The sequence below is a fragment of the Neltuma alba genome, unplaced genomic scaffold, assembly GCF_004799145.2.
Source record: "Neltuma alba isolate B1F8T4 unplaced genomic scaffold, ASM479914v2 tig00011357_pilon, whole genome shotgun sequence".
Taxonomy (NCBI): Eukaryota; Viridiplantae; Streptophyta; class Magnoliopsida; order Fabales; family Fabaceae; genus Neltuma; species Neltuma alba.
The window spans coordinates 1957-74045 of NW_021636054.1; the positions used below are offsets into that span (position 1 = coordinate 1957).

General features: G+C 33.9%; 6 protein-coding genes, 1 long non-coding RNA gene and 1 pseudogene across 10 annotated transcripts; 5 read left to right on the forward strand and 3 right to left on the reverse strand.

The window, feature by feature from the left end:
• The first annotated feature begins 3122 nt into the window (after nucleotides 1-3122).
• LOC114712393 (uncharacterized) lies at nucleotides 3123-3588 on the forward strand. Its single transcript, XR_003737237.1, has 2 exons — nucleotides 3123-3232; nucleotides 3372-3588. It is a non-coding gene; the product is annotated as an uncharacterized LOC114712393 (long non-coding RNA).
• A 188-nt stretch (nucleotides 3589-3776) lies between these two features.
• On the forward strand, nucleotides 3777-4878 carry LOC114712381 (cold-responsive protein kinase 1-like). Its single transcript, XM_028896908.1, has 4 exons — nucleotides 3777-3805; nucleotides 3935-4057; nucleotides 4176-4332; nucleotides 4474-4878. Exons 1-4 carry the CDS (start codon nucleotides 3777-3779, stop codon nucleotides 4699-4701), a joined length of 537 nt encoding a protein of 178 aa, XP_028752741.1. The 3' UTR covers nucleotides 4702-4878.
• Nucleotides 4879-12305: 7427 nt separating this feature from the next.
• LOC114712390 (putative pentatricopeptide repeat-containing protein At1g77010, mitochondrial) lies at nucleotides 12306-19098 on the forward strand. Of its 4 annotated transcripts, XR_003737235.1 has the most exons (4): nucleotides 13230-13477; nucleotides 15138-17654; nucleotides 18639-18835; nucleotides 19039-19098. XR_003737235.1 is itself a non-coding variant. In XM_028896920.1 (3 exons), the coding sequence occupies exon 3, from the start codon at nucleotides 15328-15330 to the stop codon at nucleotides 17365-17367; it is 2040 nt and encodes a 679-aa protein (XP_028752753.1). In that variant the 5' UTR covers nucleotides 12306-12416; nucleotides 13346-13477; nucleotides 15138-15327; the 3' UTR covers nucleotides 17368-18088. The 4 variants fall into 4 exon arrangements, 2 of the variants coding, with proteins under 2 accessions (XP_028752753.1, XP_028752754.1); XM_028896920.1 differs by lacking the exons at nucleotides 18639-18835; nucleotides 19039-19098 and adding an exon at nucleotides 12306-12416 and having other exon boundaries at nucleotides 13346-13477; nucleotides 15138-18088; XM_028896921.1 differs by lacking the exons at nucleotides 18639-18835; nucleotides 19039-19098 and adding an exon at nucleotides 12306-12416 and having other exon boundaries at nucleotides 13351-13477; nucleotides 15138-18088.
• Nucleotides 19099-30259: 11161 nt separating this feature from the next.
• LOC114712395 (probable acyl-activating enzyme 5, peroxisomal) lies at nucleotides 30260-32353 on the forward strand. The gene has a single exon (XM_028896924.1). It carries the CDS (start codon nucleotides 30356-30358, stop codon nucleotides 32000-32002), a length of 1647 nt encoding a protein of 548 aa, XP_028752757.1. The 5' UTR covers nucleotides 30260-30355; the 3' UTR covers nucleotides 32003-32353.
• A 10589-nt stretch (nucleotides 32354-42942) lies between these two features.
• LOC114712386 (40S ribosomal protein S5) lies at nucleotides 42943-44869 on the forward strand. The gene is made up of 4 exons (XM_028896914.1): nucleotides 42943-43102; nucleotides 43802-44073; nucleotides 44195-44398; nucleotides 44596-44869. Exons 1-4 carry the CDS (start codon nucleotides 43007-43009, stop codon nucleotides 44648-44650), a joined length of 627 nt encoding a protein of 208 aa, XP_028752747.1. The 5' UTR covers nucleotides 42943-43006; the 3' UTR covers nucleotides 44651-44869.
• A 2401-nt stretch (nucleotides 44870-47270) lies between these two features.
• Nucleotides 47271-49271, reverse strand: LOC114712387 (pentatricopeptide repeat-containing protein At3g14330). Its single transcript, XM_028896915.1, has one exon. It carries the CDS (start codon nucleotides 49243-49245, stop codon nucleotides 47296-47298), a length of 1950 nt encoding a protein of 649 aa, XP_028752748.1. The 5' UTR covers nucleotides 49246-49271; the 3' UTR covers nucleotides 47271-47295.
• Nucleotides 49272-52018: 2747 nt separating this feature from the next.
• LOC114712392 (probable acyl-activating enzyme 6) lies at nucleotides 52019-53929 on the reverse strand. The gene has a single exon (XM_028896923.1). The coding sequence runs from the start codon at nucleotides 53888-53890 to the stop codon at nucleotides 52244-52246; it is 1647 nt and encodes a 548-aa protein (XP_028752756.1). The 5' UTR covers nucleotides 53891-53929; the 3' UTR covers nucleotides 52019-52243.
• Nucleotides 53930-66885: 12956 nt separating this feature from the next.
• On the reverse strand, nucleotides 66886-68506 carry LOC114712385 (probable acyl-activating enzyme 6; annotated as a pseudogene).
• Nucleotides 68507-72089: the final 3583 nt, after the last annotated feature.

Below are 72089 nucleotides of genomic sequence, written 5' to 3' on the forward strand. Positions count from 1 at the left end.
ACTTATTACTTTTAACTAATTTTAACTAATTATTCATTATTCATAAATTAGTTATTAGAAGTTTATAATAAAGACTGGAGGGAGTATAAGTACAAATGTTTCAACACGCACAAAGCTTGAACCAGTGAGTCTTCCAAGTCCTTCTTCAATCAAGTCGCCCCAAGAAGCAAGCAAGCCAACAGGCTCCATGCATTTTGAAAGCGTGTGGGTCACAAAACTTCCATAAATAATATAATTTCACTATCGTCCCTCTTTAGTTATCAAATTGCTCTTTTATGCTTGGGGTATGAGTAAACAGCTCTTTCTATATATCTCACTGATCTTAAGCTTCTTCCTTCTTCATCTTCACTCTCCTTCCATGCTAAGAAAACGATGCTTCAACCCAATAATAATCTCCTTTCTTTAATCATCACTTTCATCATGTTCTGCTGGTCATGGTCGACACTTAACGGGCGTCGTTTCCGACCCACAGGCCAATCTCTTAAACAAAGGATGCACCCCATCCAACGCGTTCGCTGTGTCCAGCTTCTCCATCTTCAGTGGCAATGTGAACGAAACGTTTCGAGACATCAGAGAGCAGATTGTCGGCATGAACAAGCACTTCGCGACGCGACGCGCAGAAAGCAAACCCAGAAAACCCCGTTTTCACCTTTTTCAGTGCAGAGACTACCTCTCCATTCATGACTGTGTCACCTGCTTCGACGTCGCTGCCGTACATATTCGCCAATGCCCTGCCGGAGCACAAGGTGGCCGTGCCGTCTACGATGGCTGCTTCCTCAGGTAGTACAAACTAGTCCATTTCTTCTTCTTCTAGTCTGATCTTTTCTTTCTCTGAATAATATATCATATAAAGATAATGAAATTTATTGCTAGCATTATTATACAGTTTTCACGTTGATTAATTAAACTGTAGCAATATAATAGAGACCAAAAAATTAAAAAAAACACCTAATCGATCAAGTGGCAGGATTATTCGGTTGGAATATCGTAAAGGTCCAGTCACAAACCTTGAGGTAACAAAGGAAAAAACAAAGTATAGAGACAAAGGAGAGAAAATAGACTTTGGTTTATTTTTATAGAAGGCAGGCATAAATAACGACCGAGATTTGTAAATTTTGATTATATATTGAAGCTGTATGTCTATTTCAGTCAAAACTTTTGAAATTTATGTTCATAAGAAATATCTTATTCTAAGGGTTATAGTACAAATTTGTCTTGGTAGTTTTCACTTAAGAGTGTTGGTCACCTGAAAAATTTTGGATACAAATTTGTTCTAAAAGTTTAAAATCATAGCAATTTTACCTCTTATCATTAAAAAACCAATATTGATAGTTAAAATAGTGTCTTGAACTACCACAGGCCAACCCATAACCTGCGGGGTGGCCCATATTACCCCTCTAAGTATAGAGTAAAATTACTATGATTTTAAATTTATGGGACAAATTTGTACTAAAAAAACTTCCAAGTGCCTAGTGTAAAAACTTCCCATAAAAATTTGCTCCTTAACCTCTATTAACTTAGAAAACTGATATATGATATCTAATTTTGTGTATTGAGGTACGAGATCAGTGCTTTCTTTGACCAGACACTGGACAGTTTCAATGCCGTATTGTGTGGTAATCAAACTGTAAGGGAATCCACCACATTATTTACCTCAGTTGGGCAACAAGTGCTCATGAATCTGCAAACAACAACACCCAAAAAGCAAGGGTTTTTCGTGACAACAAAAGCACAATTATTCCCTGATAATAATAATAATGGTACAACTATTTATGCTTTTGCTCAGTGTATTGAAACTATCACACAGCGTGGGTGTGAAGATTGCTTGAAGGCTGGTTATAGCAATTTGCAGACTTGTCTTCCAAATTCTAATGGTAGGACTGAAGCTAATGGGTGCTTCATGAGATACTCCACCACTTCCTTCTTTCCGGATATAACCAGACGTTTCATATTGTACCCTTGATCAAGCAAGGTACGTACATATCTTTGATTCTTAATATAAGAGCTACTCAATTAATTTGAATAGATTAATTAAGAAAATTAGTTAAGTTAGTTATTTGTAACAAATATGAATTGAATTTTCTAAAGTATATCCTTTTTAATCATGATTATATTTTATATTTAAGACCAAATCAAATCCCTAACTAGTTATTATATTTAGGACAGGAGATAGTATTTCCTTCTTCAAATCATAGTGATGATATCACACTCTACTTTGGATGCATTTAGTTAATTGCCTTAGTGATTGCACATGTACTCAAAATGACAATTGGGTTTGCTTATCTGTGTAGTTCTGAATGAATCCCTCAAGCTAACTAAGTTACATATGTATTATGTATGTCAGAAGGTTAGATGATTTTACTTCTTCGTTATTAGTCATAATCACCAATTTAGTTAGTGATCCTGAAAGACTTACCTATAGGGTCATATATATATCACTGTATTAAGCATCCTCACCAAAAAAAAAGAGAGAGGTTAACATAGGTCCTCACCTCATTAAATCACTTATAGAAGGGTTGATTAGCTCAGTTGTAGGCGTTGATTCTTGATTAATAAAACCCTTCTTTGTTTAGTTAATGCTCCTTCCAGTTCAATATATAAGCATCAACTCTTTGAGGGGGCTTAGTTCTTTTTACAAGTTACAATTTGGATTTATCTAATTGTTTAATGCATTTTTTTGATGCTTATATTTTGAATAAGAGAAAGTAATATCTTATTTCAGTGCCTGATTAGACACGGATATACATAGCCATACATAAATATTGACACATTAACAGTGTGTTCTTTACTTCTGTGTCTTGCAGGTTCAAATAAGAAGGGTACCATTAGAGGAGTAATTGTTGGAAGTGTAGCTTTTGTTTTGATCCTTCTTACACTATTAGCTTGGATTAAACGACCAAAAAGACCTAAGAGATCAGTTCCTAGGGGTAAACACCTTGAAAAGTACTCCTGTGTATACTTTTTTAGTAATTGAAAGTGATGGTTTGGTCACACTTTCCCTTGAAAGAAAATGATATGTTATGGATGTTTAATTAATCTCTATGAAAAAAGGAATCCGTAACTGCTTTTTCTTAGAGACATGACTTGGGTTACGTTTTCCTTGTTTTCCTTGACAGGAGCAAGTAAGTTGGAAGGCCCAATTCGTTTTAGTTATTGGGAGTTGAAGTCTGCTACTAAAAGTTTCAGTGCAGAAAATAAACTTGGAGAAGGAGGATTTGGTGCTGTATATAAGGTAACCATATATTTTGATTCTCAATTTTTTTATATAGATCATGTTCCAACGCAAAGATGTATTAAGGGAATACTTTCATTTAGTGTTATAAATAGGTCAAACTTCCAGCTTTCTTGACATTCTTCATTTTCATACATAGGGTACTTTGAAGAATGGGAAAGTAGTTGCTGTAAAGAAATTAACTTTACGCCAGTCTAAAAAGGTGGAAGAAGAAATTGAAAGTGAAGTGAAGCTTATAAGCAATGTTCATCACCGAAATCTCATTCGACTGCTCGGATGTTGCAGTGAAGGCAATGAGAGAATTCTTATATATGAATATATGAAAAACACCAGTCTGGATAAATTCTTATTTGGTATGTTTACCACCTAACAAAGCTTCTATATAGTCCTTCAATTTTTAGAAATTGAATTTTCGTGTAAAATTATGACATGTGGACATATTTTCATCTAACAAATATATAACTAGCTCTTCACATGTCATAATTTCATTCAAGAATTCACTAACAAAACATGTTAATGTCTCGTCAAATTCTCCTTTTAATAAATGTTATTCTTTTTCCTCAACCCTTTAATGTGTGTAAATTTGTGAAATAGGTAAAACAAAGGTTCTCTTAGTTGGAAGCAGCGTTATGATATAATTTTAGGAGTAGCAAGGGGTTTGGCTTATCTACATGAAGAATTTCATGTTCGTGTCATACATAGAGACGTAAAGACTAACAACATTCTCTTAGATGATGATCTCCAACCAAAAATTGCTGATTTTGGCTTAGCAAGGCTTTTACCAGAAGAAAAATCTCATCTTAGCACAAAATTTGCTGGAACATTGTAAGCCAAAATAATAAATAATTCATATTGATGACACACATACATTACTATTTCATACTCAAAATATTGTTTCTGCATCGATTTGAGCCATTAACTACAATAAACATGTATATTTCAGAGGATACACAGCACCAGAATATGCAATTCATGGTCAATTATCAGAAAAGGCTGATATTTATAGCTACGGTGTCGTAGTTCTAGAAATTATCAGTGGTGAACGAAGCAATGAATTGAAGGTACAAGGCGAATTTGAAGGCGAATTCCTCCTTCGAAAAGTAAGAAAATTTCTATGATTAATTTAAAATATTATTTTCATTATAGAAAATTAGAATGCGGGATATTATTTCAACCACACAGAAGTTTTGCTTTGTCTTGTTTGCTCTTCTTATTCCATTTCCCTCTAATTCACTTGATAGGCTTGGAAACTATATGAGAGAGACACACACATCGAGTTGGTGGATGATACCTTGAACCCTAATGATTATAATGCAGAAGAAGTGAAGAAAATCATAGAGATTGGTCTGCTATGCACCCAAGCATCTGCAGAATTAAGGCCATCAATGTCTGAAGTCATTGTTCTGCTTCAAGGCAAGGGCTTATTAGAGAATATGAGACCCACCATGCCAATCTTGATTGAAACTTAATACTAGAGGTCCTGTACCACATCTCTACACTAATTCCTCTATGTCAACCGTCATGGCCTTCGCTATTTTATTATCGGCAAACTAATGTATATTTTTCATTTAAAGAGTAAGAGTATTGTTGGAGACATTCTTCTAGTTCTTAATATAAGACCTAATTAATTAATTTAAGTAGATTAATTATGTTATTTAAATTAGTTAATATGATTTTTTTAAATACTCTAAACATCTTCCTTAATTTCCTCCCTCACTCTCCTACTCGATTATTGTTTTGAATACCAATATGGTTAATTTGAGAAAAAGTTGATAAACACGTAAAGTAGGTCATATATATGACCGACATCAACTCCCATCCAACATTAAAGACTGGAGAAGTGTTAATTAAAATATAATTAGTTGGTTAGCTAAGGTCTTCGCTTAGTTCAAGACTTGTCCAGCTTCAAGCATGAAAGTAGAGCTGCTTCAAAATATATATATATATATATATATTGTTCCTCTAAGAAATTTTTATGTTTTGTGAAATTCTGGAATTAGCTTTTAATTGTGTGGATATTGACCTCCTTTATTTTTTGTTGCTACCAAAGATATAATTATGTTAAAATTTCGTATGTCTTATATCTAAGGTAAGACTTTATCAAAATTTTTCAAATTAGAGTAAGCTTTTTTTTATCCTTAAAGAAAACATCTTTAATTTTAAAGTAAAAATTTCGAGTTCAAAACAGTTAATCAAACCAAATCTGCTCACCATGAAACTTTAGATATATGTTCCTTATCGGCCATAGTTTCTCACTAAACTGGGGGGGGGGAGGCTCTTTACAATTTCATGCATTTATATGGAATTATCTTCGCTTCTTAAACATGATATTTGCAATTATTTTTGTAGTAATGCAGTTAAGCTAGACATGGAACTTTTTGCGCTGAAACTATTGATTTATTGTTATTGAAATTTTGGGACATATTAGGGAATTTTGTCAACATTTTTTAAAATAAACAAAACAATCCATTAAATTTCTAAATAAGCAATAAGTAAATTCAATAATACTACCTCTAGTCCTAATTATAAGACCTCCTTTGCAGACTACAAACGAGATCTTATAATTAGGACCGGAGGTAGTAATAGCTCCAATCCTTAATATAAGAACTAGATAATTAATTTATGAATTTAAAAAAATTAGTTAAGTTAATTATTTATAATAAATAATGAACCAAAATAGTGACAAGACAGAGAAAATGTATATTGTATTCATTAATCTGTTGTGTACACTGTATATGCAATATATAGACTAAGTTAACCAATACAATGAAGACATGTATAAAGGAAAAGAAGAATATGGAATAGTAACACTAGGATGGGTTGATTGGGCTTGTCATTGTAATTGGGCTTCAACATTCCCCCACAAGGTGAGCTGGGTTGGTAGCACAGTGAGACTCAAACGCAGACAAGCAAACCTTGACGAAAGAAGAGCTTTTGTTAAGATACCAGCAATTTGGTCTTTGGAGGAGACATGTAGAATATGAATTAAGCTAGTAGCAAGTCTCTCACAGACAAAATGATAATCCAGAGAGATATGTTTGGCCCGGGAGTGAAAAGTTGGGTTAGCTACAAGATATGTGGCACCAAGATTATCACAATGGAGAAAAGGGGCCTCTGGAAGATAAATATGAAGTTCATGGAGAAGATTTTGAAGCCAAATGAGTTCACTAGTGGTGGTGGCAATTGATTTATATTCTGCTTCAGTGTTGGGTTGGGCAACAGTGGGCTGCTTTTTGGAGCTCCAAGTAATCACGTTAGGACCAAAGTAAATAGCAAATGCACCAGTGGATCTAGAATTATCGGGGTTTTCTCCAAAGTCAGCATCAGAGAAGGCAGAAAGAGTGTGGGAAGTGGATGGTTTAATGTGGAGAGCATAATGAGAAGTACTGTTAAGATACCTAAGTATTCATTTAACCGCAATCCAATGATGCTCTTTGGGATTGTGCATAAATTGGTAGACACGATTAATGGCAAAGGTGATATTTGGTTGTGTGAAGTTTAGATATTGTAAGCTTCCAACAATGCTACGATAAAATTGAGGATCAAGAAAATCAATGCCAAACAGGGAAGTCATATGAGTACCAAAAGACATGGGTGTCGAGACAGGTTGGGCATTAGACATTTTGGCCTTGAGAAGCAAATCAAGGATGTATTTCTTTAGAGATAGAAGTAGGCCTGAATGAGAAGGTAAAACTTCAATCCCTAAGAAGTAGTGTAGCCGACCAAGATCTTTAACAAGGAAGGAGTGACTGAGTACTTGAATCAGTGCTTGAATAGCAAGGGGAGAAGAGCCAGTCACAATGATATCATCCACATAAATTAAAACATACACTGTGCATTTGGAATTGTGGCAAATGAAAAGAGAAGAATCAGATTGAGAGGCACGAAAACCCAATTCAAGCAATCGCGAACTTAATCGAGCAAACCAAACACAAGGGGCTTGTTTTAGACCATAAATTGCCCTATTTAATTTGCAAACATGAAGAGGTTTGTGAGGACGAACAAAACTAGGTGGTTGTTGCATATAGACAGTTTCATTGAGAAAGCCATGAAGAAAGGCATTACTGATGTCAATCTGATTGATAACCCAACCATGAGATACAACAATAGAGAGAACCAAGCGAAATGTGGTCGGCTTAACAACCGAAGAGAAAGTGTCAGAGAAATCAATACTTGGTTCTTAGTGGAACCCCTTCGCCACAAGATGAGCCTTCAACTTTTCAAGAGAGCCATCAGGATTGAACTTCTGCTGGAATACCCATTTGCAACCCACGATATTCATGGTGGGAGAGTGAGGAACAAGCTCCCAAGTATTTGTAGAGAGTAGAGCTTGAAATTCATCTTGAAGTGCTTGACGCCATGTTGGTGATTTGAGGGCATGAGAGACGAAGGTAGGGACTAATAGTGAAGAAATTGAGGAGGAGTAAGCTTGTGGTGGTAGAGAAGAGACAAAATCAGGGGCTAGGGACTTTTGTTTGAAAATGTGAGCCTTGGATCTAGTGATCATAGGGTGAGAGGGCAGTGGGAGTGGCAGCTATTGTGACAGAGGAGTGGTGGTAGGAAAGGGAGATTGGGTTGACGGTGCAGGGGAGAGAGAATGAGGGCTCGTGTGAGGTTGAGGGCTAGGATTATGTGTAGTGAGTGGGTTTGGATTGTTTTCCGTAAATAGGCTTAAAGGGATGGGCTATAAGTGAAGTGAGGGGAGGGTTATATTTTAGACATTAGAAGTGGGTGAGAGAGCACTTGGGGTCAAAAAAAGAAAGAGTGATTCATCAAAAATCACATCTCTGGATGTATAAACTCGACCTATGGGCAAGTGTAGACACAAGTATCCCAAATGATTTGGTGCATAACCGATGAAAACACAAGCTGAGACCGTGGGGCAAGTTTGTCAGATGCATAAGGTCTAAAATTAGGCCAGCAGCATGCGTAAAAAATTTTCAAAAAAGAGTAATTAGGCCTGTACTTGAACAGCAATTCGAAGGGGCTTTTTTTCATGCAAAACTGATGAGTTAGGTAGTCTGTTTAAAAGATAAGTGGCAATAGCAAAACCAAAGGACCAGTAGCTTAGTGGCACAAATGCGTGGTGCACAAGTGCTAGTCCTGTTTCCACTATTGTACGATGCCGTCTTTTTACAGTTCCATTCTGTGTATGTGTAGGAGGACATGTGATTTGATGATATATACCAAGGGAAATTAAGTCTTTATTTAGAGAGTGAAATTCTCCATCCCAGTTTGATTGGAAGGATCAAATTTTTGAATTAAATTAAGTCTCAACAGAAGCTTTGAATTGATGGAATACTGAATGAAGCTCACTTTTAGCTTTGAGTGAATAGAACCAAATAAAACGAGAATAATCATCAACAAAGGAGGCATAATAATGATAAATGTTTACAAACACAGTGGGAGATGGTCCCTATACATCACAAAATATTAGTTCAAAAGGAAAAGAAGAACGATGTGAAGAAGCTGGTGAGGGCAAGTAATGACTCTTGGAGGTTCTACAGGTTGAACATTGGTGAGAGGAAGACTTGGTTGTGACTGAAAGAGAGTTTGATCAAATGACTTTGTGAACAGTACAATAGGAGGGATGACCAAGATGTTGATGCCAGTGAAGAAAGGAAGTACGAGCACCATAATGTGCCTGAGGGGAGTTGGAAAAATGACTAGGATACATTCTGTTGAGACTAGGACCTTGATGCAAAATTTCCCTTGTTTGTTTGTCCTTCACAGAAAAATAACCAGAATGAAATTCAAAAAAGACATTATTATCATCACAAAATTGATAAACTGATAGCAAATTTTTTGTAATAGGAGGAACATCAAGAAGATTAGTGAGAAGATAATTGCCAAAAGCTGTGTTGATTGTTCCAGATCCTTGGTGTTGAATGGACATCGGAGAACCATTACTGACTAGAACTGAATCATTTCCATAGTATGGCTCACTATTGAGATTTAGTTTAGAGAAGTCATTAGTCATGTGATGAGTAGCAATAGTGTCAGGATACCAAAGAGAGTCATCTGCAGAAGATAGTTCAGAGTAATGGGCAACAAGAGAAGGAGGTGAAGGTGCTTGTAGTGCATGATTTTGACAATCAAAACAAGTTAAGGCAGTATGACCAAATCTATCATGCATCTGGCAAGCCACTTCATCAAAGTTAGGTCGAAAATAGGAAGGTGAGTACCTCCCTCTTCCTCTAAAGAATCCATGAAAAGGTTGATTTCGGTCGAGACCCAGGATACCGTGACCTACGTTTGGAAAACCACATCCATAGCTGGTGAAGCGTCCACCTTGACCACCTCTAGAAGAGGACGCTGAACCTCTATGAACAGCATTTGCAGTGACCACAGTACGAAGAGAAGTGGAGTTTTGTTGAGAAAGATGCTCTTCAAAGACAAGTAAATGGCTTAAAATAGCTTCAACAGAAAGGAAACTTCTCTGTGTGGAGAGAACAGTGACCATAGTGTCGAACTCTGAACCCAATCCAGCTAAGAGATAAGTGACAAAATCATCATCTACAACGGGTTTTCCTGCTACTGCCAAGGAGCCTACTAACATGGTTGCTCTGCGATAATAGTCAGTGATACTCTCACCATCTTTCTTGAGTGTGGTGATTTGTTGATGGAGATAGACTAGTCGGGCTTGAGTTTGTTGAGAAAAGGAGGTCTCCAGTGCTATCCACAAAGTACGTGAGGCTCTGTGATGAATAAATTGAGGGATAATTTTTTCAGTGAGAGATGCAAGAAGTATTGAGAGAACCAACTGATCTTGCTAGAACCACGTAAGGTAATCTCTGTTAGGGAGACCAAAAGAGAGCTTTTGAGGTGGAGGAGGTATAGAGCCATCAATATATCCCAAAAGTTGTTGACCATAAAGATAAGGAAGAAGTTGAGCTCTCTAGATAAGATAGTTATTTTGGGTTAGTTTGACTGTAATGTAGTGGGGTAGGTTGGAAGGTGGTGAAGAAAGAGATACAGAAGAAGATGAAGCAGTATTGGGAGGAGTGACCATGGAGGTGGAGGATGGAGATGATAAACCTAACATTTTGGGAAGGATGTTACGACTTTGATGCCATAATGAACCAAAATAGTGACAAGATGGTGAAAATGTATATTCTATTCATTGATATGTCGTGTACATTGTATACGCAATATATAGACTAAGTTAAACAGTACAATAAAGACACATATAAAGGAAAAAAAGAATATGGAATCGTAACACTAGGATGGGTTGATTGGGCTTGTCATTGTAATTGGGCTTCAATGTGAGTGTTGTATTCTCTAAAATATTTTTATTAATCATATATGTTAAAATAAAAATCTTTTAATATGTGCAATCAGTATGAGGGCTACTGTGGGGGGAAATGAATAAACATAAGAGACAATATATCAAAATTTTATATTTAGAACTAAATTATATTTCTAACTAACTCTTATATTTAGAATAACAGGTAATACTTTATTATTTAAATCAAATAAAGTAATTTGATTCAATTAGAACTAAGCATTATAAACATGATTATGATTGATTTATGGGATAAGGATCTTTCCAGTATACCCTCTTTCTCAATTTTTCTCTTAAAATCCTTTCTCCACCCTTAGAAAAAAAAATGAATGACTTAGATATAATATTTTATAAATATTTTATAAGTTATTTTTTTATATTACAAGTGTAAACTGATCCAGAATAATTTTTTTAAATTTAAACTTATTTCTTTATATTTTAATAATATTTTATAAGATATTACATCTAAACTTTTTTTTTTTAATCTAAGGGTAGAAAAGGGATTTCGAGAGGAAAAAAGAAAGAAAATTTTGAGAGGATAGATTTTCAACCCATAAGCACGGTTGTCAATTTTTCCCATGTTTAGATTAGCTTTTGACTAATCTTATTTGCAAGTCAAAAGCTGTGACTTACTTATAACTTATATAAAAGTAGTTTTTAAAAAAAAAAAATCAAAAGATATTTTTATACTTCTCTATGCATATTTCTTGTGTTCTTAACCAGTTTTTTGTTATTTATTTTTAATGTTTTATTAAAAATAATTTCTAACATATTTTTATAACATTTTTAATTTTTAATATTATTTTTTAATTTTATGTTTACATAAATTTTGCAAAGTATATCTAATTATATAATATTATTTGGTTAAAAAAATTTCACATTATTACGATTTCTAATTTAAATATATTTTAGTCATTAAATATAGCTCCTCCTTATTATAATAATTTAAAATTATTATATTTTGTAAACTCATATTTGTAATTATTTTTATTATTTAATAAAAATCATATTTATTTTGGTTATTTTACAAACTAAACTTACTTATCCAATCATAATCTAAATAACTTTTCTATTCTACAAACTAACTTTCATAAAAATCAATCCAAACATAAATTGTATTACTTAATCTAACTTTTATTTAATCTAACTTATTTAGAAATCAGCTTAAAATTAAGTTTTTTTTTTTTTACCATCAATCTAAACAAACTCTTAGTTAATAATACGACTTAAGCAACACCCAAAATATACGGCTGCCTTCCTATTCTAACTTCTATTAGCCGACTAAATTATCTATGGTATTTTTTTAAAGAAAAATAACAACAAAAAAAACTCGAAAATTGCATAATCCAATGAGAAGCTTATATAACAATGTGCTGTTATTTTCAAATCTAAGTATCGTCAAAATTACCAACAAGTGTTGGTCCAAGTGGAAGGGACTTGGGCCCCTTAAACATCATGTCCTGGGTTCGATTCTTGGGACGGTGTGTATGGAAAAAACACTGTTGGGAGGGGTCCCCGCTATGGTGCCTGACAGTACCCCGAGAAATTAGTCTCTTACGGTTCGGGTGGGAGGATACTCTGGGCAACCAAAAAAAAAGTATCGTCAAAATCTTATACAGGAAACAAATCTGATTTAGGATTTAATAATTTTCAGGGTTTTTTTCTGCTTTTGTTTTCAAATATTCCATTCTTACCCTTCGGACCAAAACGCTCGTTTCACTCTCTTCTGTCTCCCCAATGCTCGTGTTCACGCATCTCCTCCTCCCGTCGCCTGCTTGGTCCTCCAGCCTCTGCCTTCCAGTAGTTGCCGCCGCCTCCTGCTCCGTCGTTTTTGACCGTTGCCGTCATCTCTTCTGTAGAGTCGCTCGTTCTCGTTGTCCTATTCGGTCCTTCATTCAGGTTTCTGAGTTCTTGCTCCTTGATGTGATTGAATCTCTGTTCTTTTCAGTTTATCATGGTAAAACCATAGCATATGTTGCCCTGTTCTTTGGTGATTTAGGTATTGCAAAATTACCAGCTTCTACTCATTATTTTGGGTACTCCCTTCGGTCCATAATATGAGAAGTTAGTTTAAGTTTTCTCACAAACCAAGGAATGTTAGTTAATTCATTAAATTTGTTTCAAATTGATGAAAGTTACCCATTAAAGAATGTGACTGGAAAATTCTCTCTCATCTCTTCAGCATTTAAAACTCTCTCCTCTCTTTGTAACAAGGATCAAAAGTGGAAAACTATCATTAATTGCCTTGTTAACCTCTTATATCTTGTACCAGAATTTTCTTCTAACCAATTTCTTATATTATGGAGCAAAGGGAGTATAAATATTCAGTATACGCATACCCTGCTTTACGGTGGTCTAATCTAATCATGCAGTGAGACTGATAGCCAATAAGTTATTCTTTGTTTTTGTGCAGATTGGATTTAATTCATGGGAATAGAAAATTTCTTTTAGGCTTTGCATTTTCCTATTATTTGTTAATTGTTATTTTTGTTTATATGATATCTAGACCTTTTTTCGCCTAATATTTAAGCTACTCTTCAGTTTATTACTGGTTTCTTGATATATACTATTTGCCTTTGGTCTTCATTCACGTGCGAGAGGGATAATAACCTTTGACGTTACCTGCAGCTTTTGAACTCGTTGAAGCATGTTCTCTGTTCATTAATCTCATGGAGCTTTTTTAGTTATAAGAAATTCCAAACTTATTCAGCTGTTAATCTTAAAATTTTGTCCATGTCATTGGCCCTGTATTCTTGTGAACTGTGATGACTTGTTTTATCTACCACTTTTAAGTTGCTAATCCTTGATCTTCCTGGTTCAATCACAAGTGAAGGAGGGGTTAGACTTAGAAGATTCCATCAATGAGAATGAGATTAAGCCTAAAAATAAAATAAAAACTGTGGCTGAGACATTATTGGGAGGAACAGAGACCAGCTCAGGCCTCATTGTGGCTTGCACGGGTATGATTTCTTCGCTGTGCTTTGTTTCTTCTTAAAAGCTCCCCCAACATATCAATTATAACCCTCAGAGACTACGCAAAAGCTTCTTTGGCCTCATTCTTTCAATTCTAGAAGTCCCTTTTCTTCCAATGATATATCATATATTTATCAAGTGGTTTCTTCCTGGGGTATATATATATCTTCTGACTTTAATGTATCTTCTCTCGGTATGTGATGATCTGTGCACAATTCAAATAATCAACCGACATGAAGGACTCTGGTTTATGGTAGATGCATATTTCCCATCTTCAATTCTACATACAGTCTAATTTCGTGCCTTACTAACTGGTCTAGTATATTGGTGGCTCTTCGACTGACAAACAACAAGAACTTGGGAACACAATCATTTTGAAGTCTGAACTCTCTCTTTAACGCCATCAGCAAATGGAAAAAGATAATAAGGACCCGGATGCCCATCTGGCCTCATCAAAGCCAGTTTAGTCACATCCAATGCCCCCTAGTCCTATCTCAAACCCCATACAAATTTCTCATTATATTTAGCCTTAGCAGCTTCCACTACTTCAACCTCAATCTTCATCATATCAGGGAAGTGACTGTAATTGGTTGCCAGCCATGGAATGATGCAAAATTTGGTTCTATATGAGGAAGAAATTATGCTTACTTGTGGTTTTCTCAAATAAAATTTGGGGAGCTTTAAAGTGGTATGTATAGTCCTTAATTGTGATGTCTGTATGATGTTTGTTGCTCTAAAAATGAAGTGGATTGTGAAAATATGGGTTTCGTATGTGCAATTGTACATAAAGCCTTCTAAATGACTTTGGATAGTCAAGCTCCATTATTGAGTTTGTATGACATACTTTCTCGGTTCCTTTTTCGAGCTTCTTTTTTCCCATTATAATACGATATTTTTGTTTAAGTTTGTATGGCATACTTTCTCAGTTCTTTTTTCGAGCTTCTTTTTTTCCATTATAATACATGTTATTTTTGTTTGAGTTTGTATGACATACTTTCTCAGTTCCTTTTTCGAGCTTCTTTTTCCCCATTATAATACATGTTATTTTTGTAATCATTTTTATGTTATATATTGATCATTTTACTTTATTTTTTATTGAATTAAGATATTAAGTAATTAAGTAATTATAAAAAAAACTCATGCCACTATCAATTATATAAAATAAGTGAATCAGAATTTTCCCCCTTTTTTCCCTCTAAGTTGATTTTAAAAACAATTGTTTCAAACAAGTATGTATGGTTTTTTTTTTTTCAAATGTGGTTTTTTTTAGAACATTTACCGAAACAGATTTTTTATTTTTTTTGTTTCCAAAACTTGTTTTATAAAACTGTTTTGAGAACAAAAACATTGCAAACAGAAACAAACAAGGCCTAAAATAACTCCCATTCCCTCCAACCAAAGAAAGCTCATAACCTCACCTCCCCACTCCTTCCCTCCCTTATGTCTGAAATGAATGGACTAATCCTCCTTGCACGGCTTCTTTTTCTGCTTTACGCATAGAGAGAGCTAAGGGCAAATTAATATACCTGGGAACCACATTTTTTCCTCTCTGAATCTTTTTGCCTTCCTATTATTGTCGCATCCTAAAGTCGTTTATTTAATGCAACCAAACTTTTTTCCCTATAACATTGGTCAAAACAAATGTAGGCTAAAAGAAATCAAGTGGTGATTGGAAGGCTGAACCATGCATGTGAAGCAACGTTGCGAACTCTCTAGCTTGCTTTGTGCTGTATTTGTTCATCTTGCTTTTGTATGCAGTTCTTGCTCTATGTACTATGAAATAGAAATCCATTGACTATGGCCAGTGTCATCTTTTATCGGACTGAACAATCAGAAAATGAATCCTGATCTGCATGCTCTTACCTGTGCGATTTACAACACTCATCACTCAATTTCTCAAGTGAAGCAACTCCACCTGGCTTTTCTCAAAAGGGGTATTCTGAATTCTGCACTTACAATCGGAAACCGCCTTCTTCAGTTGTACTCCAGGTGTGGTAGCATGGTAGATGCACGGCAGTTGTTTATGGAGATGCCTCAGAGAAATTGTTTCTCCTGGAGCACAATGATTGAAGGTTATATGAAGCTAGGTCACAAGTACAAGTCCCTGGAGTTATTTGATATCATGCCCCAAAAGAGCAATTACTCCTGGAATGTGGTTGTTTCAGGATTTGCGAAGGCTGGTGAACTAGAAATAGCCCATCCATTGTTCAATGCTATGCCCAGGAAAAACGAGCTAGTGTGGAATTCAATGATTCATGGTTATGTCCGAAACGGGCAACCTGGAAAAGCTTTAATGCTCTTCAAGAATTTGAATTCAGACCCATCAGAAGCAAGGCATCGGGATACATTCATTTTGGCAACTGTAATTAGGGCTTGCACAGATTTGTTGGCTTTAAGCTGTGGCAAACAAATCCATGCTCGCATTTTCATTGATGATATTGAACTTGACTCGGTCTTGTGTAGTTCGTTGATTAATTTATATGGAAAATGTGGTGATTTTGTTACTGCAGATCATATTATGGATGTTGTGGGAGAGACTGATGATTTCTCTCTATCAGCTATGATATCAGGGTATGCACATTCTGGTAGAATGAATGAGGCTAGAAGAATTTTTGAAAGAAAAGTTAATCCATGTCATGTCTTGTGGAATTCAATTATTTCTGGATATATATCCAATTGTGAGGAATTGGAAGCATTGGCTCTCTTCAACAGAATGCGTATAAGTGGGGTTGAGGAAGACCCCTCTACTATTGCAAACATTTTGAGTGCTTGCAGTAGCTTGCTCATTATTGAGCTTGTCATACAGATGCATGCCCATGCTACTAAAGCTGGGGTATCCGAGGACATTATTGTTGCTAGTGCTTTGCTTGATGCATATGCAAAATGTCAAAGTCTTTATGAAGCTTGCAAATTGTTCAGTGAGCTCAAAGCTCATGACACAGTTTTACTTAATACGATGATCACTGTATATTCCACTTGTGGAAGAATTGATGATGCTAAAGGGATTTTCAAGACAATGTCGAATAAAACTATGATAACATGGAACTCAATGGTAGTGGGCCTCTCTCAGAATGCTTGTCCACATGAAGCATTAGATATCTTTTGTCAAATGGTTAAGCTGGACTTAAAATTGGACAAGTTTAGCATTGCCAGTGTAATCAGCTCTTGTGCAAGTACTTCATCCCTTAAACTCGGTGAGCAAATATTTGGTAAAGCTATTACTATTGGGCTTGAATCTGACCAAATCATTTCTACTTCCCTTGTTGATTTTTACTGTAAATGTGGGTTTGCTGAGATAGGCCATAAAATTTTTGATGGAATGATCAAAACTGATGAAGTCTCTTGGAATACAATGTTGACGGGATATGCTACAAATGGATATGGATTTGAAGCACTAGCCCTCTTCAGTGAAATGAGGCTTGCTGGTGTTAGACCTTCTGGTATCACTTTTATTGCGGTTCTCTCAGCCTGTGATCAAAGTGGTCTACTTGAAGAAGGAAGAAATTGGTTCAGTAGCATGAAATGTGACTATAATATTGATCCAGGGATTGAGCATTACTCTTGCATGGTGGATCTTTTAGCCCGTGCTGGTTCCTTTAGGGAAGCAATGGATCTTATGGAAGAGATGCCTTTTGAGGCTGATGCAAGCATGTGGTCATCAATATTGAGAGGCTGTGTAGCCCACGGAAACAAGACTCTTGGCAAGAAGGCTGCTGAACAAATTATTGAGCTTGATCCTGGAAATTCGAGTGCTTTCATTCAATTATCTAATATACTTGCAACTTCTGACGATTGGGAAGGATCAGCTCAAGTAAGAAATTTGATGAGAGATAAGCATGTTCAAAAGAGTCCAGGTTATAGTTGGGCAGATTGTTGAATAAGAAATTCTGCTGAGGCCCCCAGTTTTAGCCTTTCAGATGAAAAGGAACGAATTCAGGGAGAAAAACCCCCGTATAAGAACAAGCGATGCTGGTGGATTCTATGGTTCTTGCGCTATGTTTTGTACTGATCAAATGATCTGAAGACAATGAATAGCTCGACTGTATTTTGATGGATTTTCTTTCAAATACATGTCATGGCTTCAGAGTCAAAAAATGGACCTGAAAATTTTGAAGAAAGAGGCAATGATGCGTTGGGGATGCATATCTGAAGCTAACAAATAAAGTATGTTGCACTTACCAACTCCTTTGACTTGACACGTGCAGACTACAGACTAGAAAGCTCAAACCCGAAGCATATTTGAAGTAATAGAGAAGTAGACAGTCATTTCTCAGTTCTTGCGAATTCACTTGTTTAGATGTAATCACCTTCTGGTTCTTTGAATGAAGCCTTGATTATGTTAAAATAGAAACAATTTCACATTGTGGAAGACAGAACAATAATATTTCGCCTCCGTAATCCTCTTTCTAGAAAGTGAGGGATGAGTATATTTTGCATTATGGACAATACAAGGAGCATTAAAGAATAGGTTTCATTTTGGGGAAATTAGGGCTGCATATTGTGTCATCATTGCTTGTGATTTCACCAAAGATCACATTGAGAATGACATTGAGCTCATAACTGATAAAGTTTGAAGTGGGCGTGGCCCTTTCAGCTCATAACTGAGTTTTTCTTGGTTCATCATGCCTAATTTAAATTCATGCTGAGGTTAGCATCAAGAAAATTCATAGCAGGATTTTCAGTCAGACAGGTTAAGTAACAAGAGATCTCGTGCCATAATTCAGCTTGGATAATATTTGATCTGCATTACAGTTGGTGAAAATTTCTTACGAATAAGTTTTATCATAATCTTGCCTAATGAGAACAATTGAACATATTCTTCAGTTCTCTTTTCTATTCTTCTCCCATTGGTTTCATTTTTAACTAGCAAATTCGAAAATGGCATCTTTAACGTAATCTGAGATATCCTTTGAACAAGAGACCATGTATGGTTGCATTAATTTCTCTGCGGAGACCTTGATATCTCAAGCCTTCATAAGACAGATGTCATGGAACATTAGTCACTTTGCTGTTTGTCCAACACTGTTTCACTATCAGATTGTTATAGTGTTGAAGACATTGAGCATTCTATCATCTCTGTTCTATAATCTCTCGCACAAGATATCCCTCTGTTGTAGTCTCTTTTAATACCTATGATTTTGCTAATAGGTCATGGCGGCAAATTTCTTCAGATTTTTTATCTTCCTAATGCTCTTTGAACCGTGCCAGATGACTAACCCGACCTGTGATAAATCCCAGAAGATTACAGAGCCAAAGCACCTGGCGTGAATAAGAAATGGACAGCAAAGGAGTCAATAATTCTTATTAATATAGTTGAAGTTAACAACATGCCAGTAAAAACTCAGGTCAGGTTTTCCAAATCTTTACTGTTTATATATACTTGTACAATTTCCTCATCTTAAAATGTTATGTTTCCTAAATTTTGAGATTCTTTTGTGTTCCTGGAAATTGGACATTCTACCAGACTTGCGAATAAATTGTCCTTTCTGTTCTGTTCTCCTTTGGACCATAAATGAACACTTAGCAAGGAGAAATAATAAAACTGCAGGTAGAAGCTGTCTTATTAGCTGCATTTTAATGATGAAAATAAAACCACTCGAGTTTGATAAGGTCATTATAATGGTAAGTATATAAAAAGATCAATGGTTATCCAGTTATTAGCATCAACAGAGAGTTATTAACATTCCATTCCTTCTCATAGTGTGGAAGAACAAAACAAATATGGCTTTTATCCCTTGAATTAGAGACGCATGCACTAACGGTCTAAGGTTACAAGTAAGGTTACGCCATTTGAAATGCACCAATTCCTTTTTCTTTCTTTTTTTTGGTTGATCGTGGCGCAATGACCGAGTTGTATACCTTGGGATATACAGGTGGCCATAAATTATTTCAAGGGATATGGATACGGTCACATCACATACAAGCAAGGCTTTATTTTGCATCTGATATATACACACTTTTTAATTACTACCTCCCGCCCTAATTATAAAAGCCAGTTGACTAATTTGAGAAGATTAAGAAAGTAAGTTGAGTTAGTTATTTGTCCTAAATGGGTGTTATCTTTCCTAAAATATCTTTATTAATCAAGTGTATTGACTAGAACTATTATTGTTAGAAGGGCTACTTTGGAAAAAATATATATAAATATGATAGACAAAATGAATTTGGGTCTTATATTTAGAACCAAAATAAAAGTCAAATAGGATCTTATATTAAGGACTGGAGGTAGTACTTCTTAAGAAATGGACACAAACGTTGATTATTTATTCTTACCTATTTTTATTTATGATCGCAATAGAGTTAAAGCCTTGTTTGGTCTTTGCTATTAGAAAAAATCATTTTCTATGTAAAAAGAAATAATAAGATATATAATTATCTCTTATATTCTTGTATATGATTATCTCTAATATTCTTGTTATTACTCTATTATTGAACAATTTTTTTATTATTTTAGGACGAGAGTTTCTTATCAATATTTTCTTTTGGCCAACATTTCATTCAAGTTTTGACAAGAACAATAATATTGGGATGCTGTTCTGTTCTCTCACAATGGTGGCCAAAATGTTATGGATTATGAATATATTACCCTCTCTTATCATTCATACAGGAGCTGGTTGGGAATTAGATGTAGTGTGAAATATAATAGTTCAATTTATCTTTCAAATTAGTTTAATTAACTTGTAAACTGATATATAATTAAATATCACATAAGATTATTTTAGAAAAGTCAGGACATATTTATTATAATTAAATAATTTTTTTAATTTTTTTTAATCCGCTGAAATTAACAGTTGTTGTATTAATAAGGTGAGCCAATATCATCACATGTCTCTTGACTGACATTTTCATGGAAGCTAGAATTCTGACCTGCGCGTTAGCGTTCATTTTTTTCCCAAAAAAATGAATTAATAAGAATTTTGAAAACGCATTTATTTATACCTAACTTTTGAACATTGCATTATTAAATGGGACAATCTCGTACTGAAATTTAAAATCAGGCTTTTACTTTGAATAAATTCTTAATTAGGTTAAGAGGTTTAACTAGAAATTTATGAATATTATTAAAGGATCAAAATGTCCCTCTATAATTAAAATATGAGCTGTTATTTTTACATTTTTCTTCCTTATAAATTCTTTTCTTAAAATATGACAATAACAAATTATAATATTGTCTTCAATCTAAAATCTATTAAAAGTTCATTGTCTAAATAAGTTTTTCACTCTTAAAATGTATGCGTGTTCTATTTAAAAAAATATATACCTGTTAAATAAAAAAATTTGTATGTGTGCGTATATATTATTAAATATATGGACGATGAATCAACATTAAAACTTAGCAGAAATTGAACATATCCAAAATTAAAATCTATCAATGACCTATACTGTTACATTATGAGGGTGCTGGAGTAATTATCAATTTGAATTACGGACTATGTTGTAACTACTTGTCATCTATTAAAGATTTACTATTTTCAAATTTCAGGAAAATCCCACAAAAAAAGTTTAGGAAACGAATTTGTGAGGAAGACAAATATAAAAATAACAACTCATATTATAATTATATAGGGGTATTCTAGATTTTTAACATTTATAAATTCCTAATTAGACATTTTGGCCTAACTAAGGATTTGTTCAAATTATAGACCTAATTTTAGATTTTAATATTTCAGTTGGATTCAAATGGAATTCTCCCTTATTAAATTTAAAGAGATATATTCAAATTTACAAGCAAAATTAAATTGATGTGAAATTTACAAATAAATGTTGCTACCTGCCCTCTTAAATAAAAGCTAGATAAAGTTTTTAATTTGCTCATAAATATAAAATTTTAATCTATTTTTTCACAAATATGTAATTTTCTTCTAAAATATCTCGGTAGATTCCACATAGTAAGAAAATTCTAATTAACGAATAGTTACAAGGGGAAATCACAAATAAAGACCCTCGAATTAGCAAAATCACTCTATGGTCACCTGAATATGCTAAATTACTATGAGGGACCCGGTCTCAAATTGTAATTATGAAATCATGGCCAAATTACCAAAATACCCCTCTTTAATTTTTTTTTTAAAAAAAGAAAGCCACTGCCTCACCGGAATCCGGCCACCGGCGTCGGAGCTCCGGCGGCCGCTTCCGGCCACTGTCGGCGGCCGGACGCAGGGGTCCGGCCGCCGGAGCTCCGGCGCTGGCGGCCGCTTCCGGCGGTCTTCCTTTGTTTTTTTTTTTGAAACTGTTTTTTTTTTTAAATTGGGGGGAAGTGAGGTTGGGGGGATTTGATCCCCCAACCTAATGCTTCCCAAAATAAGGAATGACCATTGAGCCAACAAATTTTTGTTAACATTATGATGCAAAAAAAAAAATAAGTTAACTCATTTACTCTTGTTCCATGTGATAACAACAATACATTTGGAAATAACAAGTTCTGATTGTAAAATAACACGTCTGGAATAAAAATTTAACAATATGTTTTTTTTATAACAATAAATTTTGTTGCAGGCAATAACAACAATACATTTAAAAATAACAAGTTCTGATTATAAAATAACAAGTTTGGGATTAAAATTTAACAACACGTTTTTTTTATAACAACACACTTTATTTCAAGTGATAACAACAATACATTTAAAAATAACAAGTTCTGATTATAAGATAATAAGTCTGGGATTAAAATTTAACAACATGTTTTTTTATAACAACACACTTTGTTTTAAGTGATAACAACAATACATTTGGAAATAACAAGTTCTGATTATAAAATAACAAGTCTGGAATTAAAATTCAACAGCACCTTTTTTTTATAACAATTAATTATTTTATACTTTTGGAAAATAAATTATTTATAACTTATAAAAAGTACTTGTAATCTATTTAATTTGCTAAAAAAATAATTTTTATCTCCAATTTATAATCAGAACTTGAAGTATAATTTTTTATAGATTAAAAATACTTTTTTATTGTTCAAATTTATAAATAAAATTTAGGGAAAATGGCAACACACTTTTTTAATTTTTTAAAAAATTTTTAATCTATATATCTATACAACTTATTATAAATCAAACTACTTCTTATAAATTATAAATAGTACAATTTATTGTGGATTAAAAATACTTTTTGACTGCTTAAATTTATAAATGAAATTTATCTCTAATTTATAATTAAAAATACTATTTTATTCTTTAAATATAAAAAACTATTTTTAATATTTAAAGAATGAAATAATATAAAATTTATACTATGATTAATAAATCAAAATGCCTTATTATAAATACTTTATAATTTATAAGAAGTAGTTTGATTTATAATGAGTTGTATAGATATACAGATTAAAAAGTATTTTTTTAGAGAAATAAATATATTAAAAATATTTTTTATAAGTTATAAATAATTTATTTTTTAAAAGTATAAAATAATTAATTGTTATAAAAAAACGTGTTGTTAAATTTTAATCCTAGACTTATTATCTTATAATCAGAACTTGTTATTTTTAAATGTATTGTTGTTATCACTTGAAACAAAGTGTATTGTTATAAAAAAAACGTGTTATTAAATTTTAATCCCAAACTTGTTATTTTATAATCAGAACTTGTTATTTTTAAATGTATTGTTGTTATTACCTGCAATAAAATTTATTGTTATAAAAAAACATATTGTTAAATTTTTATTCTAGACGTGTTATTTTATAATCAGAACTTGTTATTTCCAAATGTATTGTTGTTATCACCTGGAACAAGAGTAAATGAGTTAACTTATATTTTTTTTTTGCATCATAATGTTAACAAAAATTTGTTGGCTCAATGGTCATTCCTTATTTTGGGAAGCATTAGGTTGGGGGATCAAATCCCCCCAACCTCACTTCCCCCAATTTTAAAAAAAAAACAGTTAAAAAAAAAAAACAAAGGAAGACCGCCGGCGCCGGAGCTCCGGCGGCCGGACCCCGGCGTCCGGCCGCCGACAGTGGCCGGAAGCGGCCGCCGGAGCTCCTGCGCCGGTGGCCGGATTCCGGTGAGGCAGTGGCTTTCTTCAAAAAAAAAATTAAAGAGGGGTATTTTGGTAATTTAGCCATGATTTCATAATTACAATTTGAGACCGGGTCCCTCATAGTAATTTAGCATATTCAGGTGACCATAGAGTGATTTTGCTAATTCGAGGGTCTTTATTTGTGATTTCCCCTAGTTACAATACACATTATTAGAAAAGATATTACAAAAAAATTAACATATATTTGTTATAAATAACCTATTTAACTAATTTTTTAAATATCTACAAATTGATTATTAATATTAAGATAGTAAAATGAAGTCACTGTTTATTAGTATCATATAATTATGTCAATAATAAGAAATTATAGGAAGAACTGCAAATACAGTGCGACCACTTCAGCAACCTTGACAACCTCTGGAGATGATGACAAGTGTGGAAATAATAAAGAGTGGCGTGGAATATTGATGGGAAGAAGTGTATAAAAATAAGTTTCAAACTGAGGGGAAGATAAGCATGGAGATGACGACAAGTGGCGTGAAAACAACCAGAAGGGCCAAGCATGGCATGGGAGGATGGCGTGGCGTGAAAACAACCAGAAGGGCCAACAACCTTTATTTTGTCCGTTTACAACTCAAAAAGTGAGGAAGCACATGTGGGCCCATCGCTGCAGGGTGAAGCACCTCAATCTGCCAAACGCCCGTGAGCACTGAAGTGAACGGTGCAGAGGAATCCTTGTACCCAGTTCGGACGCGCTATAATGAGAGCCTGTGGGCACGTTTTTGTAAAATGGAGATGAAATTTGTATCACATGTCTATATTTACTCCTCTGATCTTATTTATAAAGTGTTTTTAATATATTTTACACCGACAAAAAAAATCTTAAAATGCATTAATTCTTTATAAAAATATAACAATTTTTTAATTTGATCTATATTTAATATATATACCTTTTAAAAGAAATACCTACCTACATTATAATAAATAGAGGACAAAAAGTACATTCATGTTGAAAATTTAATGAAGTGATTTATAAATAGGATCACAAAAAACCTTTTCACTCTGTCCTATAAATAAGATCAGAGAAATATTTTACATTTTATAAATTATAATTAAAAAGTTATTTATAAATTATTTTTTTTATTTCCAAAAGAATGTACAGGGTCTCTGGATTAGTTATTAGATAATAGTTTCTAGATAAAAATTATTAAAAAAAGTTATTTTAAAAGTATGTTTTAACTACTGAGGATTGGGTCTAACATAATGAGTTAGTCCTTTATAACTTGACGAATCAAAATTTTAATTCTCATTGAAAGAGGTATCTACATTTATTTAGTATTAGACAATGGTTTTATTGATTTCGTAACCAAAAAAATTTCTCATTATAAAATTTATTATCTAAAAGTATCTAACGTCCTATATTTTTGCTCATATGCAACTCATCTCCATCAATACAACTCTTTTTGAGTTGTGTGCAATATATTAGATATGTATAACACATAGCTAAAGAAATATTGCACACATCTAAATAAAAGTTGCACACAAGTTTTTTAACACATTTTAGATATTTTTGGACAATAAATTTTACCATGGAGGATATTTTAGCAATTTTCCTAATAGCCAATGCACCTTCTGCTCCTCATTATTAGGCAAGATTAATGTGTAAATTTATTTCAAAAATTTTCATTCAAGACTAATGTTACTTTAGAAGTTTTTTTTTTCTAAGTCCAATATAGTCTTGAAGTTTGAAAACATAGTAATGTCATCACATGTCATTAGAAAAACCAACATTAATCGTTCAAATATTGACATTGATTGTTTTAACATTTCTGGGGCAATCTTGGACCGCAAAAAAAACTGTCAAGACAATGGTACTATGTTAGAAATTTGAAAAATTCACACATCAAATGATGAGAAATATATAATGTTACCTTCTGTTTTTAATATAAGACTTTGTTTGATTTTTATTTTGATCTTAAATATAAGACCACAATCCACTTTGTCTCTCATATTTATACTTTTTTTTCCAAAGTAATCATTTTAACAATGATAGTTTTACCCACTACACTTGATTAGTAAGGATATTTTAGGAAAGACAACACTTATTTAAAACAAATAACTAACTCAACTTAATTTTTTAATATCTTCAAATTAGTCAACTGGCTCTTATAATTAAGACCAGACGTAGTAATTGCAGAGAAAAACATATGCTGGAATAAATTGATTAAACCGATTTAATAATATATGCCTTTTTTTTTTGGACTCAAAATAATATATGCCTTTAGTCCACTATATATTCTTAATTTCTCATCCCATACGTTGTTTGGTTAGACTTTTTCCCAGACCTGGTGGAGTTCACATCACAATGTCACAACATGGCAATCCAATTCAATGGGCACGCGTTCGTCCCTAATTCATTGTTGTGATCACAACTAAACGCTACTCTAAGTTGGTTTGTCTATTTCGTTGCCTAAATCAAAATGGTCTATTTTGGTTGGCAAAAAACAAAGGTCTATATGAAAGTGATAAATAACCAATATTTAGTTTTTCTATTTAGTTATTTATTTATTGTGAGTATGCATTTTTACATAATTCAAACTTAACCCAATCATCGATGTCGTGTTACTATAAATAAATAAAAAAGTCAAATATATAATATTTAGTAGCCACAAACGTAAGATGCTGATGTAATTTAACCTTTATTTTAAGTGTAACTTTGCTGGGGAAAAAAAATAATTCTCCCTTTTTGTTTTTATCATAAGAACCTCTTATATATCTTTTCTATGCACATAAAAAGAAACACAAAATAACAGAACAAAAGGACCTTATGGCTTTTAACTTTAAGCTGAATTCAAAAGATAACAAATTTTTTTCCCAAAACATATGAATACACAATTTTAACATTTATTTATTATTTTGTTGGTTTTTTTCATAGGTTATACTCACTCAGTTCCTTTTTATAAGAAATATTTGACCAAATTAAGCAGATAAAAAGTTCGTTTAAATTGGTTAAAAGATAATAAATATGTAAAAATTATAAATTTTTCTTAAAAATATGCTTGAGAGTATAAGAGAGAGAGAAAAATATTAAAGTGAAGAGAGCTATGAAAAAAAAAAAGAGATTAAGGAATAAATGATGCTTTAGGAAATGGGGGTAATAGATATATTAAATATTAAAATAAGTAATTAATAAAGGTAAAATAGGAAACTAGTCAAGAAAATTTGAGACATCTTGCAAATGTTTCTTATAAATAGGAATAAGATAAAAAAAATGGTAGCTGTTTTTTTATTAAAAGGAATGAGGAAATAATATATTACATATGAATAAAGTTAAGAAATTGTTAAATTTTAAGACAGAGTTAATGAAGTTTAAATTTTTTTTATCTATGTAAAACTTCTTAAAAATAACTTATAAATAGGGTCATATAAGTATATTTAGTACTAAATTCAACTATCAAATTAGTTGCTATTTTAGATATCAAAGAGAAAACTACCTTTTGTCCTAAATATAAGATCTGCTTTGATATACTAGAAAAAAAACACTTAAAAAGTATTGTTACATAAGTTAAGAGAAAATTCTTTTCATACTAAAAATACTTTTAAAAATAAAAAATTTAATCCAAACACTTTAGTTAAATCTTCATACGAAAAACCAAAGCACAAGGACATTTTACTAGTTTTTTTTTTTTTGCTTTTTTTAGTGGTATAGAGCCAGAAAAACAAGCCAAGCTCATCACCTCGGCCCGTTTAGACTCAAAAATTATGAGGGTCGTGCTTAAAATTTTTTTCCTTAAATAAAAAAATGTTTAAAAGGACTATCCCTGCAAGATCGAGGGTCGTCCTATTTAGACCCTTTTATATTTTTTTATAATTTTTTTATAATTCTAATATTATTAATTTCTTACATTGTTAATAATATTTTGAATGTTTAATTATTATTATCATTTTAAAATTAAATTTCATAAAATGGTTTGATTTATTTGGTTTTAGACAATAATTTATCTAATTAAATTTTAAAAAATGGGTTAATTTGGATTTTAATAATGATTTGATTTATACTATATTTGTTGATATTTTTAAACCATATATATTTAATAAGAAAGTATTTTTATACTTATATAACTTGTCACTCTATAATTTGAATTGGAAATTTATGAGTTTCAACAACAATACTTCTCAAACTAAAGTAAAATAATAGCTAGGCTACAAACTTTAAAAGTGAAATTCTTATAAAGAAGAAAAACTTGATATTTTTACTACAAAAAAAAAACAATTGATTATAGTGATAATGAAGTTTCAAAAAATTAATGATATTATTTATCTATTGCATATTTGCACTATTGATGAAACTTTTGGATTATTGATTGATGTTTTAGATATTCTTAGATGTTAATAGATATTTAGATATGTGATATTTTGTATTTGAGATTTTATTTTATTTATATTTATGTCTTTTATTAATATTTTTACTGGTTTTTTTTAATTTTTTGATAAAGAATGTAAGAAATAAGAAAAATAGTATTTTTTTTAAGCGGGCTAAAAGCCCACAGGTCAACCCTGAGTCCATTAACTTAAGGGCTAAACCTAGCAAATTAGAGCCCATTAAGCCCGTTAGCCCTGCAAGCTCGGCTCTGAAGGAATAGGGTCAGCCTGTATTTCCACCTCTAGATGACAAGGACTGAGGACACACAATGCCCATGCATGGGTCCGTTTATATAATACTCTTCCGACTTAATTAATTAATTTAAATAAATTAAGGATACTTGTTAAATTTATTAATATAATATATTCTTATGAAATATGGTAAGAAAATCTCTATTTGAAAACTTAATTGCTTAAAAAGATCTAAATTTGAGCCCATACAACTATAATCTATGAGTCCAACTTTTTTTTTTTGCTGTGTACAATATATCTTTCATTTGTACAAATGACTTTTGTATTGATAATTATTGTATAGTGTTAATGACTTGTTGCACACAGTAGAAGAAAGGTTACACTCACAGATTTTAATTGCACTTGGAAGTGTTTAGATGGAAACCAAACCATGATTTTAAAAGTAATTTTATGATATATGAAGTAAATATATAGAGAAGTTTATCTTGATTTGTAAAAGAAAAACTTTATAAAAGCACTTTTAGGATGTTCCAGACACCCCCTTATTCAAATTTATGCCTTTTTAGTCAATTAAGTTTTTAAAGAGGGACTTTTAACCAAATTTCCTTATATTCTTCCTAAAGCACTCTAAGGGTTTGTCTGATATGAGGGAAATAGAGAAGAGGCTAGGAAGAAAAATTTTGATGAGCTTGGCATAAAAAAATTGAATAAGTAGGATTAATTAATTTTTATTACTCTTTTATTTTATATTTTGTTAACCCTATTTTGTTAATTTTTTAAATCGAACTCGTGAAAATTTTTCTTTCCCTCTAGTTCCCTTCATTTTCCTCTTATCAAACATAGCGTAAGCATTTTTTTTTTTAATTTCCTTACTCCCCCTCTTTCTTACTTAATTATTCTTTAAAAAATATGAATAAAATTAATTTAAAAAATAATAATAAATGTGCGAAATAAACGTTCTATATAATATCAATAACAACTCAACTCTCTGATTAAGTAGTATAATTAAGCATAGGACGAGTGTATTGGCGAAAATCATCAACAATATCCTCGGTCTTCGCTATTATCATATATTATTTTTATATATACAAAAGAGGGTAAGATACAAATGGTAGTTGTTTCTTATTAAAAAGGATTGAGAGAATAATATATATTAAATATGAATAAAATTAAAAATTTGTTAAATTTTAAGACAAAATTAATAAAATTTAAAGTTTTTGTTGATTATGTAAAAATTAATAGAAATGACTTATAAATAAGACTATATGAGTATACTTAATACTAAATTCAACTCTCAAATTAGTTGCTATTTTAGATATCATAGAAAAAACTATCTTTTATTTTAAATATAAGATCTACTTTGATATACTAGAAAAAAATCTTATCAAATATTTTCATATAAACTGAAATAAAATTTTTTCATATTAAAATTATTTTTAAAATTTTAATCTAAACACCCCTTAATTAAATTTTTATGAGAAAAACGGAAGGACGAGGACATTTTAGCATTTCTCCTTTTTCGGTTTCTGGCGACGACAAGGACTGAGAACGCACAGAGCCCTTGAATGGCTTCGTTATAACACTGTTTTGATTTATAACTTAATTAATTAATTTAAATAAATTAAAAGTATTAATTTAATTAGTTAATATGTTTTTTTTAAATATTATAAGTATTATTTTAATTCATTTCCTTTCTCTCTTTCCTACTTAATTATCTTTGAGAAAATATTAATTTAAAAAAAATAATAAATATATGAAATAAATCTTATAAATAAAACTAATATTAACTTTTCATCAAGAGTTTTTTTTCGAGCTTCTTCCTTTCTCCTTCCCTCTTCCTTATCAACAATATCCTCGGTCTTCGTTATTATCTTATTATCATTATTCAATTATTGAGTCAATTTTAGCCGGGCGTCTAGTTTCCTCTTAAAATATTTTTTTAAAAAAAATTTATGTAAGTTTTTTTTTTCCATATACTTACCGTGAAATCTACACACCCTTGATATTAATTCTCATGATTTTTATTCTTTCTTCTTAGTATAAAAATTTGTTTGACTTTCATTTTAATCATAAATATAAGACATCAATCTACTTTATCTCTCGTATTTATTTATTTTTTTAAATAGTCATAGTTCTAATCGGTACTTATAAATTAAAACACCAGCCACGTCAGACGTCACCCCCACCTTCATCCCTCTTTTTATACTGCCCGAGCTCGCCTGTGTTAGTGGGAGAGCAAGTTCTTCTTCTTCCATCGTCTTCCTCCTTTAGCTATGGAAGATCTTAGGCCAAGTACTGCGAATTCTCCCCCTCTCACTCCTTTGGGTTTTCTCGATAGAGCTTCCACTGTCTATGGTGACTGTACTTCTATTATTTATAACCACACCACTTTCACTTGGTCCCAAACCCACCGCCGGTGTCTCCAATTAGCTTCCTCTCTTTCCTCCACCGGAATCCGTCGAGGTCATGTCGTCTCCGTCGTCGCCCCCAACATCCCTGCTATGTATGAACTCCATTTCGCAGTTCCCTTCACCGGCGCCGTCCTCAACAACATCAATGCCCGCTTGGACGCTCGCACCATCTCCGTCATCCTCCGCCATGGTGAATCCAAACTTGTGTTCGTTGATTGCGTCTCACGCGCTCTGGTTCTTGAGGCCATCTCCTTGTTGCCTCGGGAGATTCAACGGCCTACTCTTATCCTCATCACTGACGACTCAGTGGGACCCACATCATTGGAGGGATTCTTCGACACCTACGAGGGGTTGCTGGCGAAGGGCAACCCGAATTTCCAGTGGATCCAACCTGAAAGTGAGTGGGATCCGATGATCTTGAATTACACGTCCGGTACAACTTCGGCTCCGAAGGGGGTGGTTCATTGCCACCGAGGGACGTTCGTCATCACGGTCGATTCTCTGATTGACTGGGCCGTTCCCAAACAACCGGTCTACCTGTGGACACTGAATATGTTCCACGCTAATGGGTGGAGCTTCCCGTGGGGGATGGCAGCCGTCGGAGGAACCAATATCTGCGTCCGAAAATTCGATGCCGCCACCGTGTTTAAGCTGATCGAACGCCACGGCGTCACACACATGTGCGGCGCACCGGTGGTGCTCAACATGCTAACAAACTCCCCAACAAACAAACCTCTAAGAAGCCCAGTTCAAGTCCTCACGGCGGGAGCGCCGCCACCAGCAGCGGTGCTGCTTAGAACGGAAGCGTTAGGATTTGTGGTGAGTCACGGGTATGGGTTGACAGAAACCGGCGGATTGATGGTTTCGTGTGCGTGGAAGCCTGGGTGGAGCAGGCTGCCGGCGACGGAGAGGGCAAGGTTAAAGGCGAGGCAAGGTGTGAGAACAATTGGGTTGGCGGAGATGGACGTGGTGGATCCGGATTCGGGTAAAAGCGTGAAACGAGACGGGTCAACCCTTGGGGAAGTGGTTATTCGGGGCGGATGCATCATGTTGGGTTACTTGAAAGACCCAGATGCAAACTCCAAATGCCTCAAGAATGGCTGGTTCTACACCGGAGATGTTGGAGTTATGCATGCAGATGGGTACTTAGAGATTAAAGATCGATCCAAGGACGTGATTATAAGTGGGGGTGAGAATCTGAGCAGCGTGGAGGTGGAATCGGTTCTGTACAGCAACCCGGCGGTGAACGAGGCGGCGGTGGTGGCGAGGCCGGACGAGTTCTGGGGAGAGACGCCGTGCGCGTTCGTGAGCCTGAGGGAGGGATTGGAGAAGAAGCCGACGGAGAAGGAGATAATGGAGTATTGCAGAGAGAGGATGCCACGCTTCATGGTGCCCAAGACGGTGGTGTTCAAGGAGGATCTTCCCAAAACATCTACCGGTAAGATTCAAAAGTACGTTCTGAGAAAGGAAGCCAAAGATATGGGAAGCTTGAAGCGCAGCAGATTATGATGATGAGAACAAGATCGTTAACGGGTTGTCTGGCAAGAACTTTAAAAAAGTATTTTTTTAACAAAATAAGTTAATCTTCTTCAGAAAGTTATTTCGTATATTATAAAAACATTTCAAATTAAAACTATGATCGGTTTCTAACTATACAACCGTGGAGCAACAAAGAAGCCAGCATGGGATTGACTTGAACAGGATAAGATTTGAGGATAAGATTTGATGTTATATATGACGAGAAATATAATATAATGGGGAAGGATCCAGTGTGGGTACTATCTATGGCTAAGTTGCTCTTATTCTTATCTAAATTTCTGGGATGGAATAATTCTTTTTTTATGCCTTTTGTTTTTTTTATCCCTCGTCGGTGCAAATCCAAGCTAACCCAATTAAGTTCAACTACAACTATATGATATAGAGACGTCTTAATTTTAATTACCAGATTTGTCTTTAAGCTGAGAATACCCAAAATGAGAGTTCTGTGATTTTCAGATACAGTACATGGCAGAACAAAAATTTATCATTGTTTGATTTGAAACGTAATAATCAGGCGTGAAAAGAAAAGTAGTTTAGGATTGTACTGAAACAGAAAATTAATAAAGGAAACGTGTTTGTTCATATGCATTTATAGTCTTGTACTGTTAAGATTTTAGAGATCTTCAGATCTTGAAGGTGCCTTGCGTTTCACAATGGGAAAATAGCCAAAAAAAAAAAAAACCGCTCAAATAGAAAAATTACATATAGAAACCGGTTTATAAGAGTTATTATCAAAATCCATACTAATATTGTAGGAGTCTTTATTTATAAACTTTTTTTTAGGGTTAATACAAATTTTAGTCCTTCAAATTTGGTCCCAATTTGGTATTAGTCCCTGAAATTTAAAACGTGTGGTATTGGTCCCTGAAATTATATCCGTTTTAGATCGTTGATCCCTGGCATCTTAGCACCGTTAAATTTTGCTGACGTGGCGTTGACACCGTTAAATTGATGAGTTGGTATATGACCTGGACATGATATTGGTCCCTCAGATTTGGGGCCATTTTGGTGTTGGTCCCTGAAATTTAAAACTGATGGTATTGATCCCTCAAATTATATCTGTTTCTGACCTTTGGTCCCTGATAGCTTTAGGCCCTCCTCTTTTTATCTGTTCCTGTAGAACCCTCTGCTTTGCTGTTATCTGGTCTCAGCGGCTCTAGTGGCTTGCTGGTCGTGCCTGCCTTTTTGTTGGAGTTGCTAGTGAGGTTCTTGTTGCTTTTTCTCAAGCTTCTTACTCTAGTAATGGTCTTCTCTTTTTTCTTGGGAGGCTCATCATCGTCTGTACTAGAAGAAGATGGCTTCAATGGGAGTGGTTTTGTATCTGAAGCCGGCTTCTTCTTCTCATGAACTGTTAAGTCACCTTTTTGCTCAAAGGTAGCAGATGAGATAGAAGGTTTAGCTGAGAATACACTGCGTTTCCTCCACACTAATTGAGGATTAGAAGCTCTGTGTTTTGACAAAAGTGAATCCCAGATTGCATAGATTCTCTTTGACCATATCCTTCCATTGCTCATGCCACATCATCAAGTTTTAGTTGCCAAGTCAAATGCCATATCATAAGTTAACAAAGTTAGAGCCAACTCAGACAAATTTGACGTCGTAAAGCTATCACGAACCAACGGCCAGAAACAGATATAATTTGAAGAACTAATACCATCTATTTTAAATTTCAGGGACCAATACCAAAATGGCCTCAAATTTGAGGGACCAATACCATGTCCAGGTCATATGGCAACTTATCGGTTAACGGTGTTAACGCCACATCAGCAAAATTTAACGGTGCCAAGATGTCAGGGACTAACGGTCTGAAATGGACATAATTTCATGGACCAATACCACACGTTTTAAATTTCAGGGATCAATACCAAATTGGGTCCAAATTTGAGGGACCAAAATTTGTATTAACCTCTTTTTTTTTTATTTCGACAATCTTTTTTTGCTATTGTCCCTTTCATAATTTTATGCTGTTCAAATACGATTTAGTTAGGTTGTTTATCACCCCTCCATCTTAAAATTGAGTAGTACAAATGTTAACTCTTGTTCTTAATATAAGAGTTAGTTGATTAATTTGAGCATATTAAAAAAACTAGTTAAGTTAATTATTTGTAATAAGTACGTGTTTGTCTTTCTTAAAATATCTTTGCTAATAAAGTGTAGTGGCTAAAGATATCATTATTATAAGGACTATTTTAGAAAAAAATAAATAAATACGAGAGACAAAGTGAATTGGGGTCTTATATTTAGAATGAAATATTATATTAAGGACAAGAGGTAATATAATTTTATATACTTTTCATCATTTGTTATTTTAATAAGTATATAATGAAAATAAAGATGATTTTTAGCTATCCAAAAATGGTCCCGTAGCATTTCTCTATCTACGGTTTTATTATATTTTTATCATTTGCATTTTAGAGTTCAAATCAATGAACCAATTCTATTTTCCAATGTTCGTGGGGTGAAATGGCGTGGAAATAAAATAAAAATAAAAATAAAATAACATTAAATCTATATCATCCAATTTTGATTAGTACTGGGAAAACGGGCCGGCCCGGCCCTGCAGGGCCGGCCAGTGACGGGCTCGGGCTTAAACGGGCCGGCCCGTTTAAACCCGAGTTTAAAAAATAAGTCATTTTTTCAAGCCCGGCCCGTGAGATGACGGGCTCGGGCTAGCCCGCGGGCTTTTGGTCTTTTTAATTAAAATAATTTTTTTATTTTTTTGTATATTTTATCAAAATAATAAAAATGAAACAATAAAAATTACTAATAAAAGGTATAAATATAAATAAAATTGAGTCACAAATATAAATATTATCATGTCTAAACATATATTACAGTATAATAAAGTCTATTGAATAAACAAACTAAATAGAGGACAAATATAAACAACTAAATAAGCATTAAGTTCAGTAGATAATTACAATGCGGATGATCTAGTTTGATTATAAATAATTAACAAAAAAGTTTAACTAACAAACATAGTATGCATAAAGAATAATCATTTATCATACCGACAAAAAAGAAAAGAGTCCATCATTCTTAGTTCTAAATTTGCTTCTACTATAAAAATAATATAGATCTTTATTTTAGTTTAAAAGATTTTTTGATCAATTATATTTCAAGTATAAAAAATATGGGAGAATGATAAATAAAGACTGTAAAAATTATAGATACAGTATTTTAATAGGTTTTGACAACTTATAAAAAACAATATATTTTTATGAATATACTAGTTTTAAATTTTGCAATTTTCATGTTTTTTTGGTTATTTTTCCCACAACTATAGTGATTCTTTTTTTCTTTTTGTGAATGCTATCTATGTGAGCTGCCAAGATAAGTAAAACTAAGAGTATGCTATGTTTAAAATGTTAGGGTTTTCTTTTTTAAGTTAAGAAAAAAAGACAAAAATTAAAAAATAATAATTTGGCGGGCCTAAACGGGCCGGCCCGTTTATTTTTCGGCCCTACAGGGCTAGCCCTTTTAAGCCCGACTTCCCTTTCAAGACTCCAAAATACAAGCCCGGCCCTTGACTTAAACGGGCTTAAACGGGCTCGGCCCGACGGGCTCGGCCCGTTTTCCCGGCTCTAATTTTGATTTGAATGGTTAATTAGTTTAGATGCCTTATGATTGGATTGAAATTCAATCCATCTAAGGCACCAAAAAATAGTTTTTTTTTTTAACTCAAAGCATCATCAAGTTATTTTAATTTGAATTTGAAACTACTTTCTATTCGGTCATAAGAGTGAAGGTCAAACTCTTTTATATTATCTTTTTATTTAGATTTAAATATAATTTATGTTTAACCAAAAACATTTGTTTTTGTGGGGTTGGAGCATGTGAATAGATCTCACAAGTCTTCAAAAGTATGAGTGATAAAACGGGCGGATTAGCTTAGGAGCAGACAATGGGGGTTTAAAAGACCCTACGTAGCGGGGTTGGCTTTTAGGTCCGCCAACTATTATTTTTATTTTTTAATTTTTAATTTTTTTTATACATATAAGTATTTTTTTAAAATTTTTTAGATATGATGTAAAATATAATAATATAATGACAATAATTAATAAAATTAAAAAAATATGGGTTAACCCACGAGTTAAAGAACTAACTCGTCACGGATTGTAGGTTTTAACAAGTGTCATTTTTTGTTAGAGTTGGTTTTTAACCAATCATAACATTTTATTTTTAATGGGTTGACAAATTAAACCCGTAAATCCAACTCATATCATGAGCTTTATTTAAAAGCAGATTAATGGTGGGATTTCATCGAATCCGGATTAGGCTGCAAGACCGCGTTGTCTTTAAAAAAAGTAAATGGCATCCCATCCCATTACTTTGTGTTTGATTATGGCAATCTCTTGTTTTCCGACTTATCAAAAAAAAAAATAGCAATCTCTAATTTTAATTTTTTTATGACAAAAACAAACTAAAATCACGGCCAAGTGATTATCCAACAAAATTTTCCTGATAATTCATTTTTAAAATGCCATGCTAATTTGAGTGAAATTAACCACAAAGAGAGTGTTTGGCAACTTCCAAACTATGATTTTAGAAGCATTTTTTTACAAGACGAGACAAATTCCTCTACATATTTACTTTGTAAACCATAAAAACACTTTTGAAACTATGGTTTGGTTTATATCTAAACACCTCCAAAAATAAATTTGATTTCGTTTTTATGTTTTGTCAGGATTTGATTATAGAATCAACATTAAAATTTAAATTTACTGAGTGAACATTTTTCGTTAAAAGAAATCAACGATACTAAGATTAAGAAAAATTAAAAATAAATTTTATAAATTGAAGGATTAAAAAGTAAATACCCAATGCATACTTTATTAAAAGAAAAAAAAAAAAAAAAAGATACCCACGCAACTCACGTTGTCTTTCTCATTGGTTAAGTTAAAAACTCTTCCATCGACGTCATATGGGTCTGATGTGATAGGACGACAGATGGCAGGCCAGAGATTAAAGAGAGCATCGGCACCACAAGTTAAGAAAATAATTACAGTGGCAGGAAATAATTTGGGAAAAAAAGCCAAACACAATTTTAATAATTTAAATTTAAAATTTTTAAATAAAACAATTATTTTTTCAAAACCTTACTGTTAAGAGGTTATATTTATTTTGGATCATGCATGAAAAATATTTTTCAAAAAATTAAAATTAAAAAATTAAAACCTTAACTATTTATATTAAATTTGAATGGTTAGGATTTACCGACCATCATAGTACTCATTAATACAATAATGACCGAAATTGATTCTGTACGATAATAATGTGACCTGTCACTTGCCCTCTTTTAAAAAATTGATTTGTCCTTTTCCACTCAGAAAATCCATTTGTCCACTTAAAGAATTCGACTTAGGGAGTGTTTAGATAGAAACCAAACCATAGTTTCAGAAGTGTTTTTATGGATTACGAAGTAAATATATGGAGGAGGTTACCTCGTTTTGCGGAAAAGTGCTTCTGAAACCACGGTTTTAGAGCACCCAAACAAGCCCTTATTTGCCCCGGTACAAATTAAGTTGTTATGAAAAAAACTCTATCTCTAATAAGGGTATGGCAGAATTTTTTTGGTCGTAAATTTTTGCTACGGATTTTGAATGAAATAATTTTTTATCATAAAATTTTCTTTTGCAAATTCTGGAAGGATGTGTGAGCCAAATGACTTGAGCATTGGTATTGGGCTCACTTTATAGAATCCACGTTCGCTGCCCATCATCGAAACGACAGCGTTTGGGGATGAGTCGTGTACATTTTTCCTTTCTAATGTTTTGTACTTTTTTTTCACTTTTTTTATTTGGGTTTACTGTTTGAGGATGTAATATGATTTTTTGAATAAACTTGATTCTTTTTATAGATTATACTATAGATACGTCTAAAATTTTAATACATATTTTTTCATTTTCATCCCAGTGGACTATGTCTGTGAATTAATTATAACAGGTGCTTACCCATTTTCTCTCTCACTTACCTGCTCCATGATTAAGGATATATTTAAAAAATAATACTCCTCCGGTCCTTAATATAGGACCCAATTGTTGAGTTGGTTTTGGTCTTAAATATAAGACCCATTTCTCATATTTATCAATTTTCTCTAAATTACCCCTATGAATATTCCCTCAACCATAATCAAGTAGAAGAGAGAGGGGGTATTAAGGAAGATGATTATGGTATCTTAGGAAAAACGTGTCACATTTATTATAATTAACTAACTTACCTAACTTCCTTAATATAATCAAATTAGTTAAATGGATCTTATATTAAGGACCGGAGGAGTACATGATATAATTCAATTGAAAAAAATGACAGAAGGACATATCCATACACATGACTTTTTATTATCAGTTTAGCAAAATATTCAACCAAGTGGTAAGAATCCAGCAGGCCTTGCTTTGACTTTGTATAGTGTTTATCCATTAAAAGGAAAATTCGAACGAGCAACGGTCGGCCTTGCTTTGACTTTGTATAGTGTTAATCACGCCGTGAGGTCTAATTAAATTTTTTTAAATATTATTAAATAATCAAAATATCCCTCTTTAATTTAAAAAATTAATTATTTTATCCCTTTTAAGCGATTCCTCGTCTTTTATGATTTTAAAAAAAATATACAAATAATTTCACTGTGTTTAAAATTTGTATATATAACTGAAACCATTACAAAAATTTTAATAAGAAAATGTTAAATTAGAAATATAAGTAACCTTTAAATTAATATTTTTATTTTCAATTTTTTATCATCTACGTTAGTTTTATTTATTAGCAGTGTTGGATTCAACCCAAAACGTAAATTACAACAATTTAATATTAAATATTTCATTTAAAGACTATTTATATTGTGTTATGAATGTTATATGTGGATGTTTATTTACTTTTTTTTCTTCAATTTCATCGAGTAACTACTACTACTTTTACTATGCATTACTCTTCCACCACTATATCTTTCTACTATCTATTTAATCTTGTAACTCACATCTACGCACATTCATAAAATTGATTATCCATTATTTGTCATTTAAGAATAAATATAACTCATGTGTAAGACCATGCTTATAAATAGGACATGTCATTTTGTGTTGTGGGGCAAATGAAGGAATACAATAGTTCTCTTATCTATCAAATGCTCACTTAGACAGTTATACCACATATGTTCTAATTACTTTAATCCAAGGTTCAAAAAACCGGACCGGACACTGAACCGGTCGAGACAGTGATTCAAGGGTTAATGGGTCAGATCGGGATTAGACCGGAATCAAACCGGTAATAATTAAAATAATAAAATTTAATTAAAATGTGTAAAATATTCATGTTTAAATATGAAAAAAATAATATTTAATTTTAGTTAAAATATGCAAACTATCTTGTTCATGTACATATATTTTTTCTTCTTTTCATTTCCGTTTTTAGTTCCTTGCACGTGACCCTCTTTCTTCCCCCCCGGTCCTTTTTGGCTTGAGTGCTTAACACGCTAGGCAAGGCTAATACTGACATGCTTTTCTTGCCTTCATTTTTGAACTTCCCGTAGCCTCTTCGTCTTCACTCTTATATTTTTTTTATTGTGCCTTGTACGGGTGATCAGTGTTTCTTCGTTCATCACCATCATGGTCTTGCTTTTTCAACTTCAAGCAGCTTCCAAAGTTTCTCTCTATACAGATCTGGTTAGCTCTTACAGAGGAGGACGATGGCAACGAAGTAAAATTACGGTGATCATCTTTTTTCCTTCTCCTTGCCTTCGTTTCCTTCCTCCCTCATATCCGACCTCCGACCTCCGTCCTCCTCTTCCCCTTCTCCTTCCTCCTCTCCTTCTCTTCTGGGTAAAATATAGCAACCCAGTGTGAACCATCGAACCACTGGGTTATTACGGTTGTTACCGAGTCGTCCCGGTTTAAACTGGGTTATGCCGGGTTAGTTTTTTCCCGGTTTAGAAGGTAAACCAGACCGGATAACTGGCCGGTTCACCGGTTTCCGGCCTGAACCGGCCGGTCCGGTCCGGTTTTTTGAACATTGCTTTAATCCATATAGAGATTTATTTAACTTAATTGAGTATTGCTCTCGAGAACTTGAATTGTATGTTTTTGGCAACTTGAACCCTTCAGAGAGTTCTATATGAATGTCATTGCAAGTCAGCCATACAAATATGTTGTAATAACATCCATCAGACGCAAATCAAGTCATTCTTTTACTGCTGACTAATTAAATATCCAAAAGTAGTTATGTCCACTACTTGTGAGTATGTTTCTTCAAAATCGATATTGGGTCTTTGTGTAAATCCCTAGGCAACAAGCTGTACTTTATATCTTACAATTTCACCATTTTTATTTTGTTTTCGCACAAACATTCATTTGCCTCTACTTGGTTTTACATCTTCAAGTGCATGGATTACAGGTCCAAAAACTTTTCGTTTTTCTAGTGAATTCAATCCTAGCTCAATTATGTCTTTCTATTTTAGCCAATTTTTTCTTAGTTTATATTCACTAATAGACTTTGATTCATGATCCCATTATCATTCATCACATCAAGCGCTATATTATATGCGAAAATATCATCAATGTTGACTTCATTTTGGTCCCATCATATTCCATTCATAATATAATTTATTGAAATCTCATTATTTTCGCACATTTTAGGTACCTGAGTTTCTTTTGAAACTAAGACATTAACATCATCTAATGGCTTTTCTTAAATTACTAATTTTTCTTGATTATCTTTAACTTGGCTATCTACATTTTTAGTTCTTTTTCTCTTTTGAAGATTTTTATTTTTGGAACTAATAGGCCTACCATGCTTTATGCGTGCTTTAGATTCATTTACAATAGCAGGTTATCTAACAAGGATATCAATTCTGATAGGAGCATTAGCAACTAAAACATGTGATTTGGTTACTTTTTTTGGGTCAGTAAATAGGTTTGGCAATTGATCAGCTAAATTTTGTAAATGGATTATCTTTTGAACTTCTAGTTTACATTGTTTTGTATGAGAATCAAGTTGAGATAATAAAGGTTTCTTCCAACTAATCTCTTTTTTCAAATGCTTATTTTCCCCTCCAAATATTAAAAATTTTGATTCATCAAAATGACAATCAGTGAATTGAGTCCTAAATAAATTTCCTGTTGATAGTTCTAGATATTTTATTATAACGGGAGATTTATATCCAACATATATTCTCTATTCCCATCCTTCTTTAAGGACCCATCTTAGTACGTTGTGGTGGAGTAATAAGAACATATACTGTACATCCGAAAATTCTTAGATGGGAGATATTAAGTTCCTAACCAAAAACCAACTGTAAAAGAGAGGATTTGAGATAATTTGTTGGCTTAATACAAATTAATATTGCTACATGCAAAATTGCGTGTCCCTAAGGAAAAATTGAGAGATTCGATCTCATAAGTAATAGTCTTGTAATTAATTGTAATCATTTAATTAGTGATTCTGCAAATTCATTTTGTGTGTGAATATCAATCCCATGAGACATACAATACTTATTGAAAGCTGGCGAAGTAAATTCACCAGCATTATTTAAACATATTTTCTTGATGGGATAGTAAGAAAATATGCTCTTAATCTAATTAATTGAGCAAGCAACCTTGTGAATACTAGATTGCAAAAGGATAATGAGTAAACATGCAACCGTTTTGTTGATGCATCAATTAAAACCATGAAATACCTATATCGTCCACGTTGTAGGTGTATCTGCCCACAAAAGTAATCAATAGGAAAATAAAACTAATCAATAGTTAAATAAGAGTAGTCATCAAATTTTTAAAAAACAAAAGTAGTAAATTGTGATATTAGAATAGTCAATAGCTAAACAAAAGTAATCATTAGAATTCTAAAAACAAATATAATTAATAGCTAAACAGTGGTAGTCAATACCAAAACAACAGTAGTCCTTGAACCTTTAGCAATTGATTGCAAGAGCTTCGATGACATGTTGCCTAAGTTCTGGTGGCCGTCATCATCGCCACTGCCAGAGCTCTAGTAGCTAGAAACTGGCTAGAAGTGTTGAGGTGGCAATCTTAAAATGGGGGGAGGGAGAAGAAGAAGGACATTTACGTCATTTTGCTTGCAAAAGAAGGAAGAAGGGACGTCTCATTCCTTTCAAAACCTCGAAATAGTACAACGGATTTTCTTTAAAATTTTAAAATTCACTCGCACATTTAATAGTTTTTAGGATATTTTATTTTTTCTTGACAAAAACTCTTTGTTGCCGGTGCAATTCCCTCCTTTCAAGTGACAAGAGTACATAACAAATGTTGGCCCATACTTTTTTCTTGTTCTCATTTGCTTCCCACTTATAATAGGCTTCGTCTTATCCATTAGGGATGGATCCGAAGACATTTTCCAAAACTCTCAATTGCCAATTAAACAGCACAACCAATTAAAAAAGAGCAATAACCTTGAGCCCTGTTACGAAAAAAAAAGTAGAGAATAAATTTCCTCTAATTTTCCTTATCATATTAAGGAAAATGAGACAAATATTCTCTCCCCCTCTCTCTGTTTTTTTTTTAAATAAAAAGGATGAGCAAAAACATGCAAGAAGATTACAGAAATATTAGGATGGAATCAAAATCATGATTTTAAAAGAACTTTTACAGTATACGAAGTAAATATATGGATAAGTTTATCTTGATTTACGAAAAAGTCATGGTACCCAAATTATTGGAGAAAAAAAGAAAATCGATAATTTTATACAATATAGTATTATGTTGATATTTTTAGGTTTTATTATTTCTGACAATGGAAAGCTTAGGACTTAGTTCAAGTTTGCAAATTTATTTGGGCCTAAAAGTGTTGCAAAACCAATAATCGTAATCTGGATCTGGTTTCAAGAAGCCCAGCCCATTAACTTCGAGAGCCCAAATTAACGAAACATAAGGTCACTAGGGTTGCCTTATAGTTTCGATCTCACCAAATTCTCTTCCTGTCTTGCTCTGTGCGTTTCTGTGTTCCAAGCTCCCGGTAAGCATCAAGATGGCCGCCGTGGTTGCTCAACCTCCGACTCATGATCTCTCCGAGCCAGTTATCGACGTCAAGCTCTTCAATCGCTGGACCTTCGACGATGTTCAGGTTTCGATTTTGTGCATTGTCGATCTCGTTTCTCCATTTTTTTTTGGTCTTAAATTGTAGCCTGTGTTTAATGCATAGTAGTTTGTACTTATTCTGGGATGTCTTGGAAGGGACTTCGTTTTTCCTTCTTCTCTGATGGATATAATGTCTTGAAAGACTGCAGATTTGTATAGAAGATTTCACTGAACTTTATTGAAGTTGCTAATGCCTTCGCGCATGTTTCGAACTTGAGACGTCCTAACTGTCACTTGCACATCTTTCGCTCTTCAGGAGATTATATTTCTGAAACTCATATATAAGCAAGACTGGGGTTAATAGGGTAGGTTAATGGTTATGAGTATTAGGTCATTATAAGTGGGGCTGAAATTCTTTAGGGCGACTACTCTACGTAACATCATCTCTGATTGATGTTCTTCGCCTAATTGGATGAGAATTAAAATCAAGCAGGTGAACAACTTGGTCAATTCCTGCCCTTTTTGGGAGGAACTTGGAAGGGATATTCTGTTAATTACCAGTATCCGCTGCCTGGGAATTTTATACCTGTGGTCCTTTTGTTGGTTGCTATTGTTGCTATAAAGAGCTGTCATTCTGTGCTTTTTCTGCATCTCTTTTTTATGCTATAAAAACCTTTATTCTCTTGATGTAGAAGGACTCGGTAGTTCTTTGAAAATTAAAATTAATTATATGTTGTGATTTTAGGTAAACGACATATCCTTGGCTGATTACATTGGCGTGGCTCCTGCCAAGCATGCAACCTATGTGCCTCACACTGCTGGGAGGTATTCAGTCAAGCGTTTCAGGAAAGCACAATGTCCAATAGTTGAGAGGCTTACCAACTCTCTCATGATGCATGGGCGAAACAATGGCAAAAAGCTAATGGCAGTGAGGATTGTTAAGCATGCAATGGAAATTATCCACTTGCTAACTGATCAAAATCCCATTCAAGTTATTGTTGATGCTGTGATCAACAGGTATGAAAACCAAGAAAAAAAATGATCTTTTCTTTTTATAACTATGAAACAATATAATTTCTTGCTAATCTATATTTTCATTTGTAACATTCCTTTCAAATGCTTTTGTATGTTATTCTAGTGGACCAAGAGAAGATGCTACTCGTATTGGGTCTGCTGGTGTTGTCAGACGTCAAGCTGTGGATATATCTCCTCTGCGACGTGTGAATCAGGCAATTTACCTCCTTACTACAGGAGCTCGTGAGTCTGCATTCAGGAACATTAAGACGATCGCAGAATGCTTGGCTGATGAACTTATCAATGCTGCAAAGGGATCATCAAACAGGTATTCGTGGCATCGAATTTTAGCTCTAGTAGATATAGAAATTCTTCAAGTTTGTATCTATTCCTTGAAAATGTCATGCCTGTGTAGTCCTCTCACTACTTTTTGTTTCTGATAATTGTTTTATTCAGTTATCATGCTTTCTGCATGTTATCAATATTTCTTTCTATGGATGCTGACTATGACATGAAATTCTTCAGCTATGCCATCAAGAAGAAGGATGAGATCGAGAGAGTTGCTAAGGCCAACCGTTGAGGGATGGAGAGTGGCATGGTATTTAGAGTTTCGGTTGAGTGGCTTTTTTTCATTGCCTGTTGCCCATGAGTCTTCTGTTCCTATTGAACCTAAAGTGAAGATATGGTTGCTTATTGTTTAAGATGTAGTTTGTCACTAGACAGTAGATTTTATCGTCAGAAAGCATAATTTTCAATTTTGAAGTTATGATATCATATGACTGGCTCCTTCATAAAGTTTTGTTGAAGTTAAATTATCGAATCAGAGTATTCCTAGTGTCCCAGGTTAATTTTCGAACCTATGGTGATTAATATTTTTTTCATTATTCGAATGTATTGCATGCAGACTCGGATTCACCTTCTCGAGTCTGACCATCGTGGACTAGTGTTTCTACAATTTAATTCAACATTGTTAACAGGAATTTCAACAAATGACAGTTACGGCCTAACGCTGCTGTTGGTTAAGGTGTTGACCAAAGTGTATCATGTGAGCTATAAACAGTTGATTTGGGGAGGTATCGAAAATCAGGCAAATGGTAGGGTTAAACCTAGGCTTGTGGAGAAGCGGCCGCAAACCACGTTGGTGCTTCCCGAAACACATTGATTTGACAAAATTGATCTTATTGACACATGCCAATGGCAAGCTAGCAACTTGGAATCCCATTTCTTTGCTAGATTTAACTTTGATCATAGGCCCTAAACTTTACTGGAATTGTGAATGGATGAAAGTTGATCACGTTTATAAACTCTATTCAAATCGTGGGGCATTTGGCCAACTTTCAAAACTATGGTTTGGGTTCCAAATTTGCCAAACAGGAAAGAAATTGATAAACTATGGTTTTGGATCAAAATCATAAAGTGAATTCATTTTGCTTCTGGTTCAAATTGGAGGGTATGATTGTGCTTGTCAGAGTAGATTCAAACGGTAATATGATTCTAACACTCAATTATTTTTTTATAAACATTTAATTTTATATTTTATAAATATATGTACACATTGATTATTTATTAATTACATTATCTTATATATTATTAATTATGTTAGTAAAAAATATATTATTAACAATTTTATTTTTTCAAATTAAAATATATTATAAGATATATTTTTTATGTAATTATCATATTAACTTATGTATTTCTTAGTAATTTGCACATATAAAAAGTGTTTCTAATAATAACTATCCAAACAATTTCACTTTATCAGAATCATTTTTTCATAAAATCTATTCTCTCAAGAATCTATTCAGAAGATATTTTTTAAACCATAGTTTAGTTTCATCTAAATATTTCTTTTAGTGTTTGCTCTCCAGTTATTAACGGAAAAGGATTTGCACTCCAGTGGTGAAGTTTTAATTAAAATTTTTGGTTAGGCAGTAAAAGTTTAATTTGTGTATTTGTCTTTATCTCTTTGGATTATTCAACAGCAAGACACGCCAAAGCAATTTTTCTAATAAATTATTACTTCATATGAGAGTTATTTTAAGATTTCAATTTATTTTGTGTTTTTATATTTATTCATTTTTTAAAAAATAATTATGTTAAAGATCACAAATAAGTAACTTAATAAATTTACTTAATTCATTTAAATTAGTTGATTAATTCTTATATTAAGTACCACAACTAGTAATATTTAACGTTCAGAGCCATTTAACATTTTGGCCAGGTTGAATGTTATTGTTTTTGCAGGATCTCGATTTTGCGGAACTATAATGTTGTCAACTTAGGTAAGATAGTAATGCCAATTTCATAAGCTTCATATCAGCTTCAGTTTTCATTCTAAACAGCGAATTAGATGCCTGACAATCGAATCTTCCTCTCAGTCTACCTCACTTGTTACCTTGAAACCAATTTCATGAAGTGCGAATTCTTGTTCTTTTCCTCATCCATCCTCTTACATTCTCTTTTGAAAGTTCATAAGCACTTGAAAAAAATATTTTCACAGTCTGAAACAAAACTATTTTCATATGCATATATCGTACGATATAAAATTATTTAAAATAAGCTGATCCAAACACTATTTTTTGAAAAGGTAGAAATAATAAAATCCATGATCAAAGGTTCTATTTATTACAAGGAGTGGTTGGTATTTGCATTGGCGTTGAGATTAGCCATTTTGGCATGCTTGACAGGAGGACTTCATCAAATCTGAAATTACACAATACCGCCTTTTATGGAATTGGTACCACCACCCTATTGGTATTAAAAAAATTAATTATGGGATTACATATTTCTTGACCAAATTGCCTTTCACCCCACCATCTCTGTTGGTGACGTCTTTGCTTATTGCAACCACCCCCAAGGGCAACGTAGACGATAGATTTGGGTCGTCTTCTTTGAGTGGCGAACAACCATCGAGTGATTTTGCAGATTTGGGTCTTCATGGAAAGCTTCAAATGCGAGCACAACGAAGTATAATTCTTTTCTCTGTGGCAAGCTTCAGAGGCGATTGAGTGATGTTATAATCTTTTAATAATTTATGGTAGATTATAAAATTAAATTAACGAAAGCATTGCCCTCAAATATTATTCTCACTCTCACTCTTAATTCCACTCACATTCCCAATCCAAGACTCACGCCTGCGTACCAAACAGGGCCATGGATCATGCGTTAGCATTAAAAGTGATTAGTCATTGGAAATCATGAATTATGAATGTTAGGGTTATTGATTCACCAGAAGTCCTTACAAGAACAAGAACCATTTACAAAATGATGAAACCTGTTAGTATCTCTCAATACAATCCCCCTCCCAGTAACTCTTGAAACAGCCTTCATCCAGGAGTGGCAATCTCCACAAACCCGAAGATTATTTGTAATCCTGATTGGCATTCCATCAGCAGTATGGATAAGCGAGAAGACAGCTGCAATGCGTTCACTATGCCCACAAACCCATGTCACCTTCATCTCTTCATTTACATCATGAAGAACAACACCAGTGTCAGGGATATACCCTGCTTCTTTGATAGCATCAGATAACTCATTCCAGGTTTTCAAATACTCAGCTGAAGAACGAAATTCTGAGCTTCCCCCGGCGATGAATGTATGGATTCTATGCTTTATCTGTGTCCAGCTACATCCAGCCTCTTTCTTTATTCCTCTCATGGCCATCATCTCCCTAACTCTCTTCACACCATGCCACATTTCTGCTTTTGCATAGATGTTTGAGAGCATCACGTAGTTGCCAGGATTGTAAGGTTCAGTCTCAAACAATTTCTTGGCAACAACCTCTGCAAGAGGAACATTTCCGTGAAGACGACATGAGTTAAGCAAGGATCCCCAGATGCTACCACTTGGATTCATTGGCATGTTTTGTACCAAAGATAACGCTTCGTCGATTCTCCCTGCCCTGCCTAATATGTCTACTAAACAAGCATAATGCTCCACAGATGGTTTCACCTCATAATCCTCCATCATATTGAATAATTCTTGCCCTTTGTCAGCAAGTCCTGAATAGCTACAACCTGAAAGCAAGGCAATGAAGGTAATACCATCTGGCCTCATGCCATAACCCATCATTTCATCAAATAAGGCCATGGCTTCTTCAATATATCCATTTATTGCATAGCCTGTCAGCATTGTATTCCATGAAGTCAAATCCCTATTCTGCATGCTGTAAAATACCTTCTTACAGTAATCAAGGGCTCCACATTTGGCATACATGTCCATCAATGAGTTGAGCAATGGCATATCACCTTTCTTCCCGGACTTCACAATCTGCGCATGTATCTCCTTGCCACTATGAAGTGCAGTAGCCCGAGCACACATAGACAAGATTGTTGTAAGAGTAACCCAACTGAACCTGATATTCTGTCCCTGCATAACTCTAAACGCATCAAATGTCTCAGACACTTTGTCTTGAGCTGCAACACCAGCGATTAAAGTGTTCCAAGAAACCACATTTCGTTGAGGCATTTCCTCAAACACCTTTAGGGCCTCTCCCAGGCACCCACACTCGACATAGAACCTCAAAAGTGCATTATTCACCACTTGATCTGCTTCCTCATCACTCTTAATGATTTGAGCATGAACTGCTCTACCCACCAACGAATTAGACGTATCAGCACAGGCCTTAAGAGCCATGGAAAACGCGAAATTGTTAGGTCGAACATATCGGGCTGATAACATTTCACAGTATAACACCAAACCTTCGTTGGAAAATCCATTTCTGGAGTACGCAATCGCCATAGCCACCCACACCGACTGCGACATCTTTTCATCTTCAGGGCCGAAGTTGAAAATCCGGCGAGCCTCATCTATCCGACCACAAACAGAGAAGAGCGTGATGAGCTTGCTCTTCAAAATGGGGTTACGCAAAAGGTCTTGCTTGAATCTGTCTGGCGATCGAAGGAAGTGCAAGTAGAGCTTTAGGCCATGCGAGAAGGACTTTCTGGAGATGCAGGCATGAAGGAGGAAGGAGAGTGCCTCGATATCATCTGGTTCACAGGCAGTGGGCTTCGACGGCGACGACTCGATTAGGCGGAGGGCCTCGTCTAAATTACCGGACTTGGAGAGAAATCTAAGAGTGGAATTAAAGTTGAGTTTGCGAGGATGGGAATTTAAGGTTACCGTTATGTTAGTTTTGACGGTTACTGTCGTTGAGAGAGAAATGGCGGGTAGCATCTTCCACCTCCGTTCTCAAGTTTCAGTTTCCATCACACCCCGAGCTTGGACGCTCGGAGTACTTTAGGTTAATGCCTTCGGTTATAAAAACAAGAATCATTTTTATTTTCACAAGGTATAACAAACATATACTACTTCAGTTACTTAATATAAGACTTTATTTGACTTTTATTTTGATTCTAAATATAAGATCCAAATTTACTTTGTTTCTCATATTTATGTATTTTTTTCCAAAGCAATCTTTATAACAATGAGAGTTCTAGCCAATATACTTAATTAATAAAGATATTTTAAGAAAGACAATACTTATTTGTTACGAATAACTAACTTAACTTCTTTTCTTAATCTCTTCAAATTAGTCAACTAGGTCTTCTAATTAAAATTGGAGGTAATCCTTCTTATTATAAGGAGCCAACAAACTAATTTACACAGATTAAGAAATGATAGTAATAGTACTACCTCCTGTTCTTAATATAAGATCTCGTTTGATTTTTATTTTTGTCCTAAATATAAGACCCTAATCCACTTGATCTCTAATATTTATGTATTTTTTTCTAAGATAGTTCTTATAATAATTGTAGTTCTAGCCAACACACTTGATTAGCAAGGATATTTTAGGAAAGAAAACATTTATTATTACAAATAACTAACTTAACTTATTTTATTAATCTCTTCAAATTAGTCAACTAGCTCTTATAATTAGGAATGGAGGTAGTATTAAATACTATATCTATTTTTTATTATAAGAACTTGTTTAACTTTTAATTTGGGTTTAAATATAAAACCACAATCCACTTTGTTTTTCATATTTATTCATTTTTTTCAAAGTAGTCCTTATAGTAATTACATATATAAAATGTTTTATCAAATGGTAATTTTAGTTAATATACATAATTGGCAAAAGTATTTCAGAAAAGATAAAACTTATTTATAACAAATAACTAACTTAAATAATTTTCTTAATCTTCTTAAATTACTCAATTAGATCTTATATTAAGGACCGGCGATAGTATATCTTAAAAGTATAAAATTTTCCAAACTTACCCTTATAACAAATTTCGAGAAGCTAGTAAAAAGTTATTTACATAAGTAACAATAATCTGTAACGAGGGGTAAATTAGAAAAAAAAATTATTAATGACCTTGTTGACCACTTATAATAAGGGCTAAAATTTTCTTGTACATAACTCCTTATAATAAGAAGCAGAATGAGTATTTAATAATTAATTTTATCTACATTTTACATTTTTTTCTGGCCAACCTACTTTTTACATTTTTAAGTTGGCTAGGAATACGATTTTTCCTTCTATAGATCGAGTTTTTATTTTCATTCTATCTTTGAAACGAAATTTATTTAAATAATTTCTTAATTTTAATTTTATATTGATTAAGCATGTAATACAAAAGGTGGGAACTTTTTATAAATAGAACTTTTACTTAGTAATATTTTTAAGGAAAGTAATTGAAGAATATGAGGGTTGAAGAATTCATATATTTTTGGTTCACGTACGCACCCGCACACTTGATTCCTACCATTGGCAAGAATTTAGATATGTTTTTATGTTTTAAGAGACAAAATTTTTCTTATTACTGATACAATGTAAAGTTATCCAAAGCAAGTGAAATATTTGATTTGAAGTTGTTGACATGCACATACAAGCATAATGGGCTATAAAAAGCTAATGAACTTCTCAAGGGAAGGTTGAAAAAATATTGTAAAAATTGAAAGAAATTTATTAAATCAAATAAAACTATAATAATCACTAATTGATTATCGCAGATGTATTATTGAAGTGTGATGTCACTATTTGTCTCGTATTTTAAAAACTAAAACATAACTAATTTTCTTGTACAAGTTTGTGATAATGGTTAGAAAACTAAACCAGATGATTCGATTGAATAGAAAACCAGCCTTAGCTGATAAATCAGGGTGAAATTTCGTTCTAGTTTTCTTGGGTCCTACTTCATTTCTCATTGTCAATGTGGCTTTCCCACTAATATGATACGACAATTTATTAACTATACCATGAAAAGTCTCATTCTTAGGAGTTAGGACTATAAACATGTACATACATATGCACACACACACACACATATATATTTATATATTCAAAACTCTATAGATATATTAATGACAAATAATGAAAAGTTTCATTTTTGGAAATTTATCTAGATGTTGTCGACATATATTTGTGAGAAAAAACATTAACAATATAAATTTACTTTTTAAAAATATCAATGCTTTATATATACAATCAATTAAATTGATAAGATAAAAAAAATGAAAAGCTATAAATTCATGCTTCTACATGGAAAATATAAGAAACCATAAAATTTAACATTTAATTAATTTTGAGAAATCTTTATCCGAAAAAGATTATGCATAGCCCCCTTGTAGCCACACGAGTGTTTTAATTATTTGTTTGTGTATTACCTCCAATCCTTAATATAAAAGTTTGTTAACTAATTTGAATAGATTAAAAAAACTAATTAAAATAGTTATTTGTAATAAATATGTATTGTCTTTTCTAAAATATCCTTGTTAATTAAGTATATTGGCTAAAACTACTATTATTAATTACAAGGATTACCTTAAAAAATAGATAAATATGAGAGACAAAGTAGATTAAGTTTTTATATTTAAGATCAAAATAAAATTCAAACAATATCTTATATTAAAGACAAGAGAGAGTATACATATGAAATCAATTGCACATTTTAATGAACAATTTGATAACAAATGATTTCATGCGCTTCATAATTGCATTTGCACCCAAATTAAAAATTATTATAACATCTATAAATTACAGAAGCACCATGTAAATAAAATTTGCGTTGCCATATTGTCGTTAAAATATCAATTTTTCTCCAATCATAACCTGTTATGAGATCTACCCATTTTTCCACGAGTGTTGTATATAAGTTTTATGCATATCTTCGGCTCAAACAGTTTCCTTCATCGTTTTTCCTCGCTTTAATCTCATCATCATCTTCATCGATCACAGTCTGCTATGTTTCAAGCTTCCCATATCTTTGGCTTCTTTTCTCAGAATGAACTTCTGAATCTTACCAGTCAAAGTCTTGGGAAGATCCTCCTTGAACACCACCGTCTTGGGCACCATGAACCGCGGCATCCTCCCTCTGCAATACTCCATTATCTCCTTCTCCGTCGGCTTCTTCTCCAATCCCTCCCTCAGGCTCACGAACGCGCACGGCGTCTCTCCCCAGAACTCATCCGGTCTCGCCACCACCGCTGCCTCGTTCACCGCCGGGTTGCTGTACAGCACCGATTCGACTTCCACGCTGCTCACATTCTCGCCACCGCTTATGATCACATCCTTAGATCGATCTTTAATCTCTAAGTATCCATCTGGGTGCATCACTCCAACATCACCGGTGTAGAACCAACCATTCTTGAAGCACTTGGAGTTCGCAGCTGGATCCTTCAAGTAACCCAACATGACGCATCCACCTCGAAGAACCACTTCACCGAGGGTTGACCCATCGCGTTTAACGCTTTTACCTGAATCTGAAACCACAACGTCCACCTCCGTCAGCCCGATTGTTCTCACCCCCTGCCTCGCCTTCAACCGTGCCCTCTCCGTCGCCGGCAGTAAGTTCCACCCAGGCTTCCACGCACATGAAACCACCACCCCGAGTACTTCTGTCAGCCCATACCCGTGAGTAACAACAAATCCTAACGCTTCCGTTCGGTGCAGCACTGCCGCAGGTGGCGGCGCTCCACCCGTGAGGACCTGAACGGGCCTTCTTAGAGGTTTTACTCTCGGGGAGTTTGTTAACATGTTGAGCACCACCGGGGCGGCGCACATGTGTGTGACGCCGTGGCGTTCGATGAGAGCGAACACGGTGGCGGCATTAAACTTACGGACGCAGATATTGGTTCCTCCGACTGCTGCCATTCCCCACGGGAAGCTCCAACCATTAGAGTGGAACATATTTAGTGTCCAAAGGTAGACCGGTTGTTTGGGAACGGCCCAGTCGATCAGAGAATCTACGGTCATCACGAAGGTCCCTCGGTGGCAATGAACCACCCCCTTCGGAGACGAAGTCGTACCGGACGTGTAATTCAAGAGCATCGGATCCCACTCGCTTTTGGGTCGGACCCACTGGAAATTCGGGTCACCCTTCGCCAGCAACGCCTCGTAGGTGTCGAAGAATCCCTCCAATGATGTGGGTCCCACTGAGTCGTCAGTAATGAGTATAAGGATAGGGCGTTGAGTCTCCGGCGGCAGCAAGGAGACGGCGTCTAGTACCAGAGCGCGAGAGAGGCAATCCACGAAGACGAGCTTGGATTCACCATGGCGGAGTATGACGGAGATGGTGCGAGCGTCCAGGCGGGTGTTGATGTTGTTGAGGACGGCGCCGGCGAAGGGAACTGCAAAGTGGAGCTCGTACATGGCGGGGATGTTGGGTGCCACGACGGACACGACATGGCCACGGCGGATTCCGATGGAGGAAAGAGAGGAAGCTAGTTGGAGACAGCGACGGTGGGTTTGCGACCACGTGAAAGTGGTGTTATTATAGATGATGGAATTGCAGTCGCCGTAGACGGTGGAGGCTCTTTCGAGAAAACCTAAAGGAGTGAGAGGAGAAGAGTTTGCAGAGCCTGGCTTGAGATATTCCATATCGACGATGATGAAGACGAAGACTCAATTATTTGCTTCAACTATACGCAGGACAGCACTTCCAGTATAAACGATCAGGAATCAGGGAGAAATTGTTGGGACATGGTTGAAGAGTGATATACTAATATACTAGCTCCCGCACTAATTATAATTATAACACGTCGTTTATAATTAGAACTGAAGATAGTATATAATTATTAAAAAAGACAATAATAGTAAAAATTAATCTAGAACTGAAGTATTCAATAATAAGAAGGATGATGTTGATGATCATGATGAAGGCAAAGAATTATATTATATTATATATGTTTGTGCCTATAAAATGCAGAGAAAAGACGAGAGCCGATAAATTATTTATCCTTCTAAATATTTTTTATAAATAGATGCACATGCAAGTGCATTGTCTTTGTCATTTAAAAAGGGAAAAAAAACAGGAATACCCAAAAAAGGTTAAAAAAAATATTGGTTTTAATTTGTTTTATCTCTCTAAGATAAAATTACAGTAACTTTGTGTTTCCACGCTGCAATGTACGTAAACACTCATGATGGAGGAGGGATCATTTGATATTACTGTATTAATTAAGTGAGTAGTTTAATCTGACTCTTGTGGGCGCATTAAATAATGAAAGCTATATAATTTTGAGATTAGCAATTTGGCAGACACATTATAATGGCTTAGTTGTCTCTAAAAAGTCAATCTTAGGATTCGCACGGATGTTATTCGATTACTGTTTTTTTTTTCTTGAGTGAAAGATGCTTTGTTGCTTAAAGTATTTACAACGGTAGGACAAGACCAATAGAAAAGCCCATCTTACACGAAAGAAAAATTACAAAATCAAGCGCTTAAAGAAATCTGCAGACTTGGAGCATGTTTGGATTACAGTTAGAAATTACAAAAGTGTTTTGAAATATGTGAAACTGAGGTTGCAAATTGAGTTGGACAAAAATTGTTGTTTGGTTGAGCTAACTTTTTCAATTAATTTCTGGCTTTCAACCTTAGTTGGACTCAATGGAGAAAAATTTGACTTTTCAAACTACAATTTCAAATGGTGATTATCAAAAATGAGTATCCCACATTTACCCTCGCATTTTTCTCTCTGCCTCATCCCCTTCATTAGCATAATGAGCTTTTATTTAGACCCAATGAATTTTAATTTATATTCATGTTTGTCCATTATGTATATCTAATTAATTATCTATAATGTGTTTTTAAATTTTTCTTTGTAACAAATATTTTCATTTTATAATTTCACAAATGAACTATTTATATTTTATCATAATAATTTTACATATTTTTAAACTATTATCACATTAAAAACATAAAATTTCAAATACAACTATTCAATAAAGTTCATGTCCTTTCCAGTTATTTTACAACTAAACTAACTTTTCTATTAATCATTTAAACAACTTTCAACTTTTTCAATTGACTTTTTAAAAACACCTATCCAAACATGTCCTAACTGACATTTACTCTAACTTTTTACAAAAATCAGTTGAGCTAAAAGTCAGTTTTGGCACATTGTGATCAGGCAGCGATAGGACTTCATTGACTAGTCTATATGGCTGAATATCTTCTTTGCTAAAATGGCCACGGCGGATTCCGATGGAGGAAAGAGAGGAAGCTAGTTGGAGACAGCGACGATGGGTTTGGGACCACGTGAAAGTGATGTTATTATAGATGATGGAATTGCAGTCACCGTAGACGGTGGAAGCTCTTTCGAGAAAACCTAAAGGAGTGAGGAGAAGAATTTGGAGAGCCTGGCTTGAGATCTTCCATGTCTACGACGGCGCCGACGACGACTTAATTATTTGCTTCAACTACACAAAACAGCATTTCCAGTTTAAACGATCAAGAAAGAGGGAGAAATGCGTCCGCCTTCCGCGCTCATCAGCCTGATGAGCGTGCTCAGCACTCGAACGGTAAAAAAGGGAGAAAAAGCAAACACTCTAAATTATTTTTCAGATATGTCAAGCATCCTAAAAATATTTTTCGATTCATCCATCACCTTGAAATATTTTGTCAAATCCATCTAATATCCTAAAATATTTTGTTATTCATCCAACGTTTAAAATATTTTTCAGATACATCAGTATTTTTACTGAATACATGTGAAAAAATATTTTAGAGTATTAGATGAAGCTTAATCCAAAAATAATTTTCATATACACTACCCCAATCCTTAATATAAGAATTGGTTGATTAATTTGAGTTGATTAAGAAAACTAGTTAAATTAGTTATTTACAATAAGTATGTGTTATCTTTTCTAAAATATTCTTACTAATCAAATGTATTGACTAAAACTATCATTATTACAATGACTATTTTGAGAAAAAATAGATAAATATAAGAGATAAAGTGGATTAGAATATTATATTTAGGACCAAAATAAAAGTTAAACAAACTTTCATATTAAGAATCCGAAATAGTATATATTTTTGCAATGAACAAGAAGAGGAAAAAAAGCACAAAAAAAAAAAGAGACTCAGGTTCCCCACTGCTCAGCACCCAAAACACCAGCATTTTGAGTGTTGAGCACGTCGTGCTCATCACCCTAATGCTATTTAATACATATGGTTTTCAAAGAAAATAACTATATAAATAAATGATAAAATAGTATATTTATGCCAAAAATTTAATGAAGTAACTTATATATAGGTTTAAGAAAAACTTCCTCTGTACTTTATAAACAAGACGAATATTTTAACCATTTTTCCATATTTCGTGCTTCAGCAAATTGCAGTTGTTTGTTTTCCAAATGACAAAAACAATACACCTGCATGTGCATCCATTTATATAAAATATTTAGAAGGATCAATAATTTATCGGCTTTCGTCTTTTCTCTGCCTTATATAGGCACAAGTTTACATACATGCTCTGCATTCAGTAGTCATTATTATAATGCAATCTAAACCATTCGAAATCTAATATAGATAGTTTAGATTTAAAACTTTTAATATATAATTTTTTCAAGGATAAATTTAACTTTTAAAGATATGTTAATTATGATATTATATTTATTTTAAATTTGAATTTTGTATCTATTAAAACAAAAAGTTCATTAAAATATAGAAAAAATTTAAATTCGATTTGAACCATCTAAAATTGATCTGGATGGTCCAAATTGCGATGAGCACTCCATGCTTATCATTGTGATGAGCATGGGATGCACTCCCGTATTAAATAAGAATAAAGTTATAAAGTTATTATATTTTAATGAAAAGTTAATGCAGTTTAAGGTTTTTATTGGTCTATGTAAAATATACTAAAAGTGTTTTATAAATAAGACTAGAGGAGTATTAATTAAGTAAGTATTAGCTCTAGTTTTTAATATAAAACCTAATTGACTAATTTGAAAAGAAATTAAGAAAGCTGCTGAATTACTTTAAACTATTTATATTTATCTTTTTTTTAAAAAACTAATTTACTTTACTTATAAAGTGATATATAATCTAATGATCCACATAAGTATTTTAAAGAGATTATATAATATATGCTATAAGTAAGAATTTAGTAACTTTCTTAATATTTCTAAATTAGTTAATTGGGTCTTATATCTAATAGTTTAATCTGACTCTTCTGGGTGCATTAAATAATAAACGATATATAATTTTGAGATTGGCGATTTGGCAGATACATTATAATGGCTTAGTTGTCTCTAAAATGTCAATCTTAGGATTCACATGGACGTTATTCAATTACTTTAATGTATACAGGATAAGTCTCTGAAACTTAATCACACACATATATAGTCACATAAATAATATCATATATAGATATATATTACTTCCAGTCATTAATATAACATCTATATTAAAAACCAAACATAGCATATATTATACATAAGATGGGTTGGAACAATCTTCACGTACACTTCACCCTATAATCTTGATTACCTGAGCTAGTTTCCGGTAGCTTACACATACATTAAGTACCTAATTAAGCAATACTAATTATATACTCCCCCGTACTTCATATAAGAGTTATTTGACTAATTTGAGTAGATTAAAAAAATTAGTTAAATTAGTTATTTGTAATACATAGGTTTTATTTTTTCTAAAATATCCTTGCTAATAAAATGTATTAGCTAGCATTGCAAAAAAAAAAAGCAAATTAATGATGGAATTTAGTGACAAAATTTTCGTCACTAAATTGGCAAAAATAGAACTACCATCTCATGTAACATTTAACATGTATAACTATTACAAAAATTACCTTAGCAAAAATAGATAAATATAAGAGTCAAAGTGAATTAGGGTCTTATATTTAAAACTAAATGAAAAATCAAACTAGTTCTTATATTAAAGATCAGAAGTATTATAATACTCCTCTTGTCCTCTTATCCCTAACATAGGAATTAATTTGGGAGTTAGATTTGATCTTAAATATAAAATCTTATTTCATAATATCTTTTATATTTGTTATTTTTCCCTAAATTAGTTAACCTAACTTATAAGTAGATATATATATAATTTAATAATATTATGTAGAATATTTTAGAGAAGTCGCATATGTTATCCTTAACTAATTTATCTGACTCTTTTAATCTATTTAAATTACTGAAGTAGATTTTAGTTATATTAAGAATAGGAAGGAATAAATACTATGTAAGTTGGAAATCGGCCGGAAAATTGAATCTTGGTACGTAAATTAAATAACTGAAATTTATATTGTAAAACTTCTTCCCCTTCCTTTCTTCTTAACCAGGTGAGCTTTAAGGCGTTCTTAGCTTATTATTTAAATTATAACTGAAATTAATTTTCTTGTACTCAAGTTGTAATTATTTAAATTGGAATTGACTAATTCATTATTTGTAAACTAATGCATATGGATTATATTCATCTTGGTTTTTATGACACTCCTCTCCTTATTATGAAGCCATCGATTGTAATCTCCTACTTCCTGTCTCATTGTCCATGTGGTCTCCCCCAATAATAATATAATTCCATTCGATCTTTTAACTTTTTACTGATTTACAAGTAAAAAAATTAATAGTAGTTAAACTATCAGAAAAATAACATAGTTTTGTATAGATAATTATAACAAACCCATTATCATATTATTTTATATTTTTCCTTAATATTTTAACATCATTGTTTCCAATACAGGGTATTTAAAAATATTCGACAAAACTATAAAATGATTAATAAACGAGATGAAAAACACATTTTAAAAAATGCCTTGTATAAGACAATATTATTACCTTTATATTTATATATACATATACATATATTTTTTTTATATATATATAAGTTAGAGTATTCTCAAGTTACTTTAGACTTGAGACAAATCTCAAGTTAACCTTGTATATGTGCTTTCTCGGATTTGAACCCGTATTCTCCTCCTCATAGGAGTAAGACCACTTGACATCTCAACTAACAAAGTATAATTATTCTTGAGGTTCCTTTTTTAAAGGTTTGAATGGTTTTGCAATTAATGAGGGAAAATATGCAGGGAGTAGTGCCACATAATGAGTCAGAGAAAAATGTTATGATCTTATTTATGACTTAAATTATCAATTTTTTTTATAAATGTACCATTTTATTCTTCATTTATTATATAATTTAGTTGGCAAAAAAATTATATAACTTAAATACGTACATAAAGAAGTTTTTATAGTTTAAACAGGTAGCTGCTTCTTTTTTGAATACTTTTTATATTTCAAAATAATACAACTTTTCTTTTTCAAACCATTGATGCTTTATATATAATCGATTAAATTGAGAAGATAAAATAATCAAAAAGATATAAATTTATGCTTATACATCTATATATTCCATTTTTCCAATCAGTGTCATCGTTAAATTTTCTGCATACCTTCAGCTCAAACACTTTTCTTCATCCTTCTCTTTCTCGCCTCAATCTCATCATCTTCGTCGGTCATCACAATCTGCTGTGTTTCAACGATCCCATATTGTGAGAAATAGGAAAGGTTATTTTTGTATTTTTGGGTTAATTAGTTTAAGCCCAAGTTGCTTTAAGTCTGATTACGTTTCAGGTTCTTCTTGACTTTCTTGTATTGTTTGTTATTTCCGGTGGGCTCTATAAAAGGGGTCTAGTGTTGGCTTATTCTATTAAGCCCATTTTTGATGTAAATACCAGTTGATGAGATTAATGGAAATATCCCGTTTCTATGCGTAGTGTGTGGGTTTCTGGTAGGGCCTAATGTTTCAACATGGTATCAGAGCTGAAGGTTTTCCTTCATCCGAATCCTAAGCCCAAAACCCGTTTCGACATTCCCGCAGTAGAGAAACCCTAATGGCAGAAACGAAGACTGATAATCTGCCATTCTCTCATCCACTTTTCTTGCACCCATCCGATACACAGGGGGCTTCGATCGTTCAGCACGTCCTGATAGGCACAGAAAATTATACTGTGTGGAGCAGGGCGATGAAGATCGCATTGATGGGGAAGAATAAACTAGGGTTCGTTGACGGAACCTGCAGAAAGAGCGATCAAGAATCATCGTTGCACGAACAATGGGAACGCTGCAACGCAGTCGTTCTTTCATGGATACTGAGTTCAATCTCGAAGGAGTTGGCAAATGGAGTTATTTTCTTTCAAAGCGCACACCAAGTCTAGATTGATTTGAAGGAACGGTTCGATAAAAAGAACGGCGCCTGAATATTTGCCCTCCACCGTGAGATCACCTCCTTCAGACAGGGTTCCTTATCAGTCTCCGCATATTATTCGAGATTAAAGGAGCTTTGGGAGGAGCAATCGGCTCTGGTCAATCTGCCTTCTTGTACCTGTGCGACTTCAAAGACTTATGCAGAAGTCATCCAGGAGCAAAAACTACTCCAGTTTTTGCTGGGTTTAAACGATGCCTACAATCATGCCCGGAGTCAACTACTCCTCCTGAATCCGCTACCGTCGGTAAACGAAGCCTACTCCATGATCATTCAAGATGAGACTCAACGAGCAATTACAGATGGAGATAGGAACTTACCTGCAGAAGGGATTGCAATGATGGCAAGAGGACGCGGGCGCGGCAGGGGAAGAGGACGTGGTGACAATTTCCCCGAATGCTCCCATTGCCACAAGAAAGGCCATATTAAGGAGAATTGCTATCAACTCATTGGGTACCCGGCGAATTTTAAGGGAAATAAAGGCAAGGCAAACAAAGATGTGAACCGAGGAAATTCTGAATCGGGTTCTGTCCAAGAAGCACATATCAATGAGGGAACTAGCGTGGCACCGAGTTTTACGGCAGAACAATACCAGAAGATCCTAGAATTGCTACAAAAGGATTCAGGAAACAACGTCCACGCTCTCACCGGTACAGGTTTGGCTGTTCCCTCATCTTATGATATATCTTATTCAACTTGGATTTTCGATTCTGGGGCCACTACTCACATGGTGGGCAGTTTAAATCTTTTAGACAATAATGAGTCTTATTGTGGACCGATTAAAACCATAAAGATACCTGATGGTAATCATGTGCCTGTTACACATATAGGGAAAGCTAAGATTACAAATGAGATAACCTTGACAGATGTTTTATATGCTCCTAAACTTAAATTCAATTTAATATCTATTTCACAAATCACAAAGGAACACAAGTGCATTGCTTCTTTCTTCCCTGACCTATGTTTACTGCAGGGCCTCTAGAATGGGAAGATGAAGCTGATTGGTAGAGAATATGCTGGTTTATATGTTTTGAAAGTACCTAGGAATCATCATATTGTTAACACTATTGAAAATAGTTATGGTGTTAGGAACCATTCTGAAATTTCCCTTTGGCACAAAAGACTGGGACATGCCCCTTTATCTGTAATGCATTACCTTGATTTTGTGATAGGTTCTGATGCTTCAATCAATAAAAATTGTGATGTTTGTATTCAGTCCAAGCAGACAAAATTCACTTTTTCCACTAGTTGTATAAAGACGAAAAACTGTTTTGAAATGCTACATATGGATGTTTGGGGGCCTTACAGGTCACCAACTCATCATGGTTATCAATATTTCCTTACTGTGGTAGATGATTTTTCTAGAGCCACTTGGATTTTCTTAATGAGGAACAAATCAGAATCTGTTATGCACATTAAGTCCTTCATTGCTTATGTTTTAAACCAATTTGGCAAAAATGTGAAACGGATAAGAAGTGACAATGGTACAGAATTTAAAAATCATGAATTAAAGGCTTATTTACAACAGAATGGGATACTGCATGAGACATCCTGTCCTTATACACCTGAACAGAATGGGGTGGTAGAAAGAAAACATAGGACCATCATACAATTAACTAGAAGTCTCATGTTAGAGTCAGGTATCCCTACACAATATTGGGGGGAATGTATAAAAATGGCTGTTCACTTGATCAATAGAATCCCATCTAAGATTATAGGCTATAAAACCCCATATGAAAAGGTTTATGGTAGAAAGCCAGATCTACGCCACTTAAGGGTATTTGGTTGTCTTGCTTATGCTTCTAATTTGAACATAACAGATAAATTGAAATCAAGGGCCACTCCCTGTGCCTTTTTGGGATATCCTAAAAATCAAAAGGGATTTTTTCTCCTCAACCTGGAAAATAAAAATTTCATAGTCAGTCGTCATGTTAGTTTTGTAGAGGATAAGTTTCCTTTTAAGGATGCCATATGCACTAAGCAAGGGGGAGTGAGTCAGGACTTAAGAAACATGTTCTGGTATGAGACTGAAGAGACAATAACAGAGGTTAATCAAGAGCAAATCACTGTTGATAATGATCACCACCGTGAGACTGGAGAACCAGTGACTATTCCTAATTATCTTGATAACCTGGATGATAATCATCAATTGACACCTGTAGCTCATCCCAAATCTAGCAGGGAGAGACGACCACCTGTTTGGTCAAAGGATTACATCCTGTCTGCTACTACTCATCAAGCAAAGGTAAAAGGTCAAGATAAATGTAAGTATCCCATTCAGAACTATGTCTGTTATGATAACATTTCTTCAGATTACATGTGTTTTCTTACTTCCATAGATTCTGAAATGGAACCTGTGTAATATCCCAAAAAAAAAATTCAAAAAAAAAAGAAGAGTCAAACTTTCCACCGAAATCGGTGGAAAGTTGGGGGTTGGGTTGAAAAACCCCTCCTCCCCAATAAATGTGCAGGGGGTGTTAAATACACCCCCAGCAATTCATTCTTCCCCCTCGGCAGATGCAAGAAGAGAGAAAGAGAAGAAGAAAAGAGAGAAAGAGAGAGCTGAAGTGTGTGAGAGAGAGGAGCATACCGGTGAAGCAGAGGGCAAGCTTTGAAGATATTTTAGGTACATGAAATTATCTCTTTTCATCAAACTTTCTTCATAAATATTTCATATATATTTTATGCTTCATAATAGTAGTATTACCATAGTGATTAGAGAAAATTTTGAGAGTTATATATGATATAAGTATTGAGTTTTGATAAAAGATAACTATAGAAATTTAGAAGTAAATAAGTTGTTAATTTTAATCGGTTTAGATTTCTCTATTTGTTAGTTTTAGTATTTAAATTAATTTATTTAGTTAAAAAATCTGTTATTTATGAGATACACCATATTTTTACCGATTAAATTCAAGTTAAATAATTTATTTGGATTCTTTGATATATTATTGAGATTTTAATCAGTTTGGTTTTATTTATTGGGTGATTGGAGGTTTTAAAATAATTATTGTAGCTAAAAAGTTTATTATTTATGGAAATATATATATATATATATATATGGTAGTTATACCATTAAAGTTTTGATTATATTATTTAGTTATAAATATTTGAAGTATTATTGAATTTTTGATAGTATGATTTTGAGGTTTAAACTTAAATGAAGATTTTTAGAATTTATAACATAAAAATTTTATATTTGGAAATTGTTGAAAATCCTTTTTATTCAGGTAAATAATTTGGAGGTAGTAAATAAATAATTTGGGTTATTAGAAATTTAAATAATATAGAGAAGTTTAAGTAATTAATTAATTAATTTATATTAATATGTGGTTATATTAATTGTGTAGATTAATTATTGGTTGAGCAAAGGATTGACCTTGTGGTAATCCTTAGTATTGCTTTGGCGAGAGGTAACCACTTTCCACTTGTTATATGTGCTAATATGTTGTTTGTGAGTATTTTGCTGTTTTCAGAATAATATTTGATATTTGGAACCTGAGTAGATATGTTATATCTTTTGAGCTATGAAAATTGTCTTGTGGGGTTTTTGGAATTGTGATTGAGAAGTTTGGAAAAGATATATGATTTATATCTTATGGATTATAGTGAGAAAAGATTAAGACATTTTTATTATATTGTGAATGATTGGTTGTTATTTGGATTTTGGATTGAGTCCTATCCTACCACGTGGTAAGGCCGCCATTGGTGCACATTGGTTGGCTTCTTCTTTCGTCCCCCATAGTGAGGGATAGGCCTTTGTGGCTTCTTATTCGTCCCCCAGAGTGAGGGATATGCCCATATGTTTGATTGATCCCCCAGAGTGAGGGATAGACTTATGTGGCTTGTGTGTTGGCCCCCATAGTAAGGGTTTGGATGATTGAAATTATATTTCTATGGATATAACTATAGTTCTCGAGAATTAATAACTGTCCCACTTGACACCTCACGAGCACGTGTTAGTATGTATGATGAGTTGAAAAGTTGGTTACTGAGGCGTTTGTCTCACCCCGTGGTTTAACATTTTCAGGTGATAGTTCAGGTGGTGGGCTATCAGGGAAGGCTCCGGAGGCATAGTGTACTGTCATAGCTTGTATAGCCTCCTTGCTTTTGTTCTATGTGCTGACTTGTTATATATTGCCACATAGGGCTCATCTACTATCATGATGTAAAATAATACTTTTAATTACTACTGTCTGGTATGATAGGGCCGTGAGGAGCCCCGAGACATTTTAGACTCTGCATGTAACGCTCCTTTGAAAGTGTTGACTTTTGACTAATGAGCTCTATAATTTATATTAAACTGATTTATCAGTTCGTATGGTTGAAAATATAAGTTTGGTTTGGGCTAATGGTTGAATGATATTTCTGGACTTTGGAAGTCTAAGGCCCAAGGTAACGATCGATGTTACTCTTATTATAAGTTTATTTCTTTTAACCATGATAGCGATTTTAAAATTTTAAGGTTTCTTCTTTTCTATCATGGTTAATCATTCAAATAAATTGTTGGATTTAATCTAAAATGGTTTTGAAAGAGCAGTTGTCACAACCTGCCTGTTATGAACATGCTGCCTTGAATAAAAACTGGGTTGATGCAATGAAATGTGAAATGAAGACTTTAGAAAATAATAAAACATGGGATATTGTTCAGCTACCTAAAGGGAAAAGACCTATAGGGTGTAAATGGGTATATAAGATTAAATACAACTGTGATGGGAGCATAGATAAATATAAAGCTAGATTAGTAGCAAAAGGTTATAGTCAAAGAGAAGGCATAGACTATCATGAGACTTTTTCACCAGTTGTAAAAATGTTAACAGTCTGTCTTGTCCTTAAAATGGCTGCTATGCATAAATGGAATCTTTATCAAATGGATGTTCATAATGCATTTTTACAAGGAGAACTGAATGAGGAGGTCTACATGAGAATTCCTCAAGGTTTTGAGAGTAAGGGGGAGAACTTAGTTTGCAAATTGAAGAGATCTCTATATGGTTTGAAACAAGCTTCTAGGCAGTGGAATCAGAAACTATCCAATGCCTTAGTAAGGGGAGGTTTTAAACAAAGCAAGAATGACTACTCTCTGTTTGTTAAAACCTGTGATGATGGAATTGTACTGATTCTTGTATATGTTGATGACCTGCTGATTACAGGAAGGTCTGAGGTAGGAATTCTTGATGCCAAAAGGTTTCTGCATAGTAATTTTAAGATCAAGGATCTGGGCTTGATGAAATATTTTCTTGGAATAGAAGTAGCTAAACTGGAAACAGGAATAGTAATTTCACAAAGAAAATATGTGCTTGATATGTTGGTAGAAACTGGGATGAGTGGCTGTAAACCACTCACCATACCGATGCCACAAAACTTAAAATTGATGCCATACATAGAAGGCAAGTCCAAAAAGGAAGATTTATTGGATAAACCTGAAAGATACAGGAAGTTGATAGGTAAGCTTATTTATTTAACTATGACACACCCTGATATTTTTTTCTCTGTGCAGACACTAAGTCAGTTTATGCAACAACCGACTAAATCACATATGGCTGCAGCAAAGGGAGTTCTGAGATATCTCAAAGGGACTGCTGGGCTCGGCGTCTTTATCAGTTCAAAAGGGGAACCAGAACTTCATTGCTACTGTGATTCTGACTGGGCTTCATGTGGGATTACGAGAAGATCAGTATCGGGGTACCTGCTGAAGTTTGGAGGCTCCTTGGTCATGTGGAAGACCAAGAAACAAAGGACTGTGTCAAAGTCATCAGCAGAAGCAGAATACAGAGCCCTGAGTATGGCAACTTCAGAAGTCACCTGGACATTAGCAGTTCTGCGGGATCTGAACATTGAGCACAAAGAACCTATAAGCATCTTCTGTGATAGTCAAGCTGCGATCCACATAGCAGCTAACCCAGTCTTCCATGAACGTACCAAGCATATAGAAGTGGATTGTCACTTTATAAGGGAGAAGTGGGAATTAAAGCTAATTGATTTGAAACATGTGAGGTCCAGTGAACAAGAGGCAGACATACTTACAAAACCAGTCACAGGGGAAGTGCAAAGGAAATTATTAAGCAAGTTAGGGACTATTGATTTATTTCGTCCCAAACTTGAGGGGGAGTGTGAGAAATAGGAAAGGTTATTTTTGTATTTTTGGGTTAATTAGTTTAAGCCCAAGTTGCTTTAAGTCTGATTACGTTTCAGGTTCTTCTTGACTTTCTTGTATTGTTTGTTATTTCCGGTGGACTCTATAAAAGGGGTACAGTGTTGACTTATTCTATTAAGCCCATTTTTTATGTAAATACCAGTTGATGAGATTAATGGAAATATCCCGTTTCTATGCGTAGTGTGTGGGTTTCTGGTAGGGCCTAATGTTTCAACACATATCATTGGCTTCTTTTCTCAGCAAGAACTTCTGAATCTTACCGGTCGAAGTCTTGGGAAGATCTTCCTTGAGCACCACCGTTTTGGGCACCATGAAATGCGGCATCCTCCCTCTGCAATACTCCATTATCTCCTTCTCCGTCGGCGTCTTCTCCAATCCCTCCTTCAATCGCACGAACGCACACGGTGTTTCTCCCCAGAACTCATCCGGCCTCACCACCGCCGCCGCCTCGCTCACCGCCGGGTGGCTGTACAGCACCGATTCAACCTCCACGCTGCTCAGATTCTCACCCCCACTAATGATCACGTCCTTTGATCGATCTTTAATCTCTAAGTAACCATCTGGGTGCATCACTCCCACGTCCCCACTGTAGAACCATCTATTCTTGAAGCACTTGGAGCTGGCATCTGGATCTTTCAAGTAGCCCAACGTGAGGCAACCGCCCCGAAGAACTACTTCACCAAGGGTCGACCCATCTCGCTCCACGCTTATACCCGAATCCGGATCCACCACGTCCAACTCCGTCATCCCGATGGTTCTCACCCCCTGCCTTGCCTTCAGCCGGGCCCTCTCCGTCGCCGGCAACAAGTTCCACCCGGGCTTCCACGCACAAGAAACCACCACCCCACCTGTTTCTTTCATCCCATACACGTGAGTTACCACAAATCCTATCGCTTCAGTGCGGTGGAGCACTGCTGCAGGTGGCGGTGCTCCTCCTGTGAAGACATGAACGGGGCTTCTCAGTGGCTTCTCTCTTGCCGAGTTTGTTAGCATGTTGAGCACCACCGGTGCTCCGCACATGTGTGTGACGCCGTGGCGTTCGATCAGAGTAAATACGGTGGTGGCATCAAATTTACGGAGGCAGATATTGGTTCCTCCCACGGCTGCCATCCCCCACGAGAAGCTCCACCCGTTAGCATGGAACATATTCAGCGTCCATAGGTAAACTGGTTGTTTCGGAATGGCACAGTCGATCAGAGAATCTATGGTCATCACGAAAGTCGCTCGGTGGCAATGAACCACCCCCTTGGGAGAAGATGTCGTACCGGAGGTGTAATATCATCGGATCCCATTCACTTTTGGGTCGGATCCACTGAAAATTCGGATCACCTTTCCTCACCAACCCCTCGTATGTGTCAAAGAAGCCCTCTGATGATGTGGGTTCAACTGAGTCGTCGGTGATGAGGACGAGTATAGGCCGTTGAGTTTCTGGAGGCAACAAGGAGATGGCATCGAGGACCAGAGAGCGTGAGGCACAATCAACGAACACGAGCTTGGATTCACCATGGCGGAGGATGACGGAGATAGTGCGAGCGTCAAGGCGGGTGTTGATGTTGTTGAGGACAGCGCCGGCGAAGGGAACTGCAAAGTGGACCTCGTACATGGCGGGGATGTTGGGTGCCACGACGGAGACAACTTGGCCACTGCGAATTCCGATGGATGAAAGAGAGGAAGCTAGTTGGAGACAGAGACGGTGGGTTTGGGACCAAGTGAAGGTGGTGCTGTTATAGATGATGGAAGTATAGTCGCCGTAGGCGGTGGCAGCTCTATCGAGGAAGCCTAACGGAGTGAGAGGAGAAGAGTTTGCAGGGCCTGGCTTGAGCTCTTCCATGTCGACGATGATGAAGACGAAGAACTATGAAGGACTTAGCTTCGCTGCCCAAGACAGAATCAGTGGCAGTATAAAAGAGAGGAAAAAGGGTTTATCAAAAAAAAAAAAAAAAAAAAACAGAGAGAGAGAGGAAAAAGGGACATGGTTGACGACTGATTTTATAATTATTAAGCATAAAATCATCATAAAAATTAATTTGAAAACTGACGTATTCCCTAATAATGAAGATGATAACTATAATTATGATGTTAATTATGAAGGCTGAGAATCACATATATATGTAAGGAAGAGGAGTCAGTTCAAGGGCAAGTAATAGGATAAGAAAATGGCATAGAGAAAGGAGGGATGCAGACTATTATTGATCCTTGCAAGTATTTTATATAAATGGATGCATCCAATTAGTTCATTTTATTAAATTGAAAAAAATAGAAAAACTACAATGTCCTTGTGCACAAAATGGTTAAAATATAGGTTTTGTTTTTTCTTAATAAATTAAAATAAACTTTAAAATTATAGTAATTTTTTTAATCTCCATCCTACCATGTAAACACCCAAGATGAGGGTTTAGTAATGCTTAGTAAGATTTTATAAAAAGAATCAAAATAATTCAAATTTTAGTATCTTATAAATAGCACCTGTAAGGGTATAATTTGACTCTTGGGGTTACATAAATTAATGGCCGTTGATGTTGAAATTAGCAATTTGACAGATAAGCTATAGTGGCTCGGTTGTCTCAAAAAGTCAATCATAGGTTGGGACTCACATGGGATACTAATCTGCCCTATTATGTATGATTTCTCCAAGCTAAACATCATATGCTCTAGTTAGTCTACTAACAAACAAAGTACTCCTTCGTTTTTTATTATGAACTTTAAATAATTAATTTGTGTATAATAAAAAATTAGTTAAAAATAATAATTTTAATTTTCAAATATGTCTCTGTAATAAATGAGAAAAGAATGAACAAGATTGTGTAAAAAAATATGATGAGAGAGTGTGTGACAAATAAGAGATTAAGAGAATAAATTAATTAAGGACATAATTGAAAAAAGACGCATTAAATGTTAAGAGAAACTCAAATTAATGCTTATAAAATAGATAATTTCAGCTTTTTGAAAAGTTTAACCATCACAAACCAAACAACTGAAACTTAATTATTTTTGGAAGGGTTAATACAAACTTTGATTTTTCAAATTTACCATCATATTGGTTTTAGTTCCTCAAGTGTCAAAGCATAGGTTTTGGTCCCTCAAGTTTCTTTTTATTTAAAACATTGGCTCCTATAATTCAATAAAAACTTAGACCATTTTACTCCTTGAGAGATCAAACCTATGGTTTGAAACTTGAAGGACTAAAATCAAAATAAAAGACAAACTTGAGGGACTAAAGATTATATTAATTTTTTTTGGAAAGTGTAACACTCTTCCCCTTCCTTGAGATATGATCAAAAGTCAAAACTAATAAATTCCAATAAAGTTCTTATCTCATCCTCTACTACAAAAGTAATAACGCTTTCATTTGAATTTCTTGATTACCAACTAAATAATTTACGTTGATAATAAATGAAATTATATCAATGAGTAATTAAATAGAAGTGAAATGAAAAATTGACCAAAAAAAATATTGAAACTAACTTCTAAGTGTCTTTTACAAATAAGAAAATCCATACTAAAAAATTATCTCTTACAAAAACAAATGGAGGAAGTAGTATATCTTTCGGAGTCCAAAAGCTGTCATGATATACATAACCAAGTTTCCAAATTAATCTCCATTTTTTAAGTTCTTCTATTCTTATAGCATCATTTTTTCTAATCTTTGCGCTCTAGCATGTTGCTGATAATTCAATCTCTTCATTGTAATGCTCTTTGTCTATTTTTATAGACGAATCTGCATTAAAAATATTGATTCACAAGACAAATAGTAGTTTAGTTTGTCCACTTCGTATTTATCAATATGCAGAACATATATATAACAACATTAGTACAACATAAAAATGGTTTATAATGATTATGAAATTCTTCTCTAGAATACCCTTATTATTATGTATTAGATAGAGTTACCATGTGATTAGAATGAAAATAGGTCAAGCAGCATGTCAAAAACATGTAGCATGGCCTAGCTTATTTCCAAATAGGAAGAGACCCAAGCCTTTTCAAATGCCTGTTTCTAATTAATAGATTAGGTCTAGACTTTTTGATAAGCCTATTAAACCTGTCAGGTGGCCTGGGTCTATTACATATATATTTTAAATGTTATAACTGTAAATTTGTAATTAACCTTTTTAGAATGAGACCATGTTTTTTTTAATGTTGTAATATGCCTAACACCAGATTTTCATCCTGAATCAGACTGATTACTCCAGTATACCCTGAATGACAATTTCTGAAATGTTCGTATTATTGTTGCAGACGCGTCAACGGCAACAAAATTAGTTCTTCTTTTAATAAACATGTTTATTGTTTTCCTTATTATGTTGTTCATTCAAATCCTACCCGCCTAATGACAAGTTCTTTTCTATTATTTTCGACTTTTATTATCCTATATAAAACTACAGTTTTCACCTATCCCTTCTCAGGTACTTTTCTTGCTGCGCGTCACCAACAGTTGGCAATGGAAAATAACCGCTCTATGAATTTGTGTTATGTTTATCCTTGTATTATGGCTTTTTTAACAACATCTTCTCCCCAAAAAAATCATTTTTAAGTCAGTTTATTACTGCAATTTAAAGCACGAACAACAAAATACTATTGATCCTTGATATAAAAGCTTGTTTGACCTTTATTTTAGTCCTAATTATAAGACATCAATCTACTTTGCCTCTCATGTTTTTCCATTTTTTTTCCAAAGTAGTCCTTGTAATAATGATGGTTTTAACCAATATATTTGATTACAAGGATTTTTTTAGGAAAAATAATACCTATTAATTACAAATAACTAACCTAACTAGTTTTCTTAATCTATTTAAATTAGTCAACTAGCTTTTATATTAAGAACCGAAGGTAGTAATATACTACCATTTGAATATTAAATATTTTGCACTTAAATATTTTAGATAATTTTTATGTTTGCATTTTAGATCATTTGGATTGAATTATTGTAATTTTAGATTGATTCAAGTATGCTTCATATTTAAAAAAAAAAAAATACAGGCTTCTTAACAGGTTTTAAGCTAGGCCAAGCTCTTGCACAGGTCAGGCTTAGCCTGAACACAAGACCTATCATAAGCCATAGGCTAAGCTCAGGCCAATAAGCTTCAACATAAGCCTAGCCTGTTAAAGGTGAAGTCTAGCCTGACCTGGCCTATTTCTTCCCCTACATATAATAAAACCTTTAACATATGCAATTACTACAAAAGCTACTTTAAAAAAAAGAATAAATAAGAGAGATAAAATGGATTAGGATATTATATTTATAACCAAATTAAATATCAAATTAATTATTATATTAAGAAACAGGGTAGTATGTTACATCTCAGGCATGGTTCCATTCTAGTTTCTTTCACAAATCACAGTCTGCTGAGTTTCAAGGATCCCATATAGCTATGGCTTCTAATTGTCTCGGCAAGAACTTCTGAGTCTTACCA

Bases quoted from the DNA above. Each gene is read 5' to 3' on its own strand.
- LOC114712381 (XM_028896908.1), top strand. From the start codon at position 3,777: ATGTTATTCTTTTTCCTCAACCCTTTAAT. The intron at 4,058-4,175 runs GTAAGCCAAAAT...TGTATATTTCAG, and splicing joins ACAAAATTTGCTGGAACATT to AGGATACACAGCACCAGAAT. The intron at 4,333-4,473 runs GTAAGAAAATTT...TTCACTTGATAG, and splicing joins GCGAATTCCTCCTTCGAAAA to GCTTGGAAACTATATGAGAG.
- LOC114712390 (XM_028896920.1), top strand. From the start codon at position 15,328: ATGAATCCTGATCTGCATGCTCTTACCTGTGCGATTTACAACACTCAT.
- LOC114712395 (XM_028896924.1), top strand. From the start codon at position 30,356: ATGGAAGATCTTAGGCCAAGTACTGCGAATTCTCCCCCTCTCACTCCT.
- LOC114712386 (XM_028896914.1), top strand. From the start codon at position 43,007: ATGGCCGCCGTGGTTGCTCAACCTCCGACTCATGATCTCTCCGAGCCA. The intron at 44,074-44,194 runs GTATGAAAACCA...ATGTTATTCTAG, and splicing joins GTTGATGCTGTGATCAACAG to TGGACCAAGAGAAGATGCTA. The intron at 44,399-44,595 runs GTATTCGTGGCA...GAAATTCTTCAG, and splicing joins GCAAAGGGATCATCAAACAG to CTATGCCATCAAGAAGAAGG.
- LOC114712387 (XM_028896915.1), bottom strand. From the start codon at position 49,245: ATGCTACCCGCCATTTCTCTCTCAACGACAGTAACCGTCAAAACTAAC.
- LOC114712392 (XM_028896923.1), bottom strand. From the start codon at position 53,890: ATGGAATATCTCAAGCCAGGCTCTGCAAACTCTTCTCCTCTCACTCCT.